Source organism: Arachis hypogaea, chromosome 7 (genome assembly GCF_003086295.3).
Source record: "Arachis hypogaea cultivar Tifrunner chromosome 7, arahy.Tifrunner.gnm2.J5K5, whole genome shotgun sequence".
NCBI classification, from domain to species: Eukaryota; Viridiplantae; Streptophyta; class Magnoliopsida; order Fabales; family Fabaceae; genus Arachis; species Arachis hypogaea.
Window position 1 is genome coordinate 20,456,943 of NC_092042.1, and position 72,089 is coordinate 20,529,031.

At 38.0% G+C, this 72,089-nt stretch overlaps 4 protein-coding genes, 1 long non-coding RNA gene, 1 other non-coding gene and 1 pseudogene across 8 annotated transcripts in view; 2 read left to right on the top strand and 5 right to left on the bottom strand.

The window, feature by feature from the left end:
- Positions 1-12,876: 12,876 nt before the first annotated feature.
- Positions 12,877-12,984, top strand: LOC112704424 (small nucleolar RNA R71). The gene has a single exon (XR_003155049.1). It is a non-coding gene; the product is annotated as a small nucleolar RNA R71 (small nucleolar RNA).
- A 23,109-nt stretch (positions 12,985-36,093) lies between these two features.
- On the bottom strand, positions 36,094-53,529 carry LOC140174472 (uncharacterized). Of its 2 annotated transcripts, none has more exons than XR_011863807.1 (3): positions 53,063-53,529; positions 52,718-52,849; positions 36,094-36,773 (listed from the first exon to the last, which is right to left on the bottom strand). It is a non-coding gene; the product is annotated as an uncharacterized lncRNA (long non-coding RNA). The 2 variants fall into 2 exon arrangements; XR_011863808.1 differs by lacking the exon at positions 36,094-36,773 and adding an exon at positions 46,397-47,071 and having other exon boundaries at positions 52,718-52,911; positions 53,063-53,523.
- A 387-nt stretch (positions 53,530-53,916) lies between these two features.
- LOC112702738 (exocyst complex component EXO70B1-like) lies at positions 53,917-57,053 on the bottom strand. Its single transcript, XM_025753896.3, has one exon. It carries the CDS (start codon positions 56,902-56,904, stop codon positions 54,766-54,768), a length of 2,139 nt encoding a protein of 712 aa, XP_025609681.1. The 5' UTR covers positions 56,905-57,053; the 3' UTR covers positions 53,917-54,765.
- A 7,475-nt stretch (positions 57,054-64,528) lies between these two features.
- Positions 64,529-68,876, bottom strand: LOC112702739 (exocyst complex component EXO70B1-like). 2 transcript variants are annotated; one of them, XM_072199264.1, is made up of 3 exons: positions 67,650-68,876; positions 66,830-67,138; positions 64,529-66,581 (listed from the first exon to the last, which is right to left on the bottom strand). In XM_072199264.1, the coding sequence occupies exons 2-3, from the start codon at positions 67,034-67,036 to the stop codon at positions 64,683-64,685; spliced, it is 2,106 nt and encodes a 701-aa protein (XP_072055365.1). In that variant the 5' UTR covers positions 67,037-67,138; positions 67,650-68,876; the 3' UTR covers positions 64,529-64,682. The 2 variants fall into 2 exon arrangements, with proteins under 2 accessions (XP_072055365.1, XP_025609682.1); XM_025753897.3 differs by lacking the exon at positions 67,650-68,876 and having other exon boundaries at positions 66,830-67,575.
- On the bottom strand, positions 67,603-68,828 carry LOC112702740 (uncharacterized; annotated as a pseudogene).
- Positions 68,877-69,763: 887 nt separating the features above from the next.
- Positions 69,764-71,461, top strand: LOC112702741 (uncharacterized). Its single transcript, XM_072199265.1, has 2 exons — positions 69,764-70,929; positions 71,050-71,461. The coding sequence occupies exons 1-2, from the start codon at positions 69,968-69,970 to the stop codon at positions 71,285-71,287; spliced, it is 1,200 nt and encodes a 399-aa protein (XP_072055366.1). The 5' UTR covers positions 69,764-69,967; the 3' UTR covers positions 71,288-71,461.
- Positions 71,462-71,491: 30 nt separating this feature from the next.
- LOC112702742 (uncharacterized) overlaps positions 71,492-72,089 on the bottom strand; it is a 1,187-nt gene continuing 589 nt past the window's right edge. The window contains exon 1 of the mRNA XM_025753899.3: positions 71,492-72,089. This exon is cut by the window's right edge and continues 589 nt beyond it. Within this exon, the coding sequence (XP_025609684.1) occupies positions 71,628-72,089 (462 nt within the window). The 3' untranslated portion in view covers positions 71,492-71,627.

The following is a 72,089-nucleotide window of genomic DNA, read 5'->3' on the forward strand; positions in this document are numbered from 1 at the left end:
GATCCCACGGAGATTGTCGGCTTGAAGCAAGCTATGGTTATCTTGTAAATCTTAGTCAGGATATCAGAAATTATCAGGATTGATTGTGAAAGACAAAAGAACATGAAATGATTACTTGTTTTGCAGTAATGGAGAATAGGTTGAGGTTTTGGAGATGCTCCATCTTCTGAATCTCTGCTTTCCTACTGTCTTCTTCATCAAACACGCAAGGCTCCTTCCATGGCAAGCTGTATGTAGGGTTTCACCGTTGTCAATGGCTACCTCCCATCCTCTCAGTGAAAATGTTCCTATGCTCTGTCACAGCATGGCTAATCATCTGTCGGTTCTCGGTCAGGCCGGAATAGAATCCAGTGATTCTTTTGCGTCTGTCACTAACGCCCCGCCTGCTAGGAGTTTGAAGCACGTCACAGTCATCCAATCATTGAATCCTACTCAGAATACCACAGACAAGGTTTAGACCTTCCGGATTCTCTTGAATGCCGCCATCAATTCTAGCTTATACCACGAAGATTCCGGTTAAAGAATCCAAGAGATAACTACTTAATCTAAGGTAGAACGGAGGTGGTTGTCAAGCACACGTTCATAGTTGAGAATGATGATGATTGTCACGGATCATCACATTCATCCGGGTTAAGAACAAGTATTATCTTAGAATGGAAGCAAGCATGATTGAATAAGAAACAGTAGTAATTGCATTAATCCATCAAGACACAGCAGAGCTCCTCACCCCCAACCATGGGGTTTAGAGACTCATGCCGTGGAAAGTACATAAAGAAAATGTGTAAAGTGTCATGAGGTACAGATACAATGTCAAAAGATCCTATTAATAGTAAACTTAGTAGCCTAGGGTGTACAGAGATGAGTAAATGACTTAAAAATCCACTTCCGGGCCCACTTGGTGTGTGCTTGGGTTGAGCAATGAAACAATTTCGTGTAGAGACCTTTTCTGGAGTTAAACGCCAGCTTTCATGCCAGTTTGGGCGTTTAACTCCAAGTTTTATGCCAGTTCCAGCGTTAAACGCTGGAATTTCTGAGGCCGAATTGCCACGCCGGTTTGGGCCATCAAATCTTGGGCAAAGTATGGACTATCATATATTTCTGGAAAGCCCAGGATGTCTACTTTCCAACGCCGTTGAGAGCGAATTGAGCTTCTGTAGCTCCAGAAAATCCACTTCGAGTGCAGGGAGGTCAGAATCCAACAGCATCTGCAGTCCTTTTCAGTCTCTGAATCAGATTTTTGCTCAGAACCCTCAATTTCAGCCAGAAAATACCTGAAATCACAGAAAAACACACAAACTCATAGTAAAGTCCAGAAAAGTGAATTTTAGCTAAAAACTAATAAAAATATACTAAAAACTAACTAGATTATACTAAAAACATACTAAAAACAATGCCAAAAAGCGTATAAACTATCCGCTCATCAGCAAGCCTTCTAATACTTCAAAAAATTTCTGGGACAGCCACCTATATTAAGTCGGCCACGGGAAGGGGAACCACTCATCTTGTACCTCGCAGTGGAAAATCGGGCAATAGCCTCAGCACTGGTCCGAGAAGACAACAGTGGGCAACAACCTATATACTTTATCAGCAAAGCGTTACAAGGGTCCGAGCAGAACTACCAGAAAATAGAAAAGTTTGCTTACGCTCTCATAATAACATCTCGACGACTTCGCCCATATTTCCAGTCTCACACTATTAAATTCGGACCAACCAGCCCATAAAAGGAATCTTACAGAAAACAGACTTGGCAGGCAGAATCTTACAATGGGCAGTCGAGTTGTCCGAATTCGACCTTCAATACGAAGCTCAGACGGCCATAAAATCTCAATATCTGGCCGACTTTATTACGGAATTCACGAACACACTGGAAGTCCCCACAAAATGGAATCTATACGTGGACGGCTCCTCGAATAAAATGGGAAGTGGCGCAGGCGTAATAATTGAAAGCGACCAGGGGACCCAGATCGAACTCTCCCTCAAATTTGGGTTCCCTGCCTCAAACAATCAAGCGGAATATGAGGCACTACTGGCTGGTTTGAAGCTAGCTAGGGAGGTTGGAGCTCACAAACTTATCATCTTCAGCGACTCACAGGTAGTCACTTCACAGATAACAGGCAGCTACCAAGCCAAAGATCCCACTATGAAAAAATACATGGACAAAACCAGGAAATAGCTCGGACAACTCGGAGAGTATGAGATTCAACACATACCCCGAGAACAGAATGCCCGATGCACTCTCAAAGCACTAAACCAGGAGGCAACAATAGAAGCCTTATCCAAGAAATTATACAAAAGCCATCAATCTCAGAAGAAGAAAAGGTCCTAGCCATAACAGGTCGCGATCAGGGATGGATGACCCCCATAATTAATTACCTCACAACAGAGGCCCTCCCTACAGATGAGAAAGAGGCAAAGAGGTTAAAATGGGAAGCACAATATTATACCATCATAAATAATACTTTATACAAAAGAGAGATTTCAACACCATTGCTAAAATACGTGCCGACTTCCAACACTAAGGATATCTTAGAAGAAGTACACAGTGGCATTTGTGGCAATCACCTCGGAGCGCAAGCACTCGCCAAAAAGTACTACGGGCAGGATTCTATTGGCCAACCCTACAAAAAGAAGCCGCAGAATTCGTAAAGACATGTTCGCCATGTCAAAAGCATGCCAACTTCCACACCGCTCCACCAGAGGAACTCATCAGCGTAACCTCACCTTGGCCATTCGCAAAATGGGGACTCGATCTCCTCGGACCTTTTCCTCAAGGATCAGGACAAGTCAAATTCCTCATAGTAGGAATAGACTACGTCACAAAATAGATCGAGGCAGAACCCCTAGCCAATGCCACAGCTCAAAGAAGTCGGAAATTTCTGTATAAAAGCATCGTCACAAGGTTCGGAGTTCCATACTCCATCACTACAGACAATGGTAGCCAGTTCACAGACGCAGGCTTCAGAAAACTAGCGGCCGACCTGAATATAAAACAACAATTCACCTCTGTTGAGCACCCCCAAGCCAATGGGCAAGCCGAAGCTGCTAACAAACTTATATTAGTAGGGATAAAACAGAGATTGCAGGATGCAAAGGGAGCCTGGGTTGAGGAGCTCCCACAAGTCCTATGGGCGTACCGAACGACTCCACATTCCACGACAAAGGAGTCACCCTTCCGATTAGCTTACGGAATGGAGGCAATGATTCCAGTAGAGGTCGAAGAAGGATCACCCAGAGTAATCCATTTTAGCAAAAAAGTCAATTCCCAACTTCAAGGGGAAGAGCTCGACTTACTTCCAGAAATCTGAGAGAAAACTCGGATAAGGGAAGAGGCGCTGAAAAGACGAATGGCCTCCAGATACAACTGAAAAGTAATACAGCAGACCTTTGTTGAAAACGACCTTATCCTAATCCGAAACGATATAGGAACAACTCGACCTGGAGAAGGAAAGCTGGCAGCAAACTGGAAAGGACCCTTCCGAGTCATAGAAGTATTGGGAAAGGGCTACTACAAACTTTCCGAACTCGACGGGCGAGAGCTTCCTAGATCATGGCACGCCTGCAACATAAGAAGGTACTATAGCTAGGGATGATAAAATATCTTGGACATGGCGCACTCTTTTTCCTGAAAAAGGTTTTTTAACGAGGCGCCCCGCCAAGACCTACAAATCACCCGACTTAGGAAATTAACTCCTCATGTATATTTGCATTTTTCTTTAATAAAATTTGTTCAGATTCTCTACAAAATGCTCAAGTCGTATTATTCTAAAAACATTCATCGCCCGATTATAAAGCTACAAGATCAACAAAAAGTGAAAATCAAATTCACTGCGCGATCACGATAAAAACGAGGGCAAAAAACCCAAATTCTACAAAATCGGCAAAGATGAAAACAGAATAATGCAAGAAGTTATAGAAAGTGATCCATAGAAAGGACCTGACGAGGACCTAATAAAATGGATTGCTATAAAATAACTTAAAGACTGGCCGGCACAAAAAGTCGGACCAGACACAACAACCCAAGTTATAAGTAAAGCCCTGGAAAGAGGTCTGGTCAACCCTATAAAAGAGGATTACTATAACTTCGAAGAGCCCGACATGAGGAAGTCGGACTCCTACAAAAAGTTACAAAAAATAATCCCTGAAAGGGACCTGAAACAAGGTCCAAGAAAGAGGATTATCAAGTAACTCGACAGGGCCCGACATGACAAAGTCGGCCCGGAAAGACAAAGTTACAAAAGATAAATTCCTGAAAGAGACCTTAACAAGGTCCAAGAAAGAGGATTATCGAGTAACTCGACAGGGCCCGACGTGACAAAGTCGGCCCGGAAAGATAAAGTTACAAACGATAGTCCCTGAAAGAGACCTAAAACAAGGTCCAAAAAAGAGGATTATCAAGTAACTCGACAAGGGCTTGACGTGACAAAGTCGGTCCGGAAAGAAAAAGTTACAAAAAGATAATCCCTGAAAGAGACCTAAAACGAGGTCCAAAAAAGAGGATCATTAGGTAACTCGACAGGGCCCGACGTGACAAAGTCGGCCCAGAAAGATAAAGCTACGAAAGGTAATCCCTAAAAGATACCTGAACAAAGTCCAAGAAGGAGGATTACCAAGAAAACTCGACAGGGCCCGACCTGATAAAGTTAGACCAGAAAGACGTAAAGCTACAAAGGTAAATCCCCATAAAGAGACCTGAACAAAGTCCAAGAAAGAGGATTACCAAGCAAACTCGACAGGATCCGACATGATGAAGTCAAGCCCAAGACACAGAAATTACAAACGAAACCCCCAAAAGAGATCTAAACGAGGTACAAAAAGGAGGATTACAAACGAAATCAAACCAAATAATCAAGATGATTATGTTGGACAAAATCTCAGCCTACTAAGGTACCAAGATAAGTGCAAGCAGACATGATATAAAAGCTACTAAGTTATGATAATAAACTCTAGAGGCCATCAAAGACCAGCCCCAAAAGCTCGAGAACTACTTTGTTTTTCAAAATAAAGTTGCTAAATGAGCAACCAAAGGAAGTATCAAACAAGTCACCAAAACACCAGTTACAAAGATAAAGAGTTCAAAAGCCCACAAAATGGGCTATACACAAACATGATAGAGAAATCATAGAGGATCTAAAGGCTTCCCAGTAGCAGCATCTTGGGGAGAAGGAGGGCGAGTCTGGAGAGGCACTGCATCTACTGTTCCGTTGCCTCGATTCAAGATCTGACAATCAGGATCTGGCTCAACTACAGTCGAGGGGGCTGAAGAAACCGGCATAGCAAAAGCTTTAAGAGAAGGCGCAAGAGGAGGTTCAATGTCATCATCAAGATCATCCGGGACAATCTTGCCATCCTTTACTACGTTATCAAGACTGATGAGAGTCAAATCGACATCAGAGGCAACAATCCGGAACTGCTCCACCAGATTCTCATAAGCAGCAGTTACACTGCCTACAAGATGACCTTGGAGCTCGGCATAATCAGCTCGGGCAGACTCCAACTCCTCCCTAAGACCCATCATCTCCTTATAAGTGGTAACATAGCTATCCTTGTGTTTTAGTGCCGTATCCTCGGCCAGTTGCGCAGCAGCCGCCAGACCAACAGACCGGGCCTTCTCTCCCTTCAGCTCCTTTTCCATCTCGGACACCTTCACCTCGAGCTCCTCCTTCAAACCCTTGATTCAATCAAATTCTGACTTCGCCTCCTCCATAAAAGCCTTGGTAGCATGAATAGGAAGATCTTGAGCAGTTTGGTATAGAGCCGCTCCCATGTGTGCCAGCGTAATACCGCTCCGGGTAATATAATCCAAATGACGAAGAATGGATACATCATCAGTAGGCATGACACCATAGGGAGCAATCTGTTGATCCATAAATCCAACTGCATCAAAGTTAGGAGCACCAAGATTAAATGGCTCGACAGTCCGAGGTCTTTTTGGAGGAGGAGCAATTGAAGGAGCAGAGGTACCAACTGAAGTTTGAGGCGGATTGACCAAACGAACCCGAGGGGTCGGGATCATCCTCCTCGGCCCAGGAGAGCTCGGGACAGACGGCTTCGACAAAGCCTGGGAGGACCATTCTCCAACCACCTTGGCTGGGATGCTCTGAGCCGCGGTAGCTTTCCTCGCCTTCTGAAAAGGCCTTTGGTGCACGAAATTGTGATCATTAATGGTGCCATCAACATGGTACGCTCAATTGCAATCTCAACTCTTTATCACAACTTCGCACAACTAACCAGCAGTGCACTGGGTCGTCCAAGTAATAAACCTTACGCGAGTAAGGGTCGATCCCACGGAGATTATTGGTATGAAGCAAGCTATGGTCATCTTGTAAATCTCAATCAGGCGGATTCAAATGGTTATGGAGGATTGATAACTAAAAGAGGAATAAAACATAAAATAAAGATAGACATACTTATGTAATTCATTGGTGAGAATTTTAGATAAGCGTATGTAGATGCTTTGTCCCTTCCGTCTCTCTGCTTTCCTATAGTCTTCATCCAATCCTTCTTACTCCTTTCCATGGCAAGCTGTATGTTGGGCATCACCATTGTCAAAGGCTACAGTCCCGTCCTCTCAGTGAAAATGTTCAACGCGCTCTGTCACAGCACGGCTATTCATCTGTCGATTCTCATTCATGTCGGAATAGAATCCAGTGATTCTTTTGCGTCTGTCACTAACGCCCCACAATCGCGAGTTTGAAGCTCATCACATTCATTCAATCCCGGAATCCTACTTAGAATACCACAGACAAGGTTTAGACCTTCTGGATTCTCAAGAATGACCGCCAATGGATTCTAGCTTATACCACGAAGATTCTGATTAAGGAATCCAAGAGATATCCACTCAATCTAAGGTAGAACGGAGGTGGTTGTCAGGCACACGTTCATAGGTGAGAATGATGATGAGTGTCACGAATCAACACATTCATCAAGTTGAGGAACAAGTGATATCTTAGAACAAGAATAAGCTGAATTGAATAGAAGAACAATAGTAATTGCATTAATACTCGAGGTACAGTAGAGCTCCACACCTTAATCTATGGTGTGTAGAAACTCCACCGTTGAAAATACATAAGTGATAATGGTGATCATTGGCTTCAGCCCCAGAGAGGGAACCAGAAGAACCAAGATGAAAATACAATAGCAAAAGGTCTTATTTATAGAGAACTAGTAGCTTAGGGTTTACAGAAATGAGTAAATGACATAAAAATCCACTTCCAGGCCCACCTGGTGTGTGCTTGGGCTGAGCATTGAAGCTTCTATGTGTAGAAACTTTTCTTGGAGTTAAACGCCAGCTTTTGTGCCAGTTTGGGCGTTTAACTCCCACTTCTGTGCCAGTTCCGGCGTTAAACGCCAGAATTCTTGAGCTGACTTGTAACGCCTGTTTGGGCCATCAAATCTCGGGCAAAGTATGGACTATTATATATTGATGGAAAGCCCAGGATATCTACTTTCCAACCCAATTGAGAGCGCGCCAATTGGGCTTCTGTAGCTCCAGAAAATTTACTTTGAATTCAGGGAGGTCAGAATCCAACAGCATCTGCAGTCCTTTTTCAGCCTCTGGGTCAGATTTTTGCTCAGGTCCCTCAATTTCAGCCAGAAAATACCTGAAATTACAGAAAAATACACAAACTCATAGTAAAGTCCAGAAAAGTGAATTTTAAATAAAAATAATAAAAATATAATAAAAACTAACTAAAATATACTAAAAACATACTAAAAACAATGCCAAAAAGCGTATAAATTATCCGCTCATCAGCCTTCAGTGAGTCATTGTTCTTCGACATCTCTGAAAAACAAGAAAAATACAAACGACTTATGAATACCTAGAAAAGAAAGAAAGAAAACAAAGACAGGAGAACACAGTCTATAAAATACCCAGCACATCACGAATCAAGGACGGATCCCCCAGAAATTTCTTGGTCTCAAGATGAGGAAGTTCCCCCCAAATATCCTCCAAAGCAGCAACAAAGGCCTGCTCGACCTCATCTAGCATCTCCCAGGTATACCTAGACACAACTACATTTCTCTGCCACTCTAAAGGAAAACGAGGCTCGTCATTCTCATCTAGGAAGAAAGGGTAAGCTCCTTCAACAGCTCGGATCTTCAAAAAGTAATTCTTAAAATCACGGAAAGACTCATCATACATGGAGAAGACTTTATGCCCCTGGGCGGACCTAAAAGAAATCCAAGAAGCTTTCTTTTTGGTAGTCCCAGGTTTGGTCAACACAAATAAATACAGAAAAAGAGTCAAAGAGGGCTTCATGCCGAATTCAGTATTAATTAGATGAGCGGGGCTTTTAGCTTTTTGCCTCTGAACAATTTTGGCATCTCACTTTATCCTTTGAAGTTCAGAATGATTTGCTTCTATAGGAACTCAGAATCCGGATAGTGTTATTGATTCTCCTAGTTAAGTATGATGATTCTTGAACACAGCTACTTTATGAGTCTTAGCCGTGGCCCAAAGCACTCTGTTTTCCAGTATTACCACCGGATACATCCATGCCACAGACACATAACTGGGTGAACCTTTTCAGATTATGACTCAGCTTCGCTAGAGTCCCCAATTAGAGGTGTCCAGGGTTCTTAAGCACACTCTTTTTGCTTCGGATCACGACTTTAACCGCTCAGTCTCAAGTTTTCACTTGACACCTTCACGCCACAAGCACATGGTTAGGGACAGCTTGGCTTAGCCACTTAGGCCAGGATGTTATTCCTGTAGGCCCTCCTATCCACTGATGCTCAAAGACTTGGATCCTTTTTATTATCCTTGCCTTTTGGTTTAAAGGGCTATTGGCTTTTTCTGCTTGCTCTCTTTTTTTTTTTTGAATTCACTGCTTTTTCTTGCTTCAAGAATCATTTTTATGATTTTTCAGATACTCAGTAACATGTCTCCTTTTTTTATCATTCTTTCAAGAGCCAACAATTTTAACATTCATGAACAACAAATTCAAAAAATATATGCACTGTTCAAGCATACATTCAGAAGTCAAAAGTATTGCCACCACATCAAAATAATTAATCTGTTATAAAATTCGAAATTCATGCAATTCTTCTCTTTTTCAATTAAGAACATTTTTCATTTAAGAAAGGTAATGGATTCATAGAACATTCATAACTTTAAGGCATAGACACTAAGACACTAATGATCATAAAACACAAACATAAATAAAACATAAAGCATAATTTTTGAAAAACAGAAAAATAAAGAACAAGGAGATTAAAGAACGGGTCCACCTTAGTGATGGCGGCTTGTTCTTCCTCTTGAAGATCTTATGGAGTGCTTGAGCTCCTCAATGTCTCTTCCTTGCCTTTGTTGCTCCTTTCTCATGATTCTTTGATCTTCTCTAATTTCATAGACGAGGATGGAATGTTCTTGGTGCTCCACCCTTAGTTGTCCCATGTTGGAACTCAATTCTCCTAGGGAGGTGTTGATTTGCTCCCAATAGTTTTGTGGAGGAAAGTGCATCCCTTGAGGCATCTCAGGGATTTCATGATGAGGAATTTCCTCATGTCCATGAGTGGGATCTCTTGTTTGCTCCATCCTCTTCTTAGTGATGGACTTGTCCTCATCAATGAGGATGTCTCTCTCTATGTTAATTCCAACTGAATTACAGAGGTGACAAATGAGATTAGGGAAGGCTAACCTTGCCAAGGTAGAGGACTTGTCCGCCACCTTATAAAGTTCTTGGGATATAACCTCATGAACTTCTACTTCCTCTTCAATCATGATGCTATGAATCATGATAGCCCGGTCTATAGTAACTTCGGACCGGTTGCTAGTGGGAATGATTGAGCGTTGGATAAACTCCAACCATCCCCTAGCCACGGGCTTGAGGTCATGCCTTCTCAGTTGAACCGGCTTCCCTCTTGAATCTCTCTTCCATTGAGTGCCCTCTTCACAAATGTCTATGAGGACTTGGTCCAACCTTTGATCAAAGTTGACCCTTCTAGTGTAGGGGTGTTCATCTCCTTGCATCATGGGCAAGTTGAATGCCAACCTTACATTTTCTGGACTAAAATCTAAGCATTTCTCCCGAACCATTGTAAGCCAATTCTTTGGGTCCAGGTTCACACTTTGATCATGGTTCTTGGTGATCCATGCATTGGCATAGAAGTCTTGAACCATTAAGATTCCGACTTGTTGAATGGGGTTGGTAAGAACTTCCCAACCTCTTCTTTGGATCTCATGTCAGATCTCCGGATATTCACTCTTTTTGAGTTTTAAAGGGACCTCAGGGATCACCTTCTTCATGGCCACAACTTCATAGAAGTGGTTGATGCACCCTTGAGATGAATCTCTCCATCTCCCATGACTCGGAGGTGGAAGCTTTTGCCTTCATTTTCCTCTTTCTAGAGGTTTCTCCGGCCTTAGGTGCCATAAAGGTTATGGAAAAATGAAAAGCAACACTTTTTCCACACCAAACTTAGAAGGTTTGCTCGTCCTCGAGCAAAAGAGGAAAGAAAAGAGTAGAAGAAGAAGAAATAGAGGAGATGGAGGGGGCTTTGTGTTTCGGCCAAGGGGGAGAAGTAGTGTTTAGGTTGTGTGAAAATAAGGGGGTGAAGATGGGTTTATATAGGGGTGGAGAGGGGGGTATGGTTCGGCCATTATGGGTGGGTTTGGGAGGTAAAGTGGTTTGAATTTGAATGGTGAGGTAGGTGGGGTTTTATAAAGGATGGATGTGAGTGGTGAAGAGAATGGTGGGATTTGATAGGTGAGGGGTTTTTTTGGGGAAGAGGTATTGAGGTGATTAGTGAATGGGTGAAGAAGAGAGAGAGTGGTGGGGTAGGTGGAGATCCTGTGGGGTCCACAGATCCTGAGGTGTCAAGGATAACTTATCCCTGCACCAAGTGGCGTGCAAAAATGCCCCTTCTGCCAATCCTGGCGTTAAACGCCGGACTGCTGCCCTTTTTTGGCATTTAACGCCAGCTTCTTGCCCATTCCTGGCGTTAAACGCCAGTCTGGTGCCCCTTTCTGGCGTTAAAATGCCCAGAATGGTGCCAGACTGGGCGTTAAACGCCCATTTTGCTGTCTTCACTAGCGTTTAAACGCCAGCAAGTTTTCCTCCAGGGTGTGCTATTTTTCTTTCTGTTTTTCATTCTATTTTTGCTTCTTTCAATTGATTTTGTGACTTCACATGATCATCAACCTACAGAAAACATAAAATAACAATGGAAAATAGATAAATATAACATTTGGTTGCCTCCCAACAGCGTTTCTTTAATGTTAGTAGCTTGACAGTGGGCCCTCATGGAGCCTCACAGATGTTCAGAGCAATGTTGGAACCTCCCAACACCAAACTTAGAGTTTGACTGTGGGGGCTCTATTTGACTCTGTTTTGAGAGAAGCTCTTCATGCTTCCTCTCCATGGTTACAGAGGGATATCCTTGAGCCTTAAACACAAAGGATTCTTCATTCACTTGAATGATCAATTCTCCTCTGTCAACATCAATCACAGCCTTTGCTGTGGCTAGGAAGGGTCTGCCAAGGATGATGGATTCATCCATGCACTTCCCAGTCTCTAGGACTATGAAATCAGCAGGGATGTAATGGTCTTCAATCTTTACCAGAACATCCTCTACAAGTCCATAAGCTTGTTTTCTTGAATTGTCTGCCATCTCTAGTGAGATTCTTGCAGCTTGTACCTCAAAGATCCCTAGCTTTTCCATTACAGAGAGAGGCATGAGGTTTATGCTTGACCCTAGGTCACACAGAGCCTTCTCGAAGGTCATGGTGCCTAATGTACAAAGTATTGAGAACTTCCCAGGGTCCTGTCTCTTTTGAGGTAATCTCTGCCTAGTCAAGTCATCCAGTTCTTTGGTGAGCAAAGGGAGTTCGTCCTCCCATGTCTCATTACCAAATAACTTGTCATTTAGCTTCATGATTGCTCCAAGGTACTTAGCAACTTGCTCTTCAATGACATCTTCGTCCTCTTCAGAGGAAGAATACTCATCAGAGCTCATGAATGGCAGAAGTAAATCCAATGGAATCTCTATGGTCTCAGTGTGAGCCTCAGATTCCCATGGTTCCTCATTAGGGAACTCATTGGAGGCCAATGGATGTCCATTGAGGTTTTCCTCAGTGGCGATCACTGCCTCTTCCTCCTCTCTAAATTCGGCCATGTTGATGGCCTTACACTTTCCTTTTGGATTCTCTTCTGTATTGCTTGGAAGAGTACTAGGATGGAGTTCAGTAAATTTCTTTCTCAGCTAACCCACTTGTGCCTCCAAGTTTCTAATGGAGGACCTTGTTTCAGTCATGAAACTTTGAGTGGTTTTGATTAGATCAGAGACCATGGTTGCTAAGTCAGAGTGGCTCTGCTTAGAATTCTCTGTTTGTTGCTGAGAAGATGATGGAAAAGGCTTGCCATTGCTAAACCTGTTTCTTCCATCATTATTGTTGTTGAAACCTTGTTGAAGTCTCTGTTGATCCTTCCATGAGAGATTTGGATGATTTCTCCATGAAGGATTATAGGTATTTCCATAGGGTTCTCCCATGTGATTCACCTCTTCCATTAATGGGTTCTCAGGATCATAAGCTTCTTCTTCAGATGAAGCGTCCTTAGTACTGCCTGGTGCAGCTTGCATTCCAGACAGACTTTGAGAAATCATATTGACTTGCTGAGTCAATATTTTTTTCTGAGCCAATATGGCATTTAGAGTATCAATCTCAATAACTCCTTTCTTCTGATTCGTCCCATTGTTCACATGATTCCTTTCAGAAGTGTACATGAATTGGTTATTTGCAACCATCTCAATGAGTTCTTGAGCTTCTGTAGACGTCTTCTTCAGATGAAGAGATCCTTCTGCAGAGCTGTCCAATGACATCTTAGACAGTTCAGACAGACCATCATAGAAGATACCTATGATGCTCCATTCAGAAAGCATGTCAGAAGGACATTTTCTGATCAATTGTTTGTATCTTTCCCAAGCTTCATAGAGGGATTCACCTTCCTTCTGTCTGAAGGTTTGGACTTCCACTCTAAGCTTACTCAATTTTCGAGGTGGAAAGAACTTTGCCAAGAAGGCATTGACTAGCTTTTCCCAAGAGTTCAGACTTTCTTTAGGTTGTGAGTCCAACCATATCCTAGCTCTATCTCTTACAGCAAAAGGGAATAGCATAAGTCTGTAGACCTCAGGGTCAACCCCATTGGTCTTGACAGTATCACAGATTTGCAAGAATTCAGCTAAAAACTGATGAGGATCTTCCAACGGAAGTCCATGGAACTTGCAATTCTGTTGCATTAGAGAAACTAATTGAGGCTTAAGCTCAAAGTTGTTTGCTCCAATAGCAGGGATAGAAATGCTTCTCCCATAGAAGTCGGGAGTAGGTGCAGTAAAGTCACCCAGCACCTTCCTTGCATTGTTGGCATTGTTGTTGTTTTCGGTTGCCATGTCTTCTTCTTGTTTGAAGATTTCTGTTAAGTCCTCTACAGAGAGTAGTGCTTTAGCTTCTCTTAGCTTTCGCTTCAAGGTCCTTTCAGGTTCAGGGTCAGCCTCAACAAGAATGCTTTTGTCTTTGCTCCTGCTCATATGAAAGAGAAGAGAACAAGAAAATATGGAATCCTCTATGTTACAGTATAGAGATTCCTTGAGATGTCAGAGGAAAAGAAGAATAGAAGAAGGAGGTAGAAGAAGAAGAATTCGAACTTATCAAGAGGGATAGAGTTCGAATTGTGCATTGAGGAGGAGTGTTAGTCCATAAATAGAAGGATGTGAGAAGAGGGGAAGAATTTTTGAAATTAAAGTAAAAGATTTTAAAATAATTAAAAGAAATTTTGAAAATTTGATTGATGATTTTCAAAAATTAAAGTTGGGAAAGAAATAAAGTGATTTTTGAAAAAGATTTTGAAATTAGAAATCAAAAAGATATGATTGAAAACTATTTTGAAAAAGATGTGATTAAGAAGATATGATTGAAAAGATATGATTTTAAAAAGATATGATTGAAAAATAATTAAAAAGATTTGATTTTTTTTAAATTAATGACTTGGCTAACAAGAAATTTAAAAGATATGATTCGGACATTAAACCTTTCTTAACAGAAAAGGCAACATACTTGAAAGTTTTGAATCAAATCATTAATTGTTAGCAAGTATTTTTGAAAATGGAAAGAAATTGATTTTGAAAAGATATGATTTGAAAAAAATTTGATTTTGAAAAATTATAGAAACTTGAAAAAAATTTGAATTAAAAACAAAATCTTCCCTCTTGTGCCATCCTAGCGTTAAACGCCCAGAATGGTATCCATTCTGGCATTTAACGCCCAAAATGCTACCCTTTTAGGCGTTAAATGCCCAGCCAGGTACCCTGGCTGGCGTTTAAACGCCAATTTTCCTTCCTCACGGGCCGTTTTGAACGCCCAGCTTTTTCTATGTAATTCCTCTGCTGCATGTTTTGAATCTTCAATTCTCTGTATTATTGACTTGAAAAGACACAAATTAAAAAATTTTTTGAATTTTTAATGATGAGGAATAATAAAAATGCAACTAAAATCAAATAAACAATGCATGCAAGACACCAAACTTAGAAGTTTGTGTACTATTGACACTAGCAAATTGAGAATGTATATGAGAAATAACAAAACACTCAAGACAAGAGAATTTAAAGATCAGAGCAAGGAAATCATCAAGAACAACTTGAAGATCAATGAAGAACATAATGCATGTAAATTTTGAAAATTAGAAGACTAAAAACATGCAATGGACACCAAACTTAAAATTAGACACTAGACTCAAACAAGAAACATAAAATTATTTTTGATTTTAAGATTTTATAATTTTTTTTTGATTTTTCGAAAATTGAATGGAAAAGAAAATAAGGATATCAAAATTCTTAATAAGAATTTCCAGGAATCATGCAATGTTAGTCTAAAGCTTTAGTCTAGAAAGATTAGACATGGCTAGCCAAGCTTCAGCAGGACATTACATTCAACAGCTAAATTGATGAGAATCAATCAGCTTTTGTGATGATAAGAACATCACCTTTAAACTCTGGAATTCATTCTTAAAAATTCTGAAGAAAAATACCTAATCTAAGCAACAAGATGAACCGTCAGTTGTCCAAACTCAAACAATCCCCGGCAACAGCGCCAAAAACTTGGTGCACGAAATTGTGATCATCAATGGCGCCATCAATATGGTACGCTCAATTGCAATCTCAACTCTTTATCACAACTTCGCACAACTAACCAGCAGTGCACTGGGTCGTCCAAGTAATAAACCTTACGCGAGTAAGGGTTGATACCACGGAGATTGTTGGTTTGAAGCAAGCTATGGTCATCTTGTAAATCTCAGTCAGACGGATTCAAATGGTTATGGAGGATTGATAACTAAAAGAGGAATAAACATAAAATAAAGATAGAGATACTTATGTAATTCATTGGTGAGAATTTCAGATAAGCATATGGAGATGCTTTGTCCCTTCCGTCTCTCTGCTTTCCTACAGTCTTCATCCAATCCTTCTTACTCCTTTCCATGGCAAGCTGTATGTTGGGCATCACCATTGTCAATGGCTACAGTCCCTTCCTCTCAGTGAAAATGTTCAACGCGCTCTGTCACATCACGGCTATTCATCTGTCGGTTCTCGATCATGTCGGAATAGAATCCAGTGATTCTTTTGCGTCTGTCACTAACGCCCCACAATCATGAATTTGAAGCTCGTCACAGTCATTCAATCCCTGAATCCTACTTAGAATACCACAGACAAGGTTTAGACCTTCCGGATTCTCAAGAATGGCCGCCAATGGATTCTAGCTTATACCACGAAGATTCTGATTAAGGAATCCAAGAGATATCCACTCAATCTAAGGTAGAACGGAGGTGGTTGTTAAGCACACGTTCATAGGTGAAAATGATGATGAATGTCACGGATCATCACATTCATCAAGTTTAGGAACAAGTGATATCTTAGAAAAAGAATAAGCTAAATTGAATAGAAGAACAATAGTAATTGCATTAATACTCGAGGTACAGCAGAGCTCCACACCTTAATCTATGGTGTGTAGAAAGTCCACCATTGAAAATACATAAGTGATAATGGTGATCATTGGCTTCGGCCCCAGAGAGGGAACCAGAAGAACCAAGATGAAAATACAATAGCAAAAGGTCTTATTTATAGAGAACTAGTAGCTTAGGGTTTACAGAAATGAGTAAATGACATAAAAATCCACTTCCAGGCCCACTTGGTGTGTGCTTGGACTGAGAATCGAAGCTTCTATGTGTAGAGACTTTTCTTGGAGTTAAACGCCAGCTTTTGTGCCAGTTTGGGCGTTTAACTCCCACTTCTGTGCCAGTTCCGGCGTTAAACGCCAGAATTCTTGAGCTGACTTGGAACGCCTGTTTGGGCCATCAAATATCGGGAAAAGTATAGACTATTATATATTGCTGGAAAGCCCAGGATATCTACTTTCTAACGCAATTAATAGCGCGCCAATTGGGCTTCTGTAGCTCTAGAAAATCTACTTCAAATGCAGGGAGGTTAGAATCCAACAGCATCTGCAGTCCTTTTTCAGCCTCTGGGTCAGATTTTTGCTCAGGTCCCTCAATTTCAGCCAAAAAATACCTGAAATCACAGAAAAACACACAAACTCATAGTAAAGTCCAGAAAAGTGAATTTTAAATAAAAACTAATAAAAATATAATGAAAACTAACTAAAACATACTAAAAATAATGTCAAAAAGCGTATAAATTATCCGCTCATCAGCCTTCAGTGAGTCATTATTCTTCGACATCTCTGAAAAACAAAGAAAAATACAAATGACTTATGAATACCTAGAAAAGAAAGCAAGAAAACAAAGACAGGAGAACACAGTCTATAAAATACCTAGCACAGCACGAATCAAGGACGGATCCCCCAGAAATTTCTTGGTCTCAAGATGAGGAAGTTCCCCCCAAATATCCTCCAAAGTAGCAACAAAGGCCTGCTCGACCTCATCTAGCATCTCCCAGGTATACCTAGACACAACTACATTTCTCTGCCACTCTAAAGGAAAACGAGGCTCGTCATTCTCATCTAGGAAGAAAGGGTAAGCTCCTTCAACAGCTCGGATCTTCAAAAAGTAATTCTTAAAATCGCAGAAAGACTCATCATACATGAAGAAGACTTTATGCCCCTGGGCGGACCTAAAAGAAATCCAAGAAGCTTTCATTTTGGTAGTCCCAGGTTTGTTCAACACAAACAAATACAAAAGAAGAGTCAAAGAGGGCTTAATGCCGAATTCATGACAAACCATCTGAAAAATCTTGATAAAACTTCAAGAATTTGGGTGAAGCTGAGATGGGGCCACGTTACAAGACCACAACAACTCGGTCTCAAAGGAAGAAAAAGGAAGAGTATATCCATCTGGCTAAAAAAGAAATCATATGCATAGAAGAAAGGACGCTCCCCCTGGGTCAAAGTAGGAAAACAGACCCAGTCATCAGAGTCAGGTGCCACCAACTCATAATTGCATTCTTGATTCTCACTACTACATATCTGATAGTGTTTTCTAAGTGCCGCACAGAACTCTGAATTAGCCAGAGACACACATAACAGCACAAGGGAGTCCAACCAGTCAGACATTCCCTCAGGAACTTTAGAAGACGCCTCGACAATATTTTTGCGAAAAGACATGGTTAACTAGTCCTACAAGAAGAAAAGAAGATTGGATTACTCAAAAAATACCTCGGACACTAATTGAACAACTCGGGCATAAACAAAGGCAACAAACGGATGCAACTCACAAAACTAAAGCATATAGGTGTCAGAGAAACCAGGAAAAGCAAGAAAAGGAAACCCCATGACCCAATCCAAAAGGTTCCAGGGGCATCCTTTGGAGGCAGAAAGAAGATTCAGGGAAGCCAACAAAGCCTACATCTTTTCACATCCCAACAAAAGTCAAAAGAAAGTCATCAAAAACCATCATCTCTATTGAAGAGCAGTTGGTGGTGCACGAAATTCTAATCCCAATCTCGAAATCTTAAGGTGATTTCGTACCACTAACCAGCAAGTGCACTGGGTCGTCCAAGTAATACCTTACGTGAGTAAGGATCGATCCCACAGAGATTATTGGTTTGAAGCAAGCTATGTTTATTTTATTATTCTTAGTCAGGATTTCAATTAAAATTATCAGTTTGAATTATTAGAAAAATAAAAGAGCGTGAATTAATTACTTGTAATGCAGTAATGGAGAATATGTTGGAGTTTTGGAGATGCTTTGTCTTTTGAATTCCTGTAATGTAATATTCAACTCAATTCCAAAGTGCAAAGTTCCTTCCATGGCAAGCTGTATGTAGGGTGTCACCATTGTCAGTGGCTACCTCCCATCCTCTCAGTGAAAACGGTCCAGATGCTCTGTCACAGCACGGCTAATCAGCTGTTGGTTCTCGATCATGTTGGAATAGGATCCATTGATCCTTTTGCGTTTGTCATCACGCCCAGCAATCGCGAGTTTGAAGCTCGTCACAGCCATTCAATCCTTGAATCCTACTCGGAATACCACAGACAAGTTTTAGACTTTCCGGATCCTCAAGAGTGGCCGCCATCAATTCTAGCTTATACCACGAAGATTCTGATTAAGAAATCTAAAAGAAGCTCATTCAATCTGATGTAGAACGGAGGTGGTTGTCAGGCACACGTTCATGGATTGAGGAAGGTGATGAGTGTCACAGATCATCACCTTCTTCATAATTAAGCACGAATGAACATCTTAGATAGGAACACACACGTTTGAATGGAGAAATAGAAACAATTGCATTAATTCATCAAGACGCTGCAGAGCTCCTCACCCCCAACAATGGAGTTTAGAGACTCATGCCATCAAAGTGTATAAAATTCAGATCTGAAAATGTCATGAGGTCCAAAATAAGTCTCTAAAAGTTGTTTAAATAGTAAACTAGTAACCCAGGTTTACAGAAAATGAGTAGACTAAGATAATTGGTGCAGAAATCCACTTCTGGGACCCACTTGGTGTGTGCTGGGGCTGAGACTTAAGCCTCTCACGTGCTTGGGCTGTTTCTGGAGTTGAACGCCAGGTTGTAACGTGTTTTGGGCGTTGAACTCCAACTTGTAACCTGTTTCTGGCGCTGGACGCCAGACAGCAGCATGGAACTGGCGTTGAACGCCAGTTTACATCGTCTATCTTCGCGCAAAGTATGGACTATTATATATTGCTGGAAAGCCCTAGATGTCTAATTTCCAGCCCAATTGAGAGCGCGCCAATCGAACTTCTGTAGCTCCAAAAAATCCATTTCGAGTGCAGGGAGGTTAGAATCCAACAACATCAGCAGTCCTTTTTCAGCCTAAATCAGATTTTTGCTCAGCTCCCTTAATTTCTGTCAGAAAATACCTGAAATCACAGAAAAATACACAAACCCATAGAAAAGTCCAAAAATATGATTTTTTCCTAAGAACTAATGATATTCTACTAAAAACTAATTAAAACATACTAAAATCTACATGAAATTACCCCCAAAAAGCGTATAAAATACTGCTCATCACAACACCAAACTTAAACCGTTGCTTGTCCCCAAGAAACTAGATAAATAAAAGAGGATAAAAAGAAGTCAAGAAGCAATAATATTTCAGAGTTTTAAGTGAAGCCCAGATTCTAATTAGATGAGCGGGACTAGTAGCTTTTTGCCTCTGAACAGTTTTGGCATCTCACTTTATCCTTTGAAATTCAGAATGGTTGGCATCCATAGGAACTTAGAATTCAGATAGTGTGATTAATTCTCCTAGTTTAGCATGTTGATTCTTGAACACAGCTACTTTTATGAGTCTTGGCCGTGACCCTAAGCATTTTGTTTTCCAATATTACCACCGGATACATAAATGCCACAGACACATGACTGGGTGAACCTTTTCAGATTGTGACTCAGCTTTGCTAAAGTCCCCAGTTAGAGGTGTCCAGAGCTCTTAAGCACACTCTTTTTGCTTTGGATCACGACTTTAACCACTCAGTCTCAAGCTTTTCACTTGGACCTGCATGCCACAAGCACATGGTTAGGGACAACTTGATTTAGCCGCTTAGGCCTGGATTTATTTCCTTGGGTCCTCCTATCCATTGATGCTCAAAGCCTTGGATCCTTTTTACTCCTGCCTTTTAGTTTTAAGGGCTATTGGCTTTTTCTGCTTGCTTTTTCTTTTTCTTTCTATTTTTTTTCACACAAGCTTTTGCTTTTTCACTGCTTTTTCTTACTTCAAGAATCAATTTTTTTTATTTTTCAGATCATCAATAACATTTCTCTTTTTCATCATTCTTTCAAGAGCCAACAATTTTAACATTCATAAACAACAAGATCAAAAATATGCACTGTTCAAGCATTCATTCAGAAGACAAAAAGTATTGCCACCACATATAAATAATTAGAATTTTTCTTATTAAGAACTCGAAAAAAAATATTGCCTCTTTATTCTAAAAATCTACTATTTTATTCATGTTTGATGATGATGAGAAAAATAAATTATAACTTAATTGGAATTAAAATCAAAGTAGAGATACTAATTACTACTACTAATATATAACTTCTAAGGTAAATTCCTAATAAGAACAGTTATCACAGAGTTAAGGCAAAGATTAGAACTCAACGACCTTTATTTTGGGAAGTGGATGTTCCTCTAGTCGGTGGGGTGCTTGGTCCTTCAAGAGATAATTTCTGACGCTTTAGTTCCTTTAAGTCACATCCTTGCTCTTCCTGTTCCCGTAGGTGCCATGATCTTGATGAGTTTTAGCTCAGTGATCATGGCAAATCACACCAAACTTAGAGGTTTGCTTGTCCTCAAGCAAAAGAAAGGAAAGGAGAGGAATAGTAGGAGAGGAAAATTCAAAATTCAAAAGATATGATGAGTTGAAAAAGATATGAGAAAAGATTTGAAAAGAGTTCAAAAAGATAGATGAGTTTTGAAAAAGATTTGAAAAGAAATTAAAGAAAAATCAAGAAATATGTTTAGGAAAAAAATTTTGAAATTGAAGTTGAAAGATGAGAGTTTGTAACATGTTTATGCAAGAAATCATGAATTGAAACGTAAAAATTGGAAAACATTTGAATTGAAAACGAAATTACCTCCTCCCCACAATCCTGGCATTAAACACCCAAACGCTGCATGTTTTGGGCGTTTAACGCCCAATTGCTGCCTCTCCTGGGTGTTAAACGCCCAGCTGTTGCTTCTTTCTGGCGTTGAATGCCAGGAAGTCCTTTGTCACTGGGCGTTTTTCTGAACGCCCAGGACGCTGTCAATCTGGCGTTAAACGCCCAGAAGGTGCTTCTTTCTGGCGTTCAACGCCCAGAAGATGCTCCTTTCTGGCGTTTAACGCCCAGATGGCTTCCCTTACTGGCATTGAACGCCCAGTGGGTGCTTCTTTTGGGCGTTCAACGCCCAAAATGTTTCTTACTGGCTTTTTCACGCCAGTGAGCTTCCAAATTCCCTTGTAACTTTGTGAATTCAAGCAATTGCTATTTTACCTTGAAGATACTTTGACATATACCTGTAAAAATCAATTAATTAACAAATAAACTTTGTAAATGGCTGGGTTGCCTCCCAGCAAGCGCTTCTTTATTGTCATTAGCTGGACTATTACTGAGCTTTAATCAAGCCTCAGTTTTGAGCATTCTTGCTCAAAATTGCCTTCAAGATAATGTTTGACTCTCTGTCCATTAACAATGAACTTTTTATTAGAATCATTATCCTGAAGCTCTATGTATCCATATGGTGATACGCTTGTGATCACATATGGACCTCTCCACTGGGACTTCAATTTCCCGGGGAATAATTTGAGCCTAGAATTAAATAGCAGAACTTTCTGCCCTGACTCAAAGACTCTGGATGACAATTTCTTATCATGCCATCTTTTTGCTTTCTCTTTGTATATTTTTGCATTCTCGAAAGCATTGAGTCTAAATTCCTCTAGCTCATTTAACTGGAGCAATCATTTTTCTCCAGCTAACTTGGCATCAAGGTTCAGGAATCTGGTTGCCTAGTAGGCCTTATGTTCCAGTTCCACTGGCAAGTGACATGCCTTTCCATACACAAGTTGGTATGGAGAGGTCCCTATAGGGGTCTTGAATGCTGTTCTGTATGCCCACAGAGCATCATCCAAGCTTCTTGCCCAATCCCTTCTACGGTTAATTACAGTCCGTTCCAGGATTCTTTTGAGTTCTCTATTTGAGACTTCAGCTTGCCCATTAGTCTGTGGGTGATATGGAGTGGCCACCCTGTGGCTAACTCCATAACGAACCAAAGCAGAATAGAGCTGTTTATTGCAGAAATGAGTGCCCCCATCACTGATTAGTACTCTAGGGTTGCCAAATCTACTGAAGATGTGTTTCTGAAGGAATTTTAACACTGTCTTAGTGTCATTAGTGGGTGTAGCAATAGCTTCTACCCATTTGGATACATAATCCACCGCCACCAGAATATAAGTGTTTGAGTATGATGGTGGGAAAGGTCCCATGAAGTCAATACCCCATACATCAAACAACTCAATCTCCAAGATCCCTTGTTGAGGCATAGCATGACTGTGATGTAGATTGCCAGATCTTTGGCAACTGTCGCAATTAAGCACAAACACTCGGGAATCTTTATAGAGAGTAGGCCAGTAGAAGCCACATTGGAGGACTCTTGTGGCTGTTCGCTCACTTCCAAAATGTCCTCCATACTGTGATCCATGGCAGTGCCATAGGATCCTCTGTGCTTCTTCTTTAGGCACACATCTATGGATTACTCTGTCTGCACATCTCTTGAAGAGATATGGTTCATCATAAAGATAGTACTTTGCATCTGTGATCAACTTCTTTGATTGCTGCCTACTGTACTCTTTGGGTATGAACCTTACTGCCTTGTAGTTTGTAATGTCTGCAAACCATGGCACTTCCTGGATGGCAAAGAGTTGCTCATCCGGAAAGGTTTCAGAGATCTCAGTAAGAGGGAGGACGCCCCTTCTACTGGTTCTATTCGGGACAGGTGATCTGCTACTTGGTTTTCTGTCCCTTTTCTGTCTCTTATTTCTATATCAAACTCTTGCAGAAGCAACACCCATCTGATAAGTCTGGGTTTTGAATCCTGCTTTGTGAGTAGATATTTAAGAGCAGCATGATCAGTGTACACAATCACTTTCGATCCTACTAAATAGGATCTAAATTTGTCAATGGCTTAAACCACCGCAAGTAGCTCTTTTTCTGTGGTTGTGTAGTTCTTCTGTGCGTCATTTAGAACACGACTGGCATAGTAAATGACGTGCAGAAGCTTGTCATGCCTTTGTCCCAACACTGCACCAATGGCATGGTCACTGGCATCATACATTAGTTCAAATGGCAATGTCCAGTTTGGTGCAGAGATGATTGGTGTTGTGACCAATTTAGCTTTCAGAGTCTCAAATACCTGCAGACACTCCTTATCAAAGATAAATGGCATGTCAGCAGCTAGCAGGTTGCTCAGAGGTTTGGCGATTTTTGAAAAATCCTTTATAAACCTCCTATAGAATCCTGCATGCCCCAGAAAGCTTCTGATTGCCTTAACATTGGCAGGTGGTGGTAATTTTTCAATTACCTCTACCTTAGCTTGATCCACCTCTATTCCCTTGTTCGAAATTTTGTGCCCAAGGATAATTCCTTCAGTCACTATAAAGTGACACTTCTCCCAGTTTAAAACCAGGTTAGTCTCTTGGCATCTCTTTAGAACAAGTGCTAGATGGTTAAGACAGGAGCTGAATAAGTCTCCAAATACTGAAAAGTCATCCATGAAGACTTCCAGAAATTTTTCCGCCATATCAGAGAAAATTGAGAGCATGCACCTCTGAAAGGTTGCGGGTGCATTGCACAGGCCAAATGGCATCCTTCTGTATGCAAATACTCCAGATGGACATGTGATGCCGTTTTCTCTTGATCCTAGGGATCTACTGCAATTTGATTATAACCTGAATATCCATCCAGGAAGCAGTAGTATTCATGACCTGCTAGTCTTTCTAGCATTTGGTCTATGAATGGTAAAGAAAAATGATCCTTTCTGGTGGCTGTATTGAGCCTTCTATAATCAATACACATACGCCACCCTGTAACTGTTCTTGTAGGAACCAGTTCATTTTTTTCATTATGAACCACTGTCATGCCTCCCTTCTTAGGGACGACTTGGACAGGGCTTACCCAGGGGCTATCAGAAATAGGATAGATAATCCCAGCCTCTAGTAATTTAGTGACCTCCTTCTGCACCACTTCCTTCATGGCTGGATTCAGCCGCCTTTGTGGTTGGACCACTGGCTTAGCGTCACCCTCCAATAGGATCTTGTGCATGTATCTGGCTGGGCTAATGCCCTTAAGATCACTAATGGACCACCCAAGAGCTGTCTTGTGTGTCTTTAGCACTTGAATTAGTGCTTCCTCTTCCTGTGGCTCTAAGGTAGAGCTTATGATTACAGGAAAGGTATCACCTTCTCCCAGAAATACATATTTCAGGGATGGTGGTAATATTTTGAGCTCGGGTTTAGGAGATTTCTCCTCTTCCTGAGGGATTTTCAGAGGTTCTATTATTCTCTCTGATTCCTCCAGATCAGGCTGAACATCTTTAAAGATGTTCTCTAGCTCTAATTCGAGACTCTCAGTCATATTGACCTCTCTTACCAGAGAGTCAATAATATCAACACTCATGCAATCATTTGGGGTGTCTGGATGTTGCATAGCTTTGACAACATTCAACTTGAACTCCTCCTCATTGACTCTCAGGGTTACTTCCCCTTTATGGACGTCAATGAGGGTTCGGCCAGTTGCTAGGAAAGGTCTTCCTAGAATGAGAGTTGCACTCTTGTGCTCCTCCATTTCCAGCACCACAAAGTCTGTAGGAAAGGCAAATGGCCCAACCTTGACAATCATGTCTTCAATCACGCCTGATGGGTATTTAATGGAGCCATCAGCAAGTTGAAGACATATCCAGGTTGGTTTGACTTCTTTAGTCAAACCAAGCTTTGTGATAATAGATGCAGGTATTAGGTTGATACTTGCCCCAAGATCACATAGAGCTTGCTTGGTACAAGTACCCTCTAATGTACATGGTATCATAAAGCTTCCGGGGTCTTTAAGCTTCTCAGGTAAGCTTTTCAGAATGACTGCACTGCATTCTTCAGTGAGGTAAACTTTTTCAGTTTTCCTCCAATCCTTCTTATGGCTTAAGATCTCTTTCATGAACTTAGCATAAGAGGGTATTTGCTCAAGTACCTCTGCAAATGGAATCTTTATTTCAAGAGTCCTAAGATAGTCTGCAAAGCGGGCAAATTGCTTATCCTGTTCCGCTTGGCGGAGTTTTTGAGGATAAGGCATTTTGGCTTTGTATTCCTCAACCTTAGTTGCTGCAAGTTTATTACCCAAAGAAGTGAGTTGGGAAGCCTTTTTAGAAGGGTTGTTATCAGCACTTGTATGTGTCTGATCCCCCACTGGCATTTGAATGCCAGGGGTGGGAGCTGGAGTGGCATTAGACGCCAGCTCCTTGCCTGTTTCTGGCGTCTGAACGCCAGAACTGTGCTCCCTTTGGGCGTTCAACGCCAAATCCTTGCTTGTTTCTGGCGTTGAACGCCAGGAATGAGCATGGTTTTGGCATTCAGCGCCAGTATTATTCCTCTCTGGGCTCTGATTGTCCTCAGAGGGATTTTGGGTAGCCATTTGTTCATTTCTTGGCTTCCTGCTGCCTTGAAGTGAGGTATTTAGTGTTTTCCCACTTCTTAATTGAACTGCTTGACATTCTTCTGTTATTTGTTTTGACAGTTGCTTTTCTGTTTGCTTCAACTATACTTCCATATTCATATTAGCCATTCTTGTTTCTTGAAATATCTCCTTGAACTCGGCTAGCTGTTTTGTTAGAAAGTCTAATTGCTGATTGAATTCATTAGCCTGATCTACAGGACTGAGTTCAGCAGTTACTGTTTTAGCCTATTCTTTCATGGAAGATTCACTGCTTAGGTACAGATGCTGATTTCTGGCAACTGTATCAATAAGCTCTTGAGCTTCTTCAATTGTTTTTCTCATATGTATAGATCCACCAGCTGAGTGATCTAGAGAGATCTGAGCTTTTTCTGTAAGCCCATAGTAGAAGATGTCTAATTGCACCCACTCTGAAAATATTTCAGAGGGGCATTTTCTCAGCATCTCTCTGTATCTCTCCCAAGCATCATAAAGAGATTCATTGTCTCCTTGTTTAAAGCCTTGGATGCTCAGCCTTAGCTGTGTCATCCGTTTTGGAGGAAAATAGTGATTCAGGAATTTTTCTGACAGTTTTTTCCATGTCCTTATGCTGTTCTTAGGTTGGTTATTTAACCACCTCTTAGCTTGATCTTTTACAGCAAATGGAAATAGTAATAATCTGTAGACATCCTGATCTACTTCTTTATCATGTACTGTGTCAGTAATTTGTAAAAATTGTGCCAGAAACTCTGTAGGTTCTTCATGTGAAAGACTGGAATACTGGCAGCTTTGCTGCACCATGATAATGAGCTGAGGATTCAACTCAAAGCTACTAACTCCAATGGAGGGTATACAGATACTACTCCCATATGAAGTAGTAGTGGGGTTAGCATATGACCCCAGAGTCCTCCTGGACTGTTCATTTCCACTTAGTTCCATGATGGAGCAAGGGAGATGGTATGGATGTTGATATTGTTTATTTTATTTAATTTATTATATAAAGAAAATTGATTTTCGAAATAATAAAATAAAAACCGAAATAAAAATAAAATAAATAAAGAAAGAAAATTAACAATTAAAATTAATAAATATTTGAAAAGATTTATGAAGATTTTCGAAAAAGTAAGGAGGGAGAAAGTGGTTAGGATATTTTTGAAAAAATATAAATTTTTTTTTAAAGGGATAAGATTTGAAAAATTTTGAAATTGAAATCTGAATTTTTATAAAAAAATTCGAAAAAAATAGTTTAAAATTAGTTAGAAAAGATATTTTTTTTGAATTTTGAATTTTATGATGAAAGAGAAAAACACATAAAAGACACAAGACGTAAAACTTTTAGATCTAATGCTCCTTATTTTCGAAAATTTTGGAGGAAAAACACCAAGGAACACCAAACTTAAAAATTTTAAGATCAAAACACAAGAAAGACTCAAGAACACTTTGAAGATTCACAAGAACACCAAGAACAAAAGAAAGAACACCAAACTTAAAAATTTTAGAAAATCAAAGTAATTTTCGAAAATTATATTAAAATTAACAAGAAAACACCAAACTTAAAGTTTGTCACAAGATTAAATCAAGAAAAATTATTTTTGAAAAAGATTTTAAAAAGAAGATACCCAATTACCAAGAACATAGACCAACGCTCTAGCCAATTGGGCAGTAAATGTAACACTTGTTCTGAATAGGTATATTCCTTTTGGAAGACTAATGTTTTGGAAAAACACAAGTGAAACAAGAAAAGACACAGAACAAGAAAAATTAAAGATCAACAAGAAAAATCAACAAGAACAACTTGAAGATCAAAGAGCACAAATTCGAAAATTTAAAGGGAAAATATAAAATATGTAATTGACACCAAACTTAGAACAAATCACTAAACTCACGAAAAATTAAAATTGTGGTAAAGGAAAATAATTTTTTTTGGAAATTTTTTTTTAAAAAGGGAATAAAGGACTTCAGAATTTAATAACTCTATAGCAACAAAAATAAATTATTCCTAATCTAAGCAATAAAATAAACCTTTAGTTGTTCAAACTCGAACAATCCCCGGCAACGGTGCCAAAAACTTGGTGCACGAAACTCTAATCCCAATCTCAAAATCTTAAGGTGATTTCGTACCACTAACCAGCAAGTGCACTGGGTCGTCCAAGTAATACCTTACGTGAGTAAAGGTCGATCCAACGGAGATTATTGGTTTGAAGCAAGCTATGTTTATTTTATTATTCTTAGTCAGGATTTCAATTAAAATTATCAGTTTAAATTATTAGAAAAATAAAAGAGCGTGAATTAATTACTTGTAATGCAGTAATGGAGAATATGTTGGAGTTTTGGAAATGCTGTCTTCTGAATTCCTGTAATGTAATATTCAACTCAATTCCAAAGTGAAAAGTTCCTTCCATGGCAAGCTGTATGTAGGGTGTCACCATTGTCAGTGGCTACCTCCCATCCTCTCAGTGAAAACGGTCCAGATGCTCTGTCACAGCACGGCTAATCAGCTGTTGGTTCTCGATCATGTTGGAATAGGATCCATTGATCCTTTTACGTTTGTCATCACGCCCAGCAATCGCGAGTTTGAAGCTCGTCATAGCCATTCAATCCTTGAATCCTACTCGGAATACCACAGACAAGGTTTAGACTTTCCGAATCCTCAAGAGTGGCCGCCATCAATTCTAGCTTATACCATGAAGATTTTGATTAAGGAATCTAAGAGAAGCTCATTCAATCTGATGTAGAACGGAGGTGGTTGTCAGGCACACGTTCATGGATTGAGGAAGGTGATGAGTGTCACGGATCATCACCTTCTTCATAATTAAGCGCGAATGAACATCTTAGATAGGAACACACACGTTTGAATGGAGAAATAGAAACAATTGCATTAATTCATCAAGACGCTGTAGAGCTCCTCATCCCCAACAATGGAGTTTAGAGACTCATGCCATCAAAGTGTATAAAATTTAGATCTGAAAATGTCATGAGGTCCAAAATAAGTCTCTAAAAGTTGTTTAAATAGTAAACTAGTAACCTAGGTTTACAGAAAATGAGTAGACTAAGATAATTGGTGCAGAAATCCACTTCTGGGGCCTACTTGGTGTGTGCTGGGGCTGAGACTTAAGCCTCTCACGTGCTTGGGCTGTTTCTGGAGTTGAACGCCAGGTTGTAACGTGTTTTGGGCGTTGAACTCCAACTTGTAACCTGTTTCTGGCGCTGGACGCCAGAAAGCAGCATGGAACTGGCGTTGAACGCCAGTTTACGTCGTCTATCTTCGTGCAAAGTATGGACTGTTAAATATTGTTGGAAAGCCCTGGATGTCTACTTTCCGGCCCAATTGAGAGCGCGCCAATTGGACTTTTGTAGCTCCAAAAAATCCATTCCGAGTGCAGGGAGGTCAGAATCCAACAGCATCAGCAGTCCTTTTTCAGCCTAAATCAGATTTTTTTGCTCAGCTCCCTTAATTTCAGTCAGAAAATACCTGAAATCACAAAAAAAATATACAAACTCATAGTAAAGTCTAGAAATATGATTTTTGCCTAAGAACTAATGATATTCTACTAAAAACTAATTAAAACATACTAAAATCTACATGAAATTACCCCCAAAAAGCGTATAAAATATCCGCTCATCAGCAGTCATCAACCAGTTGACAAACCCCAATTTGAGGGTTTATCTTGTATTGAATTTAGAGTATTTTGATAACCTTTTGTCACATTTAGCCTATAAATTAGCATGGTTTTGTTATCTCTCCCGTATTTGTGCTTAAGTGTAAAAACATGCTTTTCAAGCCTTATTTTGATGAATTCTAATTTCTCCTTGATTCCATAAGATGCCTTGATGTGTTTGCTAGTAATCTCAGGTTGAAATAGGCTAGGCATGGATCAAAGGAAGCAAGGAAGGAAGCATGCAAGTGGAGAGAAGCACAAAAAGCCAAAGAATTGATCTCGGCCAAGCACGCGTACGCGCACAAGGCGCTCGCGCGCACATCGCTGAATTGGCCGAGGACGCGCACGCGTCGTAGTCCGCACGTGATTCTTTTATTACAACACGTGCCTGGCGATTTTGGAAGGTTTCAGCAACCAACTTTGGCGCCAAAATGCATATAAGAGCCAATGATTGAAGGGGATTGACATTCATTCACACCTTGACACACATTCACATCCATAGACTAATTTTAGATCATGAGGTAGATATTTTTAGTTAGTTACATTTGTAGAGAGAGAAACTCCAACTTCTCTCTAGGATTCATCTTCATCTTCTCAATTCTCAACCATTCCTTGGTGAGATCTATTACAACACTCAATTTACTTTGTTCATGTTGTAGATCCTCTTCTCTAATTCCAATTCTTATAGATCTTAGGTTTAACTTTGTTGTTTTGGATTCTATTGATTCATTGAAGATCTCATTTTCATTGTTGCTCATTGTTGATTGTTGTTAATCTCTTGTGATTGAATTGCTTTACTTCTAATTCTTTTCTCTCAATTTTACTATGTCTTTCATTCTTGCCCTCCAAGTGTTTGAGAAAATGCCAACTTTAGATATGGAGTAGTATTCCCTCACTTGGCCTAGTGGTTGAGTCATTGGAGACACTTGAATAATGGATGTCAATTGTTGATTAAGAATTGAGAATTGCTAATTGACTTAGAGTGCACTAAAGCTAGACTTCCCTAGGGTAAGACTAGGACTTGTGACTTGAGTTAGTTACTTTTACTTGACTTTCCTCTATAATTAGGGGTTGACTAAGTGAAGCAACACTCCTTTGTTATCACAATTGAAGGAAATTATAGTGATGGAACTTCCAATGTTCAACCTTGGCCAAGGCTTTTAATATTGATTGATTGTTGTTTTCTTTTATTCACGCTTTTATGCCACATTCTTCAAGCCACAAAAAGATCACTTAACCAATACATGCATCCTTGTAGCATTCCTAGGGAAGAACGACTCGGGACTAATACTCTCGGTTATAGATTGTAGATTTGTTTGATGATGGATTTTGCGTCGGTTTAGACTATACTACGATTGATTACTTTATAATTTATATACCGGCAAAAATCCAATCGTCAAAAGTATAGCAAAATCATCAATGAAGCAAACAAGTTATCAAAGGAGCAACCTTTTTCGATACAACAGTACGGAAATCAACCCTAAAAGGAAATCCAGAACCAAGAAAATCACCCAAAGCATACATAAGGATGAAAGAAGACCAGGAAACAGGCATCACAGCAACAAACCAAGCACATAAACAAGAAAAAGGTTCAAACTTTCCAACATACAAAATCAGAGTGTCATCAAAGAAATCAAAAACAAAAGTAGCAGAAATAAAAAGGTGAAGAGAAAAGCAAAGCCAACCTGGAAGAAGGAAGAAAACTTTGAAAAGGAGTAGCGAAGATTCGATCACAAAGCGGAAGCACCAAACGAATGCCAAAGCGTCACAAGAGAGAAAACGAGAAATGCAGGACAGGAAATGGCAAAAAAGAAGGGAAGTTACAGGGAAAGGAAACCGTCTCTTGGATACAAAATTTGAATAAAGGAAACCAAGAGAAACGGGGCATTAAAACCCTCGCACATTCCAAGGATAGGGCACTAAACGCAAAAGCGCGCGCTTTCAGAGGAAACGAAACAGAAACGTTCCGCATTCAAAAGAAGGAGAACTCTACAAAAAGAAATCGACAAAATGCTCGAGTTCGGCTACACCAAAGAAGGATCGAAGTCCTAAAACTAAAGACTCGACCTCAAAGAGAAGACCGAGCTCGAGCAGGGGCACTATTCATACCCTGGGTCGAGCTGTTCAACCCGGGATGTTCTACAGACAAAGCGACCGACCTCTTCAGGTTAGGACAACCCGACCCCTTCTCAAAGAGCTCGGCCAAGTCACAGGAAAGCCCAAATAAAGGGCCCAAATAGAGGAACAAGTCCCAAATTCAAGGGCAGCCCAAGCCCGTAGAGATAAAGGCGGTTCCCTTGAAGATAAGATGACCTCACTTGAAGATAAGATAAAGATAAGATAAGATAACTAACTTATCTTATCTAAGAAGGTCATTCTACGCTATTATAAATACACTAGAGCACCCAGGTATAACTCATACTCTGATTCTACTCAATATCTGCTTAATACCCTTGCTAACTTAAGCATCGGAGTCCCTTGCAGGTACCCCCCACCCTCCAGGGACGAAGGATCAGCATCATCACCAAGTCCAACGAGTCGGACACAGCGACTCCGATCACCATCATCAAGATCGGACTCCGCAGCTCCGACCAGCACAGAAGATCTCATCCGAGATCGACCTCTAGTTTCAGGTAACCCTCGGAACAGCGCTAAACGCCAGAAGCGGTGTTTAGCACCAAGGATGCTATAGAATTTAAAATACTCTTTGTTTGGCCGGCACTAAACACAGACCTAGATGTTTAGCGCCAACCCTTCGTCCCTTAAAAAAAACTAGAAAAAGCGTTGTGATCGATGCTAAACGCCAAGGGTGGTGTTTAGCGCCAGTAGCACCGGGAGGGTCCTTTGAGAAAGAACTTAAAAATTTGAAAAAAAATCTAGTGGGTCCCATACCTACCAACTCCCCATATCATATTTCATCCCCAAAATCTCTCTTCATATCCCCTCACTCCCTCATAACTGTTACCCATCACCCCTCCCTCAAATAATTTCTTATCAATTTCCTATTCATCTTCCTAACTACCCCAATTCAATTCAAATCCATTTGTTTTACCCTTCTCCATCCTTACCCCTTCGAAACCACACCCCTTTTTTTATAAATACCCAACCTTTTCACCACAACAAACCACATTCTACTTCTTCTTCCTTTTTTTACCTTCTCACCTCACATACCTTTTCTTCCCCTTTCACTACCCTATCTTCCATATATTTTAGTCTTTTATTTTCTTTATTTTTCACCTACCCCATCATCCATTCTTTTTCTTATTTTCTCTTACAACCAATATTTTTCTTTTCCTTATACTTTTCTTTTACATTTTTCAAGGACGAACAAATTTCTAAGTTTGGTGTGAGCTCTCCGCTATTTTTTCTGTGATTTATTCATATGGCACCCAAGACTAGAGAGTCCTCTTCTAGGAAGAGAAAAGATAAAGTCCCAGCGACCGGTCTTTTTGACAACAACCAGTTCATCTCCAAGGTCCATGAGGATCACTTTCATGAGACCACAAGCAAGAAGAAAGTGATCCCTGGAAGTGAGATTTGATTTACATCCGGATGAGTATCCGGAGATATGGGAGAAGATTCAGAGGAGGGGTTACGAGACTCTATGCAACACCGTGACTACAATGGGCTGTTTGATAGTCTAGGTGTTTTACGCCAATGCTTCGATCACTTACAAGCATGTCAAGGGCGTGAACCCCAATCTGAAGAACTGGCGTACTATGGTCCGAGGAAGGATTTTGGAGGCTGGTCTAGAGAGAGTGAGGGAGGTGCTTCAATTACCACAGATCGGAGCGGACCCTCACTCTTACAATAAAAGGGTCAACAGTGATTAGAGACTGGACCAGATCATTACTGACATATGCCTCCCAGGATTATAGTGGATGCATAATGCTGAGGGACAACCATACTAGTTCAAGAGGCCTGATCTGAGGCCGGTTGCTAGTTCAGCGCCCCATCATTCCTACGAGCAACCTGTCCGAGGTTACCATTAACTGAGCAGTGATGATTCATTGCATTATGCTTAGTAATGAGGTAGATGTGCATCACATGATTCCTCAGGAGCTGTATAGCATTGCCGCAAAGGTGTCCACCTCTGCCAAGCGGGCCTTTCCCCACCTCATTTTCTGCCTATGTGATGCCACTCAAGTACGCATTGATTATGATACTCCCATTGACATCAAGAGGCCAATTACTAGGAGGGGTGTGGAGTATGCTTGGGAGTATGCTAGAGCCCTGAGAAAGGAGCCGGCTCCCCCACCTCAGCCTCAGTAGCCTGAGATGTCTCAAGGATATTATTTTCCTCCACATGATTAATGGGATCAGCTGACATTATCCATTGGTCATTTGGCATCGTCCGTCAATCAGTTGAGGGTGGACCATGAGGGCCACTCTACCCTTCTTCAGCAACTTGTGGAGGAGCAACAAAGTCAGAGGCAGGAGATAGAGCAACTGAGGCATGACTTTGGAGCTCAGCACGGATTTCTGGGAGGGAGCAGCCACCATGACGACTGAGGTGGTTTAATTCCTTTTATGTTATTTTTCTATTTCAGTTCTTATATTATTTATCTCCTATTTTCTAGTACTTTATAGTGTCCTTTGCATGATCCTGTTTAGAGTTAGTAGTTCTAGTTATATTTAGTAGTTTTAATTGTCTTTACATTCTGTTTTTGAAGATGTCTCATGTATGTTCACTAAGCTTGAAAAAGAAAAAGAAAAAGAAAAAGAAAAGTGGTGTAATTGCATGAGAAATTAAATTAAATACTCTGAATTGTCTTATTTATCTTGATGTGGTGGTATTATCTGTGGCTCTAAATGTATGAAAAGAACAGTGCATAATTGATATTGAAGTTAAGAGTGTAGATTCTTGAGGTACAGGAATTTAGAGAAATATTATGGATTCTCTAAATTAAACAAGAAATTAATCCTTAAAGAAAAATAGACAACAAAAAGAAAAAGAAAATAAAAAGTAAGGTCCAAGGCTCTGAACATCAATGGCTAGGAAGGTCAAATGTAATTAAAAGCTCAAAGAGTTATTTTCCTAGCCATATTCTTGTGGTGTGAATGTGTCAAGGAATTCTTGAGATAGAGCACTAAGAGTCGAGACCAATTATTAATAAAGAGTATGCCAAAGGCTCTGAGCACCACTGAATGGAAAAAATAAAAAGAAAAAAATTAAAACAAAAAGAGTTCTCCATTTAAGTGCTTGTGGTGTTTTTGTGTCAAATGCAGCTTGAGACAAAATATTTAGAAGTCATGACTAGGCTCAAGGTGCAAAGCACCAAAGAAGAGATAAGAAAAAGTTATCTTCAAGGATTAATCAAAGGTTAAAAAGGAAGAGAATTCATAATATTATCTGAGTTCTAGTTCTAAGAGACATTAACTATTCTGAACTTTAAAGGATAGTGAGATGCCGAAACTATTCAAGAACACAGTGTCATTAACACCACTCAGTGAATAGATAGGAGCTTAATTAAAAACTCAATTCTCGGGAAAATTCACTTCTCAGTTTTATATTATTTTCAATTGTTTGAGAACAAGCAACAATTCAAGTTTGGTGTTGTGATGCGTGAGCATCTTCTCTTTGTTTTCTTATTATTTTAGATATGAATTCATCGAGTTTTATTGAGATTTTAGTGTCTGAAGCCTATCTGGATGCTACTTTGAGGCGTACTGTAGTTTTATTTATTTCGAAAAAATAGGCGCGAGTTTGACAGAGTTTTACAGAAGAAAGATTGAAGCTGCCAAGTTGGCGCTAAATGCCGAACCTGCCGTTTGGCGCCAGGAACGTCGTAATTCGTGCAACAATCAGGCGTTGGTGACACTAAACGCCGAGGCTGGCGTTTAGCGCTAGAAAGACAGTAACGCTCACAACTTTCTCTGTCTCATCGGCGCTAAACACCGAATCTGGCGTTTAGTGCCAGCACTGCTGGTGGACGAAATTGTGATCCTCAAAGTTGGTCTCTTTGTATTTGTATGAAATCAAAAATACCCCAAAGAGATCATGGTGTGATAAATTGGGATCTTAATAATCCCTGGTGTGATCATAACTCCGTTCAACTTAACCAGCAAGTGTACTGGGTCATCCAAGTAATACCTTACGTGAGTAAGGGTCGATCCCACAGAGATTGTTGGTATGAAACAAGCTATGGTCACCTTGTAAATCTCAGTTAGGCGGATTAAATTGGTTTATAATGAGTTCGAAAATTAATAATAAATAGAAAATAAAAAGGGATAAAAATACTTATGTAAATCAATAGTGGGAATTTCAGATAGGCGTATGGAGATGCTGTGATCCTCTCGTATCTCTACTTTCTTATTACATTCACCAATCCTTCTTACTCCTTTCCATGGCAAGCTGTATGTAGGGCATCACCGTTGTCAATGGCTACATCCCATCCTCTCAGTGAAAATGTTCCTATGCTCTGTCACAGCACGGCTAATCATCTGTCGGTTCTCAATCAGATTGGAATAGAATCCCTTGATTCTTTTGCGCTTGTCATCACGCCCAGCCTTCAGGAGTTTGAAGCTCGTCACAGTCATTCAATCCCAAAATCCTACTCGGAATACCATAGACAAGGTTTAGACTTTCCGGATCCTCATGAATGCCGCCATCTATCTAGCTTATACCACGAAGATTTTGTTGGGGAATCTAAGAGATATGCGCCCGGCCTAAGGTAGAACGGAAGTGGTTGTCAGTTATGCACGTTCATAGGTGAGAATGATGATGAGTGTCACGGATCATCACATTCATCAAGTTGAAGTGCAACGTATATCTTGGAATAAGAATAAAAGAGAATTGAATAAAAAGTAATAGTAATTGTATTGAAACTTGAGGTACAGCAGAGCTCCACACCCTTAATCTATGGTGTGTAGAAACTCCACTGTTGAAAATACATAAGTGAAAGATTCAGGCATGGCCGAATGGCCAGCCCCCTGAATGATCAAGAGACCGAATGATCAAAGACTACAAAGTCAAAAGATTAAACTGTTAAAAGATGTCTAATACAATAGTAACTTATCCTATTTATACTAGACTAGCTACTAGGGTTTACATGAGTAAGTAATTGATACATAAATCCACTTCCGGGGCCCACTTGGTGTATGCTTGGGCTGAGCTTGATCTATCCACGAGCTGAGGCTTTTCCTGGAGTTAAACGCCAAGTTATAACGTGTTTTGGGCGTTCAACTCCGGATCATGACGTGTTTCTGGCGTTTAACTCCAGACAGCAGCATGTACTTGGCGTTCAACGCCAAGTTACGTCATCAATTTCCAAATAAAGTATGAACTATTATATATTGCTGGAAAGCTCTGGATGTCTACTTTCCAACGCCGTTAAGAACGCGCCATTTGAAGTTCTGTAGCTCCAGAAAATCCATTTCGAGGGCAAGGAGGTCAGATTCCAACAGCATCAGCAGTCCTTTTGTCAGCCTTTTTCGGAGTTTTGCTCAAGTCCCTCAATTTCAGCCAGAAATTACCTGAAATCACAGAAAAACACACAAACTCATAGTAAAGTCCAGAAATGTGAATTTAACATAAAAACTAATGAAAACATCTCTAAAAGTAGCTTGAACTTACTAAAAACTACCTAAAAACAATGCCAAAAAGCGTATAAATTATCCGCTCATCACAACACCAAACATAAATTGTTGCTTATCCCCAAGCAACTGAAAATCAAATAGGATAAAAAGAAGAGAATATACTATAAATTCTAAAATATCAATGAATATTAATTTAATTAGATGAGCGGGACTTGTAGCTTTTTGCTTCTGAACAGTTTTGGCATCTCACTTTTTTCTTTGAAGTTTAGAATGATTGGCTTCTCTAGGAACTTAGAATTTCGGATAGTTATTGAATTTCCTAGTTAAGCATGTTAATTCTTGAACACAGCTACTTATGAGTCTTGGTCGTGGCCCTAAGCATTTTGTTTTCCAGTATTACCACCGGATACACAAATGCCACAGACACATAACTGGGTGAACCTTTTCAGATTGTGACTCAGCTTTGCTAGAGTCCCCGGTTAGTGGTGTCCAGAGCTCTTAAGTACACTCTTTTTGCTTTGGATCACGACTTTGACCACTCAGTCTCAAGCTTTTCACTTGGACCTTCATGACACAAGCACATGGTTAGGGACAGCTTGATTTAGCCGCTTAGGCCTGGATTTAATTTCCTTGGGCCCTCCTATCCATTGATGCTCAAAGCCTTGGATCCTTTTTACCCTTGCCTTTTGGTTTTAAGGGCTATTGGCTTTTTCTGCTTGCTTTTTCTTTTTCTTTCTATATTTTTTTTTGCCATTTTTTTTGCAAGCTTTTTACTTTTCACTGCTTTTTCTTGCTTCAAGAATTAATTTCATGATTTTTCAGATCATCAATAACATTTCTCTTTGTTCATCATTCTTTCAAGAGCCAACAGTTTTAACATTCATAAACAACAATATCAAAAGACATATGCACTGTTCAATCATTCATTCAGAAAACAAAAAGTATTGTCACCACATCAATATAATTAAATTAAATTCAAGGATAAATTCAAAATTCATGTACTTCTTGTTCTTTTGAATAAAAAAGCATTTTTCATTTAAGAGAGGTGAAGGATTAATGGATTTTATTCATAGCTTTAAGACATGGTTACTACATACTAATGATCATGAAGTAGAGACACAAAACATAGATAAACATAACATTCAAAAACCGAAAACAGAAAGAAACAAAGAACAAGGAATGAATCCACCTTTAGTGGCGTCTTCTTCTTGAAGGACCAACAATGTCCTTAAGCTCTTCTATGTCCCTTCCTTGCCTTTGTTGCTCCTCCCTCATTGCTCTTTGATCTTCTCTTATTTCATGGAGAATGATGGAGTGCTCATGATGTTCCACCCTTAATTGTTCCACATTGTGGCTCAAATCTTCTAAGGAAGTGTTGAGTTGTTCCCAATAGTTGTTGGGAGGAAAGTGCATCCCTTGAGGCATCTCAGGGATTTCTTGATGATGAGCTTCCTCATGCATCTCTTGAGAACCGTGAAGGGTCTCTCTTGCTTACTCCATCCTCTTTAATGGAGATGTCTCCTTTTATGATAACTCCAGCTGAGTAACATAGATGGCAAATAAGGTGAGGAAAAGCTAGCCTTGCCATGGTGGAGGACTTGTCGGCTATTTTGTAGATTTCATTGGAGATGACCTCATGAACTTCTACTTCCTCTCCAATCATGATGCTATGAATCATGATGGCCCGATCCACAGTAACTTCAGATCGGTTGCTAGTAGGAATGATGGAGCGTTGAATGAACTCCAACCATCCTCTAGCCACAGGCTTGAGGTCCAGTCTTCTTAGTTGAACTGGCTTGCCTTTGGAGTCTCTTCTCCATTGAGCTCCTTCCACATATATGTCCATTAGGACTTGGTCCAACCTTTGATTAAAGTTGACCCTTCTAGTGTAAGGGCGTTCATCTCCTTGCATCATGGGCAAGTGGAACGCCAACCTCACATTCTCCAGACTAAAATCTAAGTATTTCCCCTAAACCATTGTGAGATAATTCTTTGGATTCGGGTTCATACTTTGATCATGGTTCCTAGTGATCCATGCATTGGCATAGAACTCTTGAACCATTAAGATTCCGACTTGTTGCATGGGGTTGGTTAGGACTTCCCAACCTCTTCTTCGGATTTCATGTCGGATCTCCGGATACTCATTTTTCTTGAGCTTGAAAGGGACCTCAGGGATCACCTTCTTCTTTGCCACAACATCATAGAAGTGGTCTTGATGGCTTTTGGAGATGAATCTTTCCATCTCCCATGACTCGGAGGTGGAAGCTTTTGTCTTCCCTTTTCCTTTTCTAGAGGATTCTCCAGCCTTAGGTGCCATTGATGGTAATGGAAAAACAAAAAACTTATGCTTTTACCACACCAAACTTAGAATATTGCTCGTCCTCGAGCAAGAGAAGAAAGAAGAAAAGAAGAAGAAGAAGAAAATATGGAGGAGATGGAGAGATGTAGGTTCGGCCAAGGGGAAGAAGAGAGGGTTGTGTTGTGGGAAAATGAAGTAGAATGGAAGGGTATATATAGGGAGAGGGGTAGTGGATGTTCGGCCATTTAGGGTGGGAATGGGTGGGAAAATGGTTTTGAATTTTTGAAGGTAGGTGGGGTTTATGGGGAAGAGTGGATGGATGTGAGTGGTGAAAGGGGTGATTGGGAAGAGGAATTGAGGTGATTGGTGAAAAGTGTTGGGAAGTGTGACATGGGGAATACTTTTCACAAAAATAGGATTAGGAGGTAAGGTGGGAATATAGTAGGTAGGGATCCTGTGGAGTCCACAGATCCTGAGGTGATCCTGTGGGGTCCACAGATCCTGAGGTGTCAAGGAATTCCATCCCTGCACCAAATAGGCATGTAAATTGCCTTTGCACACCATTCTGGCGTTTAAACGCCGTGTGGTGCACATTCTGGGCGTTCAACGCCCATGTAAAGCATGTTTCTGGCTTTGAACGCCAGTTTGGTACTTGTTACTGGCGTTCAGCGCCAGTTTTTTCCTCTTAGGCACATTCCTGGCGTTCAGCGCCAGAATGTTGCTTGTTTCTGGCGTTCAGCGCCAGATTGATGCTCTGTTCTGGCGTTGAACGCCAGCCAGATGCTTCTTACTGGCGTTGAATGCCAGCCTGTGCTTCCTCCAAGGTGTGATTTTTTTCTTCTACTGTTTTTGATTCTGTTTTTAATTTTTATGATTTTTTCGTGACTCCTCATGATCATGTACCTAATAAAACACAAAATAACAATAAAATAAAATAAAATAAAAATTAGATAAATAAAATTGGGTTGCCTCCCAACAAGCGCTTCTTTAATGTCAATAGCTTGACAGTGGCTCTCATGGAGCCACAAAGGTGATCAGGTCAATGTTGTATAGTCCCAACACCAAACTTAGAGTTTGGATATGGGGTCTTAACACCAAACTTAGAGTTTGGTTGTGGCCTCACAACACCAAACTTAGAGTTTGACTGTGGGGGCTCTTTTTGACTCTGAACTGAGAGAAGCTCTTCATGCTTACTCTCTTTTGTCACAAAGGGATGGCCATGTGCCTTAAACACAAGGTAGTCTCCATTCAATTGAAGGACTAATTCACCTCTGTTGATATCTATCACAGCTTCTGCTGTGGCTAGGAAAGGTCTTCCAAGGATGATGCATTCATCCTCTTCCTTCCTAGTGTCTAAGATTATGAAATCAGCAGGGATGTAAAGGCCTTCAACCTTTACTAACACGTCCTCCACTATTCCATAAGCTTGCCTCAATGACTTGTCTGCCAATTGTAATGAGAACAAGGCAGGCTGTACCTCAATGATCCCCAGCTTCTCCATTACAGAGAGTGGCATAAGATTTATCCCTGACCCCAGATCACATAGAGCCTTTTCAAAGGTCATGGTGCCTATGGTACAAGGTATTAAGAACTTGCCAGGATCTTGTTTCTTTTGAGGTAGAATTTTCTGAATCCAGGTATCTAGTTCATTAATGAGTAAGGGAGGTTCACTTTCCCAAGTCTCATTACCAAACAACTTGGCATTCAGCTTCATGATAGCTTCTAAGTATTGAGCAACTTGCTCTCTAGTCACATCTTCATCCTCTTCAGAGGAAGAATAGTCTTCAGAGCTCATGAATGGCAGAAGGAGATTTAATGGAATCTCTATGGTCTCTGTTTGAGCCTCAGATTCCTTTGGATCCTTAATAGGAAAGTCTTTCTTGCTTGAAGGACGTCCCAGGAGGTCTTCCTCACTAGGATTTTCGTCCTCCTCCTCCCTTATGCATTCGGCCACATTGATCACATCAATGGCCTTGCACTCTCCTTTTGGATTCTCTTCTGTATTGCTTGGGAGAATACTGGGAGGAGTTTCAATGACTTTCTTACTCAGCTGGCCCACTTGTGCCTCCAGATTTTTGATGGAGGATCTTGTTTCATTCATGAAACTGAAAGTGGCCTTTGACAGATCAGAGACTAGATTAGCTAAATTAGAAGTGTTTTGTTCAGAATTCTCTGTCTGTTGCTGAGAAGATGATGGATATGGCTTGCTATTGCTCAGCATATTGCGTCTACCATTGTTAAAGCCTTGTTGAGGCTTTTGTTGATCCTTCCATGAGAAATTTGGATGATTTCTCCATGATGAGTTATAGGTGTTTCCATAAGGTTCACCCATGTAATTAACCTCTGCCATGGCAGGGTTCTCAGGATCATAAGCTTCTTCAGACTTTGAGAGATCATGTTGGATGCATGTTGCCATCCATTCAGACTTTGAGAGATCATGTTGACCTGTTGAGTCAACACTTTGTTCTGAGCCAATATGGCATTCAGAGCATCAATTTCAAGAACTCCTTTCTTCTGAGGTATCCCATTATTCACGAAATTTCTCTCAGAAGTGTACATGAATTGGTTGTTTGCAACCATATCAATGAGTTCTTGAGCCTCTTCAGGCGTTTTCTTTAGGTGAATAGATCCACCTGCAGAATGGTCCAATGACATTTTCGAAAATTCAGATAGACCATAATAGAATATATCTAATATGGTCCATTCTGAAAACATGTCAGATGGACATCTTTTGGTCAGCTGCTTGTATCTTTCCCAAGCTTCATAGAGGGATTCACCATCTTTTTGTTTGAAGGTTTGAACATCCACTCTCAGCTTGCTCAGCTTTTGAGGAGGAAAGAATTTATCCAAGAAGGCAGTGACCAGCTTATCCCAGGAGTCCAGGCTATCTTTGGGTTGTGAATCCAACCATATTCTAGCTCTGTCTCTTACAGCAAAAGGGAAAAGCATGAGTCTGTATACTTCAGGATCAACTCCATTCGTCTTTACAGTCTCACAGATCTGCAAGAACTCAGTTAGAAACTGATAAGGATCTTCAGATGGAAGTCCATAAAACTTGCAGTTTTGTTGCATTAAGGCAACTAGCTGAGGTTTCAGCTCAAAGTTATTGGCTCCAATGGCAGGAATGGAGATGCTTCTTCCATCAAACTTGGACGTTGGCTTTGTGAAGTCACCAAGCATTCTCCTTGCATTATTATTATTTTCGGCTGCCATCTCCTTCTCTTGTTCTAATATTTCTGAAAGGTTACCTTTAGATTGTTGTAACTTAGCTTCTCTTAATTTTCTCTTCAGAGTCCTTTCAGGTTCTGGATCAATTTCAACAAGAGTGCCTTTATCCTTGTTCCTGCTCATATGAAAGAGAAGAAAACAAGAAAAGAAAGAGGAATCCTCTATGTCACAGTATAGAGATTCCTTTATGTTAGTAGAAAAAGAAAGGGGGGAGAAAGTAGAAGAGGGGGTTCGGATATTTAGGTGAAGAGAGGTGAAGAGAAGTGTTAGTAATTAAATAAATAAATAGAATAAGAAAAGAGAGAGAGAATTTCAAAAACAATTTTAAAAAAAGGGTTAGTAATTTTCGAAAATTAGAAATAAGATAAGATTAAAATTAAAATTTAAAACAATTAAAAAGAATTTTTGAAAAAGAGATGAGATATTTTCAAAAATTAGAGAGGGAAAAATAGTTAGGTGGTTTTGAAAAAGATAAGAAACAAATAAAAATTCAAAGAGTTAGTTGAAAAAGATATTAAAATCAAAATTTGAAAAGATAAGAAGATAGGAGGTTAGATAAGATATTTTGAAATCAAATTTTGAAAAAGATAAGATAAGAGATAAAAAGATTTAATTTAAAAAAAATTTGAAATTACTTACTTTACTAACTGATGAGCGGATATTTTATACGCTTTTTGGGGGTAATTTCATGTAGATTTTAGTATGTTTTAATTAATTTTTAGTAGAATATTATTAGTTTTTAGGCAAAAATCATATTTCTGGACTTTACTATGAGTTTGTGTGTTTTTCTGTGATTTCAGGTATTTTCTGGCTGAAATTGAGGGAGCTGAGCAAAAATCTGAGTTAGGCTGAAAAAGGACTGCTGATGCTGTTGGATCCTGACCTCCCTGCACTCGGAATGGATTTTTTGGAGCTACAGGAGTCCAATTGGCACGCTCTCAACGGCGTTGGGAAGTAGACATCCAGGGCTTTCCAGAAATATATAATAGTCCATACTTTGCGCGAAGATAGACGATGTAACTTGGCGTTGAACGCCAAATACATGCTGCTGTCTGGAGTTAAACGCCAGAAAAACGTCATGATCCGGAGTTGAACGCCCAAAACACGTTATAACCTGGAGTTCAACTCCAAGAAAGGCCTCAACTCGTGGATAGCTTTAGTCTCAGCCCCAGCACACACCAAGTGGGCCCCAGAAGTGGATTTCTGCACCAATTATCTTAGTTTACTCATATTCTGTAAACCTAGGTTACTAGTTTACTATTTAAACAACTTTTAGAGACTTATCTTGTATCTCATGACATATTCAGATCTGAATTACATACTTTTTGACGGCATGAGTCTCTAAACTCCATTGTTGGGGGTGAGGAGCTCTGCGGCGTCTCGATGAATTAATACAATTCCTTTGTTTTCCATTCAAACACGCTTGTTCTCATCTAAGATGTTCATTCGCGCTTAATTATAGAGAAGGTGATGATCCGTGACAATCATCACCTTCCTCAATCCATGAACGTGTGCCTGACAACCACCTCCGTTCTACATCAGATTGAATGAGTATCTCTTAGATTCCTTAATCAGAATCTTCGTGGTATAAGCCGGATTGATGGCGGCATTCATGAGAATCCGGAAAGTCTAAACCTTGTCTGTGGTATTCCGAGTAGGATTCTGGGATTGAATGGCTGTGACGAGCTTCAAACTCCCGAAGGCTGGGCGTTAGTGACAGACGCAAAAGAATCAATGGATTCTATTCCAACCTGATTGAGAACCGACAGATGATTAGCCGTGCTGTGACAGAGCATAGGAACGTTTTCACTGAGAGGATGGGAAGTAGCCATTGACAACGGTGACACCCTACATAGAGCTTGCCATGGAAAGAACCTTGCGTGTGGAAAAGGATTTCAAGGAAGAATTGAAGTTCAGAGGACAAAGCATCTCCAAAACTCCAACATATTTCTCATTACTGCACAACAAGTAACGCTTTTATTCTCCTTTATTTTTCCAATCTAAAAATTCCAACTGATAATTTTAATTGATATCCTGACTAAGAATAATACGATAAACATAGCTTGCTTCAAACCAATAATCTCCGTGGGATCGACCCTTACTCACGTAAGGTATTACTTAGACGACCCAGTGCACTTGCTGGTTAGTTGTGCGAATCACAAATTCGTGCACCACTAACAAGAAACTACAAGATAAGATTCTAGAACTTAAAGATTGAACCTTTCTTAACAAGAAAGTAACAAACTTCAAATTTTTGAATCAATCACATTAATTGTTAGCTAATTTTCGAAAATTAGATGTAAAGATAGGAAAAAGATTTTGAAAATATTTTGAAAAAGATTTTTGGAATTTTCGAAAAAGAGGAAAAATTGGAAAAGATATGATTTTTGAAAAAGATTTTGAAAAGATAAGATTTTTAAAATTGAAAATTTGACTTGACTTATAAGAAACAACTAATTTTGAAAATTTTTGACTAAGTCAACTCAAATTTTCGAAAATTTGGAGAGAAATAAGGAAAAGATATTTTTATTTTTGAATTTTTAATTATGAGAGAGAAAAACACAAACATGACCCAAAACATGAAAATTTTGGATCAAAACACAAGATGCATGCAAGAACAGTATGAATGTCAAGATGAATACCAAGAACACTTTGAAGATCATGATGAACATCAAGAACATAATTTTGAAAGATTTTTAATGCAAAGAAAACATGCAAGGCACCAAACTTAGAAATTTTTAATGCTTGGAAAATATGAATGCAAAAATGCACATGAAAAACAACAAAAGACACAAAACAAGAAATCATCAAGATCAATCAAGAAGACTTGTCAGGAACAACTTGAAGATCATGAAGAACACTATGAATGCATGAGATTTTCGAAAAATGCAAGAAACATTTTTAAAGCATGCAATTGACACCAAACTTAAAAATTGACTCAAAACTCACACAAGAAACACAAAATATTTTTTATTTTTATGATTTTCTAATTTTTTTGTATTTTTATTAATTTTTTTCAAAAATAAAGTTTGGAAAAACGAAAAAGAAAAGAAAAATTTTGAAAAAGATTTTTGAAAAGAAAATTACCTAATCTGAGCAACAAGATGAACCGTCAGTTGTCCATACTCGAACAATCCCCGGCAACGGCGCCAAAAACTTGGTGGACGAAATTGTGATCCTCAAAGTTGGTCTCTTTGTATTTTTATGAAATCAAAAATACCCCAAAGAGGTCATGGTGTGATAAATTGGGATCTTAATAATCCCTGGTGTGATCATAACTCCGTTCAACTTAACCAGCAAGTGTACTGGGTCATCCAAGTAATACCTTACGTGAGTAAGGGTCGATCCTACAGAGATTGTTGGTATGAAGCAAGCTATGGTCACCTTGTAAATCTCAGTTAGGCGGATTAAATTGGTTTATGATGAGTTCGAAAATTAATAATAAATAGAAAATAAAAAGGGATAAAAATACTTATGTAAATCAATAGTGGGAATTTCAGATAGGCATATGGAGATGCTGTGATCCTCTCGTATCTCTACTTTCTTATTACATTCATCCAATCCTTCTTACTCCTTTCCATGGCAAGCTGTATATAGGGCATCACCGTTGTCAATGGCTACATCCCATCCTCTCAGTGAAAATGTTCCTGTGCTCTGTCACAGCACGGCTAATCATCTGTCGGTTCTCAATCAGGTTGGAATAGAATCCCTTGATTCTTTTGCGCTTGTCATCACGCCCAGCCTTCAGGAGTTTGAAGCTCGTCACAGTCATTCAATCCCAGAATCCTACTCGGAATACCATAGACAAGGTTTAGACTTTCCGGATCCTCATGAATGCCGCCATCTATCTAGCTTATACCACGAAGATTCTGTTGGGGAATCTACGAGATATGCGCCCGGCCTAAGGTAGAACGGAAGTGGTTGTCAGTCACGCACGTTCATAGGTGAGAATGATGATGAGTGTCACGGATCATCACATTCATCAAAGTGTTGTGCAACGTATATCTTGGAATAAGAATAAAAGAGAATTGAATAGAGAGTAATAATAATTGTATTGAAACTTGAGGTACAGCAGAGCTCCACACCCTTAATCTATGGTGTGTAGAAACTCCACTATTGAAAATACATAAGTGAAAGGTTCAGACATGGCCGAATGGCCAGCCCCCTGAGTGATCAAGAGACCGAATGATCAAAGACTACAAAGTCAAAAGATTAAACTGTCAAAAGATGTCTAATACAATAGTAACTTATCCTATTTATACTAGACTAGCTACTAGGGTTTACATGAGTAAGTAATTGATGCATAAATCCACTTCCGGGGCCCACTTGGTGTATGCTTGGGCTGAGCTTGATCTATCCACGAGCTGAGACTTTTCCTGGAGTTGAACTCCAAGTTATAACGTGTTTTGGGCGTTCAACTCCGGATCATGACGTGTTTCTGGCGTTTAACTCCAGACAGCAGCATGTACTTGGCGTTCAACGCCAAGTTACATCGTCAATTTCCAAATAAAGTATGGACTATTATATATTGCTAGAAAGCTCTGGATGTCTACTTTCCAACGCCGTTGAGAGCACGCCATTTGGAGTTTTATATCTCCAGAAAATCCATTTCGAGTGCAGGGAGGTCAGATTCCAACAGCATCAGCAGTCCTTTTGTTAGCCTTTTTCAGAGTTTTGCTCAAGTCCCTCAATTTCAGCCAGAAATTACCTGAAATCACAGAAAAATACACAAACTCATAGTAAAGTCCAGAAATGTGAATTTAACATAAAAACTCATGAAAACATCCCTAAAAGTAGCTTGAACTTACTAAAAACTACCTAAAAATAATGCCAAAAAGCGTATAAATTATCCGCTCATCAACTGCATACACGAATTTCAATGATGGCTTCATTCGTGGAAATTTGAAGAATAATTAACTTTATTTTATTTTCTCTTGTTTATTTTTATTCCCAAAACCCAATCTTTTAGGCTTTAGTAGTTTTTAATTTATTTTATTTTCAAATCAATTAGGTTAGATATAAAAAGAAAAAAAATTAGCCCTTCGGGCTTCTTCTTTTCTCTTCTTCCTCATGCTAGACTTTACACACTTTTTACAACCCTAATTTTTCTCTAAGTCATGAGTAACTAAACCTCTCCTGTTAAGGTTAAGAGCTCTGTTTATTTTTATGGAGTAATACTATTGCTATTCTACTTCTAATTAATGTATTGATTCAAATTCAAGGATTTGCGTTCGTTTTTCATCTTAGGGATTGGGGTATATTAGAAGATAACCCTTGTTTTACTTGATTTCTTGTTAAATTTTGGAAAAGTAATTTACTTGAACATAACTTGAAAGTAATTCCTCCTAAACCACTAATTGTCTGGACTAATTAACGTGATATGTGACATATAATCATCTTATATTTGGGTAATTAGGGTTTTTGAGGCTAATAAACTAGAATTGGACTTAACCCTTTAATCCTAAATTAAGTGACTAAGGAATTGGCGATTAATCAGGTTAGAAGACATTAAATCACTAAGGAATTAGGGTTTAATCAATTAAGGTTTGCCATGAATTGAATCTTGCATGATTAAAATAGTTGGTAAAGATTATTAATCCGAAAAAATAAATATCTCTCAAACCTTAACTGTTTTCTCATATAATTTTCATAACCCGCTCATTGCTTGCTTTATTAATTCTCGAATTACTATTTAATGTTCTTGAATCCAAAACACTATTTTCTGCTTGTCTGACTAAGTGAATCACTTAATTATTGTTGCTTGGTCCATCAATTCTCGTGGGATCAACCCTTATTCACTTGAGGTATTACTTGGTACGACCCGGTGCACTTGCCAGTTCAATTGTGGTATTCTAATTCTGCACCAGGTGTCTCAACAAATTTAAGGTTTGAAAATAAAATTAAAAGAGGACAAGATTCAACCCCCTCTCTTAGCCATTGATATTCATCATGTAACTAAAAGAGTTACACATAATAACTTTTTGGACTATGTTACGTGTAAACCAAAATTAACCACCAAAGTCAGCCGCTAGTATAAAATACATATTGGAATATAAATATACATTAAAAATAAGTTAAACCAAATATATATTGATACACAAATAGATTAGTAGCTGATTTTAGTAGCTAATTTTGATGTACAAATAGCATTTTTGTAATTTTTTTGTAAACACGGCAATAAATATAATTAAAGTTAGGAAGAAAGTATAATTTTTTTTTCAGTTACTGCAATCAATTTGATAATGTTGAGCTCTCTGGCACTACATCATGATTTAATTCTACAAAGAAATTGAGTTTTAAAATTAAAATAACCTGCAAACTTACCTGACTTTTGGATTTGAATCCTTTAAATTTTGAAATTTACTTTAGAGTGTAAAGTGTAATCTCTCACCATTTATTTTATAAGTGGAACCAAGAGAAAATATGAGAGAGAAATCATTTAAGGGTGAAAGATCACACTTTACCTTCTAAAATGAAAATTCAAAATTTAGAGAATCCAAATTCCTGGTATTTACTTCCACCTTAATTTGAAGATATTCAAATAATTATATCTTGGAAGTTGGAACCAATCTAGAATCCATCGTACTTGTAGATAAATAGAAGCCTCCCTTATTAACCCGAGACCGAAGACCCAAAGAAACCCTATTACCCTACATATTAAGCACAACCAGGAAAAGAAGACCAACAAGGTGGAAAGCAATGGAGCAAGGAAAGAGAAGGAAGAGAACTTGGTTATGATGATAGCTGAATGGGAACCAGGTAACTGTATCATGGCTGAGGAGGTGGGCCTATACATGCCCCAACCTCAGCCATGATCATACTTAGCTGGAATCGTCGTGGAGTGGCGGCATCCTCGATAATTTCTAAACTTTTAAATTTATGTAAACAGAAAAAGTCGTCTATTGTTTTTTTTTTTATGAAAACTAGAGCTAAGGATATTAAGATAAAAAAGATTAGAAGAAGGTTACATTTTGATAAGTACTTTTGTGTAGAACCTCGGGACTTGTCCGGTGGTCTATGTATTTTGTGGAAAGATAATGTGAATATTAATGTTTACTCTTGGTGTGATAATTACATTAAAACTAAAATTAGTGATAGCAAAGGCAATGTTTGGACTTGTAACTTTTTGTATGGTAATCCTATCTTTAGGAATAGAAAGAGGCTGTGGAAAACACTAACTGAGAGTAATATTAATCCAGAGGAACCATAAGCCTATTTAGATAATTTCAATGATATTCTTACATAAGAAGAAAAGATTGGGTTGCACCCTAAACCTAAGGAAGAGGTGGAAGAGTTTAAAAATTTTGTTAACACTAACCGTTTAATGGACCTTGATCTAAAGGGAAATAAATTCACATGGTTTAATAATCCTAGACGTGGCTTTATAACTAGGGAAAGATTGGATAGAGCGCTGGTCAATTGGAGATGGAGGAAAATGTTTCAACATGCCACTTTAGAATCCCTCCCAGCTATTAGCTCTGACCACTGCCCCTCAGTACTTAATCTTAATCCGGTTAAAAAAGTAAATAAGTGTTTTAGATATGAAGCATTTTGGGACGACCACGAGGAATGTAAAGAAGTTATTCAAAAAGGATGGAATAGGATAAGTGCACAAATATACAACTGGAATAGTTTTACTCAAAAAATTAAGCATTATAAAGAGGATTTAAAAAGATGGAGTAGAAAGAATTTCGCCAGGGCTGATTTGGAAATAACTAAGTTAAAGGAGAGGATAAAAGAGTTACAAAACTCTGAGTTCACAGAAGATCAGCAACATAGCATAGCACAGATTAGGGATAAGATTAGTAAGCCGTGGATGCAAGAAAAGAAATATTGGGGCGTAAGATCTAGACTTAAATGGCTTAAGTGGGGCGACAAAAACACATCTTTCTTTCACGCCACAACTATTCATAGAAGAGATAAGAATAGAATTGATAAAATTAAGAATGAAGAAGGGCAATGGATTCAAGGAGATGCTGAGATTTTGAGTTTAGTAGAGGATTATTTTTTAAGATTATTCAAAGTCTCTGATAAGGTGAACATGAGAGAGTGCATTAAGAAAATTCCTAAAAGAGTAACTGATGAGATGAATAAATGCCTTATGGAAGAGATAAGTGATGAGGAGATTAAGAAAGCTGTTTTCAGTATGGGTGGTATGAAAGCACCTGGTCCGGATGGCCTCAATGGTAGGTTTTATCAAAAGCATTGGGATATTATTAAAAGGGATGTTTGTGAAGTGGTGAGGAATTTTTTTGTTGATGGAGTCATGCCGGATGATATTAGTGAAACTGCCCTTGTTTTAATCCCTAAAATTAAGAATCCTGAAAACCTAAATCACCTCAGACCTATTAGCTGTTGTAACTTTATTTATAAAATTATATCCAGGATTTTAGTATTAAGATTGAGAGGTTTTTTAGGAAATATTGTATCTCCGATACAAAGTGCTTTTGTAGGGAGAAGACTTATTCAGGATAATATTATTATAGTACAAAAGGCTCTTCATAAAATAGAAAGGAAAGGGAAAAATACTGTGATATGCTAGCCATTAAACTAGATATAATATTTTTGGAAGAGGTGCTCAAAGCTTTTGGTTTTGATGTGAAATGGATTAAGTTGGTAATGAGTTGTGTGAGGAGTGCAAACTATAGGATTAAAATTAATGGAAATTTATCAAAAAGGATAGTTCCACAAAGAGGTTTAAGATAGGGAGATCCTTTATCTCCCTATCTGTTTATTATTGCTGCAGAAGTGTTTACTATTTTGATGAATGAGGCCCAGAAAAAGAATATTATATCAGGAATAAAATTAGCTTCTAATTCTCCTTCATTAACGCATTTACCTTTTTGCAGATGACTGTATTATTTTTGCAGAGGCTAATGAAGAAGAGGTATACCAGATTATTCAAATCCTTAATCGTTATACGGAAGCCTCGAGCCAGAAGATTAACCTTCAGAAGTCAGGAATTTCTTTTGGCAATGCTATCCCAATCCAGACAAGGATAAATATAGAAGAAATTTTGGGAATTTCAGCTTGGAAAAATCCAGGAAAATACCTTAGCTTACTAGCAAAATGGGGAAGATCTAAAAACCAAGCTTTAGCATGGATAGAGAAGAGAATAGATAACAAAATTGAGGGCTGGAAAGAAAATCTTTTGAATCAGGCAGGGAAAGAGGTGCTAATTAAGGCAGTAATACAGACAATACCGTCATATGCTATGAGCATAGTAAAGTTTTCAAAGAATTTCTGTAATCGACTGAGTGCAAAAATAACGGCAGAAAAACTTGATGGAGGATTAGACTTTAAGGACTTGGAGGTACATAATTTAGCTTATTTGGCGAAGCAAGCTTGGAGAGTTATCAAAAATCCGGATGCAACCTGGGTAAAAATTCTCAAAGCTCTTTATTGTCCGAATGGCAATTTTTGGGAAGTTAAGAGGAGCAAGGAGGCTTCGTGGATTTGGAACAGTATTTTGGAAGGGAGAGACTTTTTGAGAAGAAAAGGTTGCTGGAGTATTGGTGATGGATCAGAGGTGAATGTATGGGCTGAGAATTGGATAGAAGGAAGTGGGAGATTAGAACTCCCAATTGGAGAAAGAAACATAAAGGTGAAGAAACTCCTGACAGATGGAGAGGGTTGGAATGTGAGAAAAGTTCAGAACATCTTTCCGAATCAGGTTGGCGAGAGAATCATGAAGACACCAATAAGCCTAATAAATAAGCAAGATAGTCTAATTTGGCCATATAAGGCAAACGGAGAATATATGGTGAAAACGGGGTATCATCTAGCAAGGACAGAGAAGATAACTCAAGCTCGAAATCAGGCATCATCAAGTACGGATATGAAGGAGTTATGGGAGACAATTTGGGGAATGCATATTCCCCAAAAATAAAAAATGTTCCTTTGGAAGGCTTGTCATAATATTTTGGCTGTGAATTATAATCTATTTACAAGAAAAATTGTAAAAAATCCTACTTGTAGCATTTGTCAAGAGGCAGATGAGACAGTGGAACATGCACTATTACTATGCCCATGGACTAGAGCAGTGTGGTTTGGATCCCAAATTTAATATTCACCCACCCCTAGTAATGTCACATCTTTCGCAAAGTGGTTACTAGCAATAGTCAATAGATTGAAGGCTGAAGATGGGTGTGAAATATAGAGTAGGATCAGCAGTTTGCATTCATAAGTTAGTCTATTTGAAAAGCTAGGAACTCTTTTATATTTCAGCATAAACAGCTCAGCCCAAAAACAACAATTATTATGGCGACCAGCAAAGAAGCAGAATTCAGACAATCAACAGAGCAGAAAGAAAAGTAAAAGAAGTAGTAAATAACAGACACAGGAAACAAATTACCTGGAGACCACCGCCAGATGGTTGGATGAAGATTAGCATTGATGCATCCTTTGATAAAGAAACTGGGCAAGTAGCATCGGCAGCAGTGATAAGAAGCTGTGATGGTAAGATTCTATCTGGATCTACAATGAACTTCAAAACAATATCTCTATTAGCTGCTGAAGCTCATGCCATGAGGGACGCCATGATTCTTTCTAAAAATTTGCAATTATGGAGATGTTTAATTGAGACAGATAGTTTAGTACTAGTCCAAACAATTAAATCAAGAAGCAAGCTTTGGGAGATTGATGCAGTGTTAAATGACATATTCGAACTAATAAACAATCAGCCAGAAGTTGGTCTAACCTGGACTCCAAGGGATGGTAATGAGATGGCACATAAAGTGGTAGAAATGGCTTCTTCGAGAGCTTTAGGGCGACAATGGTGTGTGAGGCCTCCAAAAGAGTTAGCAAGAATCATCAAAAGAGATGAAAGGGAAGCTGCAAGTGTCAAAAGGAAGATTTCACAGACCCAACGCAATGCCCAAATAGAATTCAGAGTTTCGGAGGAGATCGGAGATTGATAAATGGATAACAAGAAGACCGCCGGTGAAACATGGTTGCGGCTTTGTTTGCTTTTCCTCTTTCCTCTGTGGCTGACCTTCGTGTGGAGGAGATGCCCGTCAGAGAGACCTATTTAGACTTGACCCAATTGCACCCTTGCTTGATCCAAAATTATTAATTAATAGAAGAAGGAGCTTGGAATATGTTCGTTGCAACAAGGAGAGATAACAACAACAAAGGAAGCATCTTCCTGCAATGGCGTTCAAGTGCGTTGAAGTGGAGAGAAATTAGTTAGGATATTGGGTCGGGTGGGTCGGGGTTTGGGTAGGGTTTTTGGGCTTAGCCCAAGACAAAAAAAAAAAGCACAATATATGAGAACGCAATTCTGAATTGAATTGAATTCACTCCTATTACTAATATAATCCTAGCATTAGTCACCAACATTATCCCAAAGACGAACTAATCTTAGCCTTCCAATCTTCCATCACAAACCATCTTCAGTCTTAATAATAGATTGTAGACTTAGAAAAACAAAATAGAAATAGGTCCAAAAACTTGAACCTTTCAATCACGTTACAAGTAAATTATCTTTGAAAACAGCGGAAGGCTCGCTATCTTACTGAAGTATGAACAGCAACAATGGCTCCTCTTACCTTCCCTTGAAGCAACTCTTACGAAATTAAGATGTGGCTAAATCATCCACAACTACGGAGTTTTGTTCGTTTTGCTTCAGGCGTACTTGGATTGCTCTGTTACGCTTTTAGTTTCTCCTTCAACTCTCTGTTCGGGAAATGGAACCTGCTGAAAACATTTCTTTACTGTGTCTTCAGTTTCAAAAACTTGGAGAATCTGATTCACTGTGATTCAGCCATTGGAAATGTTACAGGAGGCATTGAAACAATCACTGCGAGGTAATGAATTGTCTTGGTGCCATGGTGAGAGTCATGCCCATGATTGAGAAAGCTTTCAAAGAATATCTTACAACAACTTGTCCTTCATTTTCTGCCAAGATAGCTTGGATAATAGAGCTGTTGGAGAAACACTTGGAAGCCAAGTACAAAATTTACACCGGAACTTGTTTGGATTATGTAGCCATGATTAATAACACTATCTATATAAGACTAAAGGCACTCAGACATTTTCCCTCTGCTCGATTTATGGAATTCGGCCGAGTCAAACGATATAGTTTTGCTGAAATTTCGGGCGATGATTGGTTACAAAAGCACACAGAAAAACTCCGGCAAAACCTTGAAGACTATCAAAGAACCTCATGGAATTAAGTGCGTAGTTTTCGAATATTGAACGTAGGTTTGGTTGAGTTTTCGACGAGTAAAATAAAAAACCGATTACTTGAAATGTGTAATGAACCGAAGATTTATGCACACTCGTACCTTGGAATTGAATCAAGCATCCAAAGAGAAAATAAGTTTACAAAACAAAAGAAGAGACGCACAAATTCTAACTAGAAAGCATTAAAATTACACAAGGATATATCTCCTCTCTCAGCTACGGACTCATCCGCTTGTCTCCAAGAAAAAGGCGGTTGAGTCGATCTTGAATGTCAAGCATTCCATACTGGATATAGTCATAAGCAGCCTTACCGAGAACATCCTGGAGCCTTCCAACAAAGCTTCCATATGCTGGCAACAAAGTGTTTTCTAGGGATACTATTATCTCTTTCCGTATATTATTATCCCTGGCAAACCATTTAGACTGAGTGCAGCATATCTCCTCAAATTGAACGTTGAACAACTTTAGCTTCTCTTTCATGGACTCAGCTGCTACATTATTTTCCAGTGATTCATTGTTATCCAGCTTCAATAAGCCCAGCAACTCATTCCATGAACTTCTTTTATAATCTTCAAGGTTTTGCCGAATTTTCGCTGTGCACTTTTTCATCCAATCTTCATCCCAAATGTTAGCGGCACTGTAGTTATCGCTCCTAAATCGGGCTATGGAAGGATGATGTAGTACCCTTTGTGTGATGAACGTGACATTATTTAACATGGCAACATGTCCCAAAGCAGGATCAGTGTAGGTTTTGCATTTGGCTTCTAAGTGGTTATCCAGCAACTCCATTATCCGAGCTATCTGGGAAGAAAGTGAAGGATAAGATCCCCCTCTATTAACGTCCATCGGATACTCTATGAAAGCCTTCCTAATTATATTCCAATTTCTCAATGCTACACTAAGACCATGCATGATGTTGGAGGTAAGCACATCAACGTCACCTACAGCATCCACACTAGCTGAATCACAGCAAATCAGATTCTCCATGTCTTTGAAAACATCCCTAATCTTCTCACCCAATCTTTGTCGAGTCATCATTGCTTCAATTTTTAGTATTTCACTGTGCTGATCAGGGAACACCGATTCCAATCCAGGTATCATGTCACTCATGTCCCTAAACATTTCCACTTGGCTTACCAAAGTACTTCTCCAACTGTTTTCAAATGGAGTAGTATTTGCAACAGTATTTGCAAAGTTTAGGAAATAAACGGTGAGTTCTTTGCAAATCAACATGAAAGTTAGATCTTCAAGGGAGGAGAATCCAAAGAAAACACGATTGCAAAGTCTCCTTTCGGCAGGAAACAATTTGTGGATTGCAATACGGAAACCTTCTCTCCAATTTGTGTCCTCGTTGTTTGAGTCTTCCAACTCTAACTTGGAAAGGCACTGGTGCAAGAACTCTCTGCGACAACTGCTGTATAACTGGCACCACTCCTTCTCAAACCCATTGGCAGCCGCAATTTTAAGAGCTCCATTAAGGCGATTGATAATTTTCAATGGAATCACGTCAGTAAACAAGTTTTGGTCATGCTGAATGGAATCTACCAAAGACTGGCCGTAAAGCAAGCCAAAAATTTTCTCGTTCTGTTTCTTAAATGCTTTTAAAGAAACCAACAGATGCGGCTTTATAAGAGCAAAATCAGCATTGGCTTTTTGTGAATGTGAATCCCCATCAGGGGTTGCTTGATCTTGAATATTGGCCTCTGGTTGTGTGCAAACAGGAGCACTACCGCTGCTAGCATTGGATTCTCGTGGTTGTAGTGAACCTACCTGAATGATCACTTGAGGCTGATCTTGGAGTTCAATATATGCATTTTCTTCAGGTTGTAGATCATCTAACCAAGAAAGGAAAACGATTAGGAAATAACTGAAACCTGCTCCAGCTATACCCAACACCCATTTTATCTTCATGAGTTGTACTATCAGAGCTCCCAAGAAGAAATATAGCATGTCCACTTCAAATCCGCAGCGAGTGCGTCTTGACAAACTGAATGACATCACAGCAAACGCAGCACAAGAAGCCAGACCATATGCATCCGGCTTCCCCTTGGCAGCTTTATCAAAGAAAAAGGAATAGAATGAAGTGATGGTCAGTACAAAGAATGCCATGTGAGCTTTTATCCTAAGATTACTTGAGTGTTCCCATGCCTTTGCAAATAACACAGTAACACAGATGATGAAGCTCAGAACGCTATAGAGAAACGTTTTGAGCAAGTTCCACTCGCCAAATAAAGAGTTGAAGGCAGAACTCATAGCATAAAATAAGAGGCCAATCACAGCTGAAGCAAAACCCACAAATCTCCATACCTTTGGCTGCTTCAGCCACCGCTGAATCTTGAAGACCAAGGACGCCATCTTGAGTTGTGATTAGTGCCTAAGAATTACTAGTTTTACATACTAGTACTGTTACACAGTTAGGCTTTTTTTGTAGCCCAGGATCAGAATTTCTCTTCCTTTTCTCATTGGAAATTTCGCAGAAGACTAATGCCTATTATTTGTTTACCAAGTATAATTTTAATTTCATTCGTTGGAGCAATTACGTAACGGGGTTCAAGAGTCTATTTACCCACCTGAATTTTGTCATTTGCTTCTTGTCATAATCATATATTTATATGCATGTTGGAAGTTTCTTATCACTTCCCTTGTTAATGTTCTACATATAAAAAATACATTGTATGATTAAGACTTAAAAAGTATTAAGTATGTATCAGCTAACGATTATGCTTAAGTTGACTTAGGTTTCTAAACTTTCTTTGGATACCTTTTTCTTTTGAATTTTGTTGATTACTTTAGTTGTAGTGGTTGGTAAATTATGGCTAAGTTTCACCAATGTGATCTTTTCTGTATGCATCAAGAAAGACTTTATTACCTATTCAAATAGCATCCATCAGCTGTTGCACTCCAAATCAACAAGAAAATCACATTACAGTATATAACGTAACAGCAAGTCATGTGCTCGAAAACTGTAGTCTTATACAGGGACGCTGGGATTCTCTTATTAGAAATTTAGTGTTACTTGTAATTTACTCACTGAATTTTCACATCATGTACATTTTAGATTTTAGCTTCTGAACTTTTAAATTTGCAAATTTACTTCCTGAACCCTTCCAAATTGACCATGTTGACAACTTTTTCATCAATTGATAACCAAGTTATGGGTGTCAGCATTGTATATCTAGAAAATATTTACATGGTAATTTGCACATAACCCTAAGTTTAATGTGGTATATGTTGAGTAGTAAGTGCCATGGAGGAAAAAAATTAGTCTGGCGTCTAAAAAAAATGGAAAGTAAGGATATATAAGTGAGAGATTTATAAATCTAATATTTTAAAATTTTGAGTTAGATATGATATATATTTTTTTTGTATGCTTTTACTTGGTTGAAAATATGTACTTCATACATAGAATTGGTTTGGCAAATTTTTTATATTCTAAAAAGAGTCTATTAAAATTGACTTTTAAAATATAATTTTATAAAAGTTATAATACATACTTTTGATAAATCAAATTAAAGTTTTAGTTTAGTAAAATATTTTATAGAGGTAAGTATTTTTTTTATGTTTAATAAATAAAAAAGATTATGTATTTTTATTTATAGCTTCTAAAAGTTAGAAATATTTTTTAAAATATTTAAAGAGATATTTTTTAAAGATATATTTTATATTTATCATAATTAAAAAATCTAATATAACATGATATATTAATAAAATATAATAACCTAAAAATAAAAACAAAAGATAAGTAAAGAAATGAAATTATGGGCCTATTTTTCTTTTTTCTTTCTTCTTCGTAATCTTAATCACACACATAGAAACACTTTCTCACCCTTATTCTAGATAAAAAATTTGACAATCTCATAATGTTTAGGTTATTAAATGGTTTTAATAATAAAATATATTTTTAAAATTTTTAATATTTATTAAATAATTCTTATTTAATCTTATTTATAAATTAATTTTTTCTATTATTTAATTTAAAAATCTCTTTTTTATTTTATAATTATTATTTTATTATTTATTATTTATATTTATTAACAATTAGAAACAACAATAAAATAGATTTTTTATCAATAGAGACCTCCATAAATATTTAAGTAATGTGAATTAATGAAAAGAAATTTTTTTGATTGGTTATATCTGTAAAAATAAAAAAAAAATTGTAATTATTGTTAATTCAATTAATTTATTTAATACCAATAGATTGATAAGAAACGGATAATGTCAAAAAATCGATTAAAAATATAATACAACTATTAAATTTTGTACTAGAATATAAATTTTTTCGTATTCAATTGATTGGTTGAAAATACAACGCAATCATTTGAAATCAATGAGAACTATGATTCCACGATCCTGTTGGTCATAACATCACCAAAGCAAAAAAAGCTCCCATAGCGGATATTAAATATCGAAGAATAAACATTTGCATGTTCGAAGATGTTTCCGAAGGGCTTGAAGGTCCAAGTACCGTCGGAGCCAAACTCATTCCACCACCGCTTGAGTTAGAACTGCCATCAAGATTCAATGCCATAAATGATATAAGATTTCTTTAAAAAAGTGTAACAATTATTCTTGAATCAAATAAACTGAGGTATGGATGTGCATGGATTAAGATTTTATACCTATTTTCATGCTCAAATTGATAATCAAGGTGTTAGACAAAAAATATTATTACTTAAAAAAAGTTATTTTAAGTAAATAAATATAATATAATATTATTATTAATTTATGAAGTCAGTTTTAATATGTTTTAAGAGAAACTTTTAATTAACACTAGCAAAGGAGTAATTTTATGCAAAATTTGAATTACCTGGATTATAGGGTATGCTATGTGCAGGAACAGTTAGCAATATAGAACGTTAAAGTAAGGTGTAAAACAGTTGTCAAAGAAATAAGTGCGGATGGTTATTCAAATTTAAAAATTGATGAAGATTCTAGGAGTAACTGTCAGTTGACATTAGATTATTCTATAAATAAAACTTTGGACAAATATTATAATCAGTTCAATTCATTTCTTCTTGAAAAATACTTGAAAACTCAAAAACGCTCTCAGCCTCTCTAACATCACAGAGTAAAATTGGGAATCTTAAGTAATTCTTCTGAAGTTTGAACTCAAACTTGTACTTTATTTTTATTTGTTCCCCTTCATCATCTTCTTCTTCCATTCTCTTTTAATTTCTGCATTTTATTTTGTCTCCGGCACTTTGCATGTTTTTTTTATCTTTAATTTTATTTTTGAAACTACAATTGAGACTTTGAGACACCAACAAAAGGAGTCGTTTCCGCTCCTTGAATTAAGATCGTGAAACAAAAAATCGAGTAAAACAAATTGGCACGTCTAGTGGGACATTGTCAATAGATTGCAGTTTGTCAAAAAAAAAAAGAGAAAAAACCAGGAGTTTTGAATTGCATATGGTTATGTAGTGGTAAGATTGTGTTTTCAAAGACTAAAAAATCAGCGTCAGTTGACATGTCAAATGCATCTACAACATCTTCTTCTACTTTCAGTGATAAAACAAGAGGATTTAGTCCAAAAATTTTCCTGTGATGTCAAACGCAGAGCTTACCTTGCCGTCAGTGAGGCATGATGGCATTGCCCATGCCCATCCAAGATTAAATGCAACTCACATAAATCCTATAGAGTGGGCCGCCTTATGGGTTGCCACCGGAATATGTCCCTTCCATGGTGACACAAGGATTGTCTATGCCTCTCTACTCAATATTTCAAAATCCTCCTTACCAAAATCTACATGTCATGTCAAATGTAACAGTTTTTGGGGTGTCAAGTTCACGTACATCAAAACAGAACTTGCCACATGCCATTAATTTAGGAAATAACAGCGCATATAATTCTACTACACCTACTGCTATTAGGGCAGAAAATTCTAGGCCTGTGTTTTCTGACATGTCAAGAGCAATGCTTGTTAATCAATCTAGTCAAACTGTCGGATCTTTAGCAAACATTAGGCAACAGATGGGTGAAAGCCACCATGATCTAGTATACATGTTAACTCATCAAATGGTGATTGTTTTGAGTATTTTCTTAGAAAACACAAATATTAGAATTGAACAATTAAATAGGCAAGTTAATAGAATTTCTACTGTGGTAAACTCAGAAGAAAATGACAATTATGGTTTAGGATTCGATAATGTCAACCAAAATGATGGAGCAATTTCTAATTATGATGTTCATATGTCTAGACATGGTCAGAATGCTGATAATATGTTGAAAAAACTTATGCAAAATAATATCGGGGGAGGGGGAAAGATGTCAATCAAGTGATTGAACAAATTCTAAAAAGATTAGGATTTAATGTTGGATTTGCAAATTAACCTCAATTTATGTCTCCTTTTCCTGAATTTACTGAATTTATCCAACAAACTGAATTGCTTGAGGGGTGAAAGTTTTCTAAGTCATTAACTACATTTCTAGGAAAGATGAAAAATCGTCAGTAGAGCACATTGCTCGCTATACTGTCGAAATCAACGAAGTGGCATCAAATGAGTATTTAAAGATGAAATTCTTTCCCTCTTCATTGACAAAAAATGCCTTTATATGATTTTCTAATTTAAAGCCAAATTCAATTCACTCTTGAATGCAATTAGTAAAAGATTTTCATAAACAGTTTTTTTGTAGTGAATTAAGAATTAGTTTAAGTGATTTATTTTTCATCAAACACAATGTCAGAGAATCAATTGATAAATATGTGGCTAGATTAAAAAATATGAGAAATAGATGCTTTACTCCAGTTTCATACTCTAAAATTGTCAAAACATATAGCTATAAATGGATTAGAATTTGGAGTTAGGAAGAAGTATATAAATCAACACTATCATGGCATGACTCAACTTACTGAAAATGTTAGACAAATTGAACAGTTGAAAGTTGAGAAAGAAGCGAAGTATAAAGAGATGATAAAAGAAAGATTAAATATTCATCAAACATCTTATTAAATAAGTCATATAGAAGATGATCGAAAATAAATTTTTGAAGTACAAGATAAATGACTTTTCTGCAAATAAGGGATAATTTTGATAAACAAATCTTAGACAAAAATAATCTTTCATTGACATTTGGTTATTTAATTCATAGGTACAAAAACCTAATTGACTTAGAAATTCTATTGAGTCTATTAGCGGTTAGAACCAAAACTATTAAAATGTTAGTGTAGAGATTTTATAGGATTAGAAATTTTATCAAATCTAATTAACACCTAGAACTTAACATATGAAAGAGACGACTTCACGAAGTTAAGATTCTGTTACTTCTAAAGTTAGAAAAATTGTGTTAATTAAAACAGTGAAAGTGTATATGTCAAAAATTCTCAACCGAAATGTCAAAGGTTAAAATAAAAGTCAATTGACACACATTTGATGTGCCAAAATTAGAACAGATATCATTTGATACACTTAAAAGTTTCATAAAAAAGAATAAACTCCATTAATAGTTCAACTATTAATGTAAAAGTTTTATAGGCTTAAAAAAATTCTGTTAAGTCTAATACCAATAGGCATTCAATTTGTTAAGTAGATGTAACCAAAGTGTCAATTGATTCTAAGTGTCAAAGATAAGATAAATGTCAACAAACAACTAAATTTTTTCACTTTTCAATCATTGCATATCTTTAAATAAAAAATCTTGGAACATTTTGTTAGACAAAAAAATATTATTACTTAAAAAAAAGTTATTTTAAGTAAATAAATATAATATAATATTATTATCAATTTATGAAGTGAGTTTCAATATGTTTTAAGAGAAGATTCTAATTAATACTAGCAAAGAAGCAGTTTTATACAAAATTTGAATTAGGTCTAGATTATATGGTATGCTATGTGTAGGAGCAGTTAGCAACATAGAGCGTCAAAGTAGGGTGCAGAACGGTCGTCAAAGAAACAAGTGCGGACGGTTATTCAAATTTGAAAACTGACAAAGATCATTTTAGGAATAACTGTCAGTTGATATTAGATTAGTCTATAAATAGAGCTTTGGACAAACATTGTAATCAGTTCAGTTCTTCTTGAAAAATACTTGAAAACTCAAAAACGCTCTCAACCTCCCTAGCATCACAGAGTAAAACTGGAAATCTTAAGTAATTCTCTGAAGTTTGAACTCAAACTTGTATTTTATTTTCTATTTTTAATCAAAGTTCTTTATTTTTATTTTTTCGTCTTCATCTTTTTCTTCAATTCTCTTTTAATTTCGGCATTTTACTTTGCCTCTGACACCTTACATGTTTTCTTTTTATCTTTAATTTTACTTTCGAAACTACAATTGAGACTTTGAGACACCAACAAAAGGAGTCGTTTTCGCTCCTTAAATTAAGATCGTGAAACAAAAAATCAAGTAAAACATACGGAGATTGATAAACGATTATAATTGTAGAATTTGGTAATTGAAAAATAAATTGATGATAAATTATGCACCAATTATTAATCTTAGTATTGAAAAAGAAAAGATTAGCGTATCCAAATCAAAATAAAATTGAAGATAAAATTCTAAAGATAAGATAAATGAATCATAAAATAATAATTTATAAAATAAAAAATAGATTTTAAAATTAAATAATAGATGAAAGATTAATTTGTAAATAAAATTAAATAAGGACTATTTAGTAATTATAAAAAAATAAAGAGTAAAGTACCATTTTGTCCCCAACTTTTGGGTTAAGTCTCAAGGTTGTCCCTAACATTTAAATCATCCTATTTAAATCGCTAATGTTTCAAAATTGGCTCAATGTTGTCCTGTCGTTAGGGATCTGTTAACAGAATTAATGACGGGACAAAATTGAGACGCTTTTGAAATGTTAGGGATTTAAATAAGATGAAAACGCTGGGGACAAAAACGATACATAGAAATAAATTTTAATTTTATCTTTCAATAATATCAATTTTTTACGGTACATAGTGATTTAATTATTTTTTAATCACATCTAAGTAAATTATGTTTAATCACATTATTTTCATTCTAAATAAATTTATTTTTTTGTAATTTTACTCTTAAATATTTTTACTCATCATGAAAGGTTTGTACAATAACAAATACATAAACTTACTTACAAGTTACGGAAAAGAAAAAGAAAATTATACATGATGAGTTTATGTACTACTCATCATTTTTTTTTCTTGGAACATCCTTAGTCTCATGAAGAAGCAAGAAGCAAGACATAGTTGCTTGTGCTTCATCTGAGGCTGAATATCAAGGAATTCGTCAAGCTATAAAGGAAGGGCAGTGGCTACATTATTTAATTAGAGACCTCAGAATTCCTCATTCGGAGCCTTTCAATCTGTTTTGTGACAATCAATCAACTCTATATATTGCAGCTAATCCAGTTTTTATGAGAAAATCAAGCACATAGAAATAGACTGCCATTGTTCGAAAAAAGGCACAAAAGGGAGTGGTGAAGCTTCTACCCATTACTTCAGTACAACAAACAGCAGATTGCTTTACAAAAGCATTGGCTCCTGGACCTTTTGATGCAGCACAGAGAAAGTTGAGGTTACTTGATTTATATGCTTCTCAATCAAAGCATGTATAAGGATCAAAAGTATCACAACTTGAGGGAGAATATTGAGCAATTTTTGTAAAGATGCAAGTTGTGAATCTTCTCTGGTTTCTTGGCTTCTAACATGAGGGAGGAGATTGAGTAGTTTGAGTATTGATAGAAGTTGTGAAACCATATTAGTTGTATTTAACTTAAGTTAGTTAAGAGTTAGGTATGACTAACTCAGGTTAAATATTTAACATAGTCTGTTAGAACCATAGTTAATTAATAGTTAGAGTAGATGCTATATATATGGTAATTAGTGTGCTCCTATAATTTTAAAATATGAGAATCACTATTTTCTCTGTTTCTAACTGCTTCTCTCTAATCTCTTGATCACTAACACGAGTTCTCACAATAATGTTGAGCCCTCTGACTTCGCATATGTTCCAATTCCACATACTATTGCAACTTGTACTTGAACCAGCCAAATATGAAAAATATAAGTTCATAAAATAAAGGGAGACTTGAACTGATTTTGAGTTCTTGACCAGAAAACCTAAGTACTTATACAAGGGCATAACTCCTTTTGGATCGAATTTTGTGGCAACCTGTTTTCTAATCCAACTCAATCTTTTCCCGCTTTTTCAGCTACCGACTCATCCGTTTGCCTCCGAGAAACAAACGATTCAGCCGAGCTTTAATTTCAAGCATTCCATACTGTATATAGTCATAAGAAGCCTTGCCAAGAACATCCTGGAGCCTTCCAACGAAGCTTCCATATGCCGGCAACAACATGTTTTCTACGGATACTATTATCTCTTTCCGTATTTCATAGCTAACAAACCATTTAGACTGAGTGCAACATATCTCCTCAAATTGAATGTTGAACAACTTTAACTTCTCTTTCATGGACTCAATTGCTACATCTTTTGCCAGTGATTCGTTGTTGTTGTCTAACTTCAACAAGCCTAGCACCTCATCCCATGAGCTTCTTTGATAGTCTTCAAGGTTTTTCTGGAATTCTCCGGTGTGCTTTTGTATCCAATTATCGCCCAAAATTTCAGCGAAACTATATCGTTTGACTCTGCCGAAGTCCATAAATCGAGCAGAAGGGAAATGCTTCAGTGTCTCTAGTTTTATATACATAGTGTTATTCATCATGGTCACATAATCCAAAGAAGTTCCAGTGTAAATTTTGTACTTGGCTTCCAAATGGTTCTCCAACAGCTCTATCATCCAAGCTATCTTGGCAGGAAATGAAGGACAAGTTGTTGTAGGATATTCTTTGAAAGCTTTCTCAATCATAGGCATGACTCTTACTATTGCACCAAGACAATTCATTACATCGCAGGTGATTGGTTCAATGCCTCCTGGAACATCCGCAATGGCTGAATCACAGTGAATCAGATTCTCCAAGTTTTTGAAAACGTCTCTTATTGTCTCACCTAGTCTCCTCCTTGCCTTGATTGCATCGTTTCTCAGCGATACACCGGCCTGATCAGGAAATAATGATTCCAACTCGGTAATCATGTCATTCAACTCCTCAAACATACTCACCACTCTTCTAAACATGGCTAGAGGCGAACGGATGTCAACTACTATTGTATTCACAAAGTTTAGTAGATGAGTTGTGAGTTCCTTGCAAGCCAGCACAAAAGATAGATCCCCCACTGAGGAGAATCCGAAGAAGACGCGATCACAAAGCCTGCGTTCATATAGAAATAGTACACGGAGGGCGATTTTAAAAGTTCTGTTCCAACTTAGAATGTTGTGTGTGATGAAAACATTATGGTCCTCAGGTGTGTGTTTCAACTCTAATTCTGAAAGAAACTGTTGCAAGAACTCCCTGCGACAATTGCTGTATAAGTGGCAGCACTCCTTTTCATATCCAGCAGCCAGTGCCATCTTAAAAGTTTCGTTGATGTTGTTGATAATTTCACACGGAAGCATGTCGATTAACAAATTGTCATCGAGATCAAAAGGCTCCATCAGGGACTGGCCGTAAAGTAGGCCTAAAAGTTTTCGATTCTGCTTCTTAAGTGCCTTTAGAGAAGACAAGAGGCCCGGCTTGATGAGAGCAAAATCATTATTGACTTCTTGCGAATGCGAATCAACTTGGGTGATTGCGCTGTCTTGAGTAATGCTAGAATTTAATAGCGATTCTGGTGGATCTACTTGAATGACATGAGGCTCTTCTGGGACTCCATGATATCCATTCGCTCCTTGTTGAGCATCCAAACCGCTATGGATCATGATGAGAGCATAGCTATAACATGCTCCAAGTATCCCAAAAACCCACTTTATCCTCGTGAGTTGTATTGTTAGAGCCGCGAGAAAGAAATAGAGCAAGTCCAGTTCAAATCCGCAGTTACTATGCCTTGACAAGCCAAGAAACATCACAGCAAAAGCAGCACAAGAAGCTATAGAGTATGCATCTGGTTTTCCATTCACGGCTTTATCAAAGTAGAAGGAGTAGAAAGATGTAATCATCAGAACCAAAAAGGCAAGATGAGCTTTTAGTCGGAGACTTCCTGGGCCATGTGATACCTGTAAGAAAAAATCACTAAATTAATCTACTTATTCATATAATGCAAATATTTATAAAAAATTTTAACAACCATCTCTCTTAAAAGTTTAAACAGTTGATTCTATACTTAACACGCCACTGGTGCAAAAGCCTCTTCTTAAATAAAGAAATGTGAACAGCAAGAATCTCTTTTGACATTTTGGTAATAAAAGCTCTTGTCTACTGCAGTTTGTTATCAAGATCAGTATAAAATAAAATGGAGCAATACCTTTATAAACAAAACTGCAGTGCAAATGATGAAACTGAAGACACAGTAAAGAAATGTTTTCAGCATGTTCCATTTCCCGAACAGAGAGTTGAAGGAGGAACTTAAAGCGTAACAGAGCAATCCAAGTACGGCTGAAGCAAAACGTACAAAACTCCATAGTTGGGGATGCTTCAGCCACATCTTTATTTGGTTAAGCAAAGGTCCCATTATATATTTGACTGCATACGAGTATTCGTAAGAGTTTCTTCAACGGAAGGTAAGAGGAGCCATTGTTGCTATTCATTCTTCCGTAAAATAGCGAGCCTTCCTCTGTTTTCAAAGATAAACGACTTGTAACGTGTTTGAAAGGTTCAAGTTTTTGGACCTATGCCCATTTTGTTTCTCTTAGTCTACAATGTATTATTAAGACAGACGATGGTTTGTGATGGAAGGCTAAGATTAATTCATCTTTGGGATAACGATAGTGACTAATGCTAGGATTATGCCGTCATTCGAGTGAATTCAATTTAATTCAAAATTGTGTTATATTGTGCTTAAAATATAGGATTTCTTTGGGGCTATGGTCTCAGGTTGATAAAGGGGGCTTCTATTATCTACTAGTACGACGGATTCTAGATTGGCCTCAGGTTAACTGATTTTCACACCTTTAGCCATCAGTGAACATGTATTCAAAAATAGTTTCAGAATTGATAATGTAAATCACCTATTAACTCTTTTATGGACGGACAAAGTTCAATATGAAGTTCCATGCTAAAGTATAGATACAAGTAAAGGAATGCAAAAACTGAGTTTGTATTGTGAATGGAATTAAGTCCAATACCTGAGATCATATGATTATATCCAAACCCGTACACTCTGAGATAACTAACTGCCAGCATGGCACTAACAAACTATAACAGCTATAACTGACTCCAACGGATTCTCTACTAGCTGACCACTTGAGTGATCTTCATCTGCTTTCTGACACATTTTTATGCGAAGCATGCTAAAATTCAGCATTTCACAAGTCATATTGATAATGATGAGCTCTCTGGTGCTGTTATGATCCAATTGTCCATTGCCATTGAAGGCCAATAATGATTGATCTATCATATCAGTGTGGAAAGGCTTTGACGATAGATATGAATAAAAAGATTCAGATGATGAGTTCCTCTTTATAGTGAATCTAGGCTTGCGATAATGGGCATGAGTACCTTTGTAGTTTACATGAATAATTTCCCCATCAATTGTTCTCTCTACTTTCTTCTTAACTTTGCAATTGGGATGTGCGCATCTGTAGCAGCTTGTCTGATTTCCCCTTCTTAATGGGTTTTCTTCATATTTTCTCCAACTGTATCCATCATCATGCATTTGTTGTTCGCCATCGTCGTAACTCGATTGGAAGGCATTTAAGTAGTTGTCATCTCCACTTTCAATTACTCCATTTGCAGCGTCGATTTCTACTGTTACATGGTCTTGCATTCTCAGCGTTCTGGATTGTGGTTGAGGTTCCGATTTGGAACGGAGAATCATGAGAGTAGCAAAATATGGCTGCAACGATGGAGAGCATCAAGTTGATCTTCGTGAGTTGAATGGTTAGGCATCCAAGGAAGAAATTGAGGAGCTCAGCTTCAAAGCCAAGATCAATTTGCCTTGACAGGGACAAAGACATGAAAGCGAAAGAAGCACTCGAAATCATGCTTAGTAGGTCCGGTTTTCCATTGTTAGATTTATCATCGAAGAATGAGTAGAGAGAGGTTAGTAGCAAAACCAGAACACCCACATAAGCTTTAAGCAAGAAGCTCTTTGAAAGCCTGCATTTCTTGGGAAATAGCATCATGGTGCTGATGCTGAAACTTAACAGGGTGTAAAGAATAGTCTTCAACAAGTTCCATTCTCCAAATAGATGTTTGAAAGAAGAACTCATAGCATAACAGAGAAATCCATTGACACTGGCCACAAATCCTGTAACTCTCCATACCCGTTTATGGTGTAGCTTGTAGGAATTTCGGATTGGCATGCCGCTTAAATTTTTACAAGTGTTTCGTCATATTTGTTTCTTTGTTTTGATCTTTTATTACTTGTTTCATCGAGAAAAAAAGAAAAAAAAATTGAAATTTTAGCAGGTGTATGGATTCTTCCTACTCTAGTGGCGTCTTTACTCTTCCATTGCGACTAGTTTGACAAATTTGCTTACACTTCTTTGATTTTTGTCACATGTATCAGAGTCCTTTTTTATTTTTATTTTTTGACTTATGGAATAATATTATCTTTCTACGACAATATCCGTAATTCAGTATATCACAACCCTATTTTTTAAGTTAGTTTTTAGTTTTCGCCCGTAAAATAAAGTCATTCTCACAAGTCACAATTGGGGATTGGACTTGATTACTTGACCATGCAAATCAAAACAATAAATTAATAAAATAAAATAAAATAAAATGAAAGGGGTGATGATTTTGACTTTTTGAGTTTACAGAAACGTGGCGAAGACATGAATCTAGAGCTAATTATTTGAAGTATGTGATGACGGATGAGTTGATTTTTGGGTATCATTGAAGTGCTTAGTTTAGCACCGTTTCGAAGGAGAATTCAGTTTGAGTATACCATGTCCGATAAATTTCACGTACAACCTTTGAAATAATAATAATAATAATAATAATAATAATAATAATAATAATAATAATAATAATAATAATAATAGTAACAACAACAATAAGCTATGGTTGGCAGTTGGCTCATGAAAGCCTTTTTTTTTATTTTGAATGTCAACCAAATATTGCTGAAAGTAATTAACTGCACCCGTATAAGAAATTAATAACACAATAGAACAGGTTGTTTGTGTGCCGGTCCACAGAAGTGATTCACAATTAGAAACGAAAGACTTGAGTGTTAGAGTGGACCACACACACGAATATCCAAGGGTTGCAGAGATAAGATTAGTGTCTATTTCTACTGTTGAAAGTTGACAAGAGTTTATTGATTCCAATTTGGTGTGCTAGTTGACATGTACTAATTACTAAAATAACAACTCACCCGCAAAACACGTTAAAAAAATAACAATTATCAAATGAAAATTGCAATTGTAGAGTCCTCCTTTCCTCTACAATTATTACAAGAAAAAGTAGGCTCGTATAGCAAAACTGTAACAAAATTAACATGAAGCTCATCGAAATTAGGAGATGGCTGACGCAGCCACATGTATGGAGGTTTGTTGGTTTGGGTTCATCAGTAGTTGGTTTATTCTGTTACGCAGTTAGCTCCTCCTTCAACAATCTGTTTGGAGAGTGGACCTTTCTGAAAATATTTTTTTACACTCAACTCAGTTTAATCATCTGCATTGCAATCTTTTACGCTAAAGTTTGGCAAAGTTCAAGGAGCCTCCGGTTCAAAGGTCACATGGCATTTTTAGTGTTAACCATAACCTCTGCTTATTCCTTCTTCTTGGATAACAAAGCTGTGAAGAAGAAACCAGACGCATTTAGCTTGATATCATGTCTTGCGTTTTCTATCATGTCGCTTTGCTTGTCAAGACAGATTCCTTGCGGATTTGAAGTGGATCTGATGTATTTCTTTCTCGGAGCTTTAATAGTACAACTCATGAAGATAAAGCTATGGTTAGGTATTCTTGGAGTAGGATTCAGCTATACTCTCAACATTCTTCGTTCTTCTTTAGATGAGAACTTGCATGAAGGAGCAGGACTCCAAGAAGATCAACGTAATGTCGTAATCCAAGTGGAAGAAGAAGAAGAAGAAGAATCCATTTCTCCTCAACCACCAAGATTCATGAGTGTTATTCAAGAATTGCAGAGGGCTAATTGGGGACTTGTTGAGGTGTTATGGTGTCATTTGAAGGAATACCTTGTGGACAACGATGATCAAATTCCGATTCCAATGACACTGGTGAATGACCATAATTTTCTTATCAATGCGCTTCCGCCGAAAGCAGTCGACGACCTCCATGAAAAGGTTAAGCTGATGATAGATTCCGGGTTCAAGAATGAATGCTCGAACCAGTATAATAGCTGGAGAAGGGAGTTCTTAGAGATGTGTCTATCAATGTTGCGGTTAAAGGTTACCAACAAGATTGAAGGAGTTGACGAGAGAGAGAGGATTAGGAGGTGGGTGAAAGCTTCAAACGTGGTTCTGAGGATTGTATTGCCCAACGAAAGAAGACTCTGTGATCAAGTTTTCTTGGGCTTCTCTTCCTTTGCTGACGTCACTTTCATGTTGTTTTACAGCGATGTCGTAACTACCTTGCAAAAGCTCGCTAATGATTTTGTAACGGAGAGGCGTTCTTCGTTGACTCGTTTACCGAGCATGGTGAAGGTGGTTGGTACACTGCAGGATCTCATTCCAGAGCTTGATGATTCAGTGTTTGCTGCTCAACGCAGTGAAGCAGTCTCCATCATGGAGTTGGAGACATTAGAGGAAGCAACCAAGGATTATTATTGTACAAATATAGAGAATCTAATCTAATTTAATTAACATCATTTGGCTTATTTTTGTTATACTGACAAAATTTATGTAAAGTTTTTTCTTTATATTTGTCTTTTTTACTTAAACTCTGTAAGTCTGATATTGTAGTTGGTAGTTCTTTAATGTAAAGTTCTAAGGTTAATAAATTACCATTCTAAGGGTGTGGAATTGAAATAGGGAGTAAACGTTCATAACTCATTTAAGTGTGTGAAAATAAAAACGTACATAAATCCTTTTATTTAACCCATTGTCACCTTATCTATTTAACATCACGTTTGTATAAATATGATTATTTGTTTTCGTACATCATATTTGCAGGCATCCTGCTCATATTCAACATTCATATTGATAATGATGAGCTCTCTGGTGCCGTATCATGATCCAGTTGTCCATCGCCATTGAAGGCCAATGATTGATCTATAATTTTAGTATGGGAAGGTTCTGAAGGTAGAAGTGAATAAAAAGATTCAGACGATGAGTTCCTCTTTATAGGAAATTTAGGCTTGCAATTACGGTGGGCATGAGTACCTTTGTAGTTTACATGAATAATTTCCCCACCTATTGTTCTCTCTACTTTCTTCTTAACCTTGCAATTCGGGTGTGAGCATCTGTAGAAGCTTATCTGATTTCCCCTTCTTCTCAATGGATTCTCTTCATATTTTCTCCAACTGTATCCATCATCCTGCATTTGTTTTTTGCCATCGTCGTTACTCCATTGGAAGGCATTTAAGTAGTCATCATTTGCAGCGTCAATATCTACTGTTACATGATCTTGCATTCTTAGTGTTCTCACATGCGATTG

Coding starts and splice junctions, on each gene's coding strand:
- LOC112702739 (XM_072199264.1), bottom strand. CDS start 67,036: ATGGGACCTTTGCTTAACCAAATAAAGATGTGGCTGAAGCATCCCCAA. Junction 66,582..66,829: donor CTGCAGTTTTGTTTATAAAG/GTATTGCTCCAT, acceptor TTTTTCTTACAG/GTATCACATGGCCCAGGAAG.
- LOC112702738 (XM_025753896.3), bottom strand. CDS start 56,904: ATGGCGTCCTTGGTCTTCAAGATTCAGCGGTGGCTGAAGCAGCCAAAG.
- LOC112702741 (XM_072199265.1), top strand. CDS start 69,968: ATGAAGCTCATCGAAATTAGGAGATGGCTGACGCAGCCACATGTATGG. Junction 70,930..71,049: donor GAGAGAGAGAGGATTAGGAG/GTGGGTGAAAGC, acceptor GTTGTTTTACAG/CGATGTCGTAACTACCTTGC.